The sequence below is a fragment of the Martes martes genome (genome assembly GCF_963455335.1).
Source record: "Martes martes genome assembly, chromosome: 1".
In the NCBI taxonomy this organism is placed as follows: domain Eukaryota; kingdom Metazoa; phylum Chordata; class Mammalia; order Carnivora; family Mustelidae; genus Martes; species Martes martes.
In genome coordinates, this window is record NC_137888.1 from 184,900,636 (window position 1) to 184,972,724 (window position 72,089).

Below are 72,089 nucleotides of genomic sequence, written 5' to 3' on the forward strand. Positions count from 1 at the left end.
TAAAGTCCATTAAAAAAAAAAAGCCTGGAGGAAAGTATATCAGTATCAATGGCTGATATCTCTGACTTGTTATAAACATAGAATAATGTCTATAAAATGCTTAGCAGGAAGCTGGCATATAATAAGTCTTTAATAATCATTACCTAGTATTATTATTGTTAATGATTTTAATATCTTTATACATTTCTGTATTACAAATTCTATCATAATTACATATTACTTATATTATCAGATATTTCTTTTTGATAGAAAGAACAAACTTCTGGATACTGAGGTAAGATATATGCTATGTACAAGTAGAATATAAATACCATATATACATATTATATATACATATAATGTAAGATAAACCTGATATGCTGTAAACTAAGGAGGAAGCAGCTCAATGGCAAGCACAAGAGCTCATCAAAGCCTCACTTTGCTCCTCAATTCTGGAAGCTGATATCTTTGCAAGTAACAGTGGAAAGATTTGCTTTTATGTTGAGTGGTCCCAAAAGGTCTACCCCTTCTTGAACTCATTTTCCATCTGAAGGACTTCTAAGGAATGCATCTTTCCAGGGTTTAGCATGGAAGTTCATTTGCACCTAAGGTTGACACCAAGGTGAAGGAGCATTCCTCTTCCTACAAGAGAAGGCAAGGTTGACTTGTGGACAACGGTGCTGGCCATCATCTTCATAAAATCAGACACTATATCCTCAGAGACTTGAGGATGAAGGGTTGCACTGGGGCTTCAGAAGAGACAAGAATGCCTGGATTGAACACGTGCTTGGAAATTATAAAGTGATAAATAAAGGAACACCTGGTTGCTCCAAGGGTCCATTTGAGGTTGAAAAAGGGAAGGGAACTAAAGTTAACAGGTAGATCAGGCTGGGGCACTATAGGATCTGGTAGACAAGAGTGGAGGATAGATGAATGTGGTCCCTGACCCACACTTAGGAAACAATATGGCAGTTGTGGCTAAATATGAAAGGAAGATATTCTAGGGAATCATACTGATGTCATGAATTTTTCAGCAATTTTTGATACATAGAATTATTTATTAATCTCAAGTAGATAAGAGCCTACCTCTTAGTAGAAACAGAAAACAAAGTGAAAAGCTAGTGCAAGCTAGAAATCTCTGTGCGCTGCCACATTTTGGACACATTCTGTTTTCACAATATGGAAAGTGCCAGAATACTGCAATGGGGACCTCTCCTCTAATATCTGGCATGCTGCCAACCTCTGCTCATTACCTGGAATGACATGGTGAGAAGGAGCTAATCCAGACTGACCTTTGAGAAAAGCAACAGAAGCTAAATATTCTTTTGTCCTTTGAGATACCCATTTCTATCTCTTGTACTTTCTCTTCTATTTTGTCTATCATTTTCTCCTTTTTTCCCTACTATCAAACTAACACTCTGTTCATTGCTTGAATATTTGTACAAATCCTCAAAAATCTGCACACTTATTTATTAAAAGATGCATCCAATGGTGTGATGAAGTCCACTAGTGCTAGATAAAAGAATTCCTAGCAAATGAAACATACATAACATACATGATAGTTAAAGGTTAAATATTAGAAGCAATTCTTTTAAAATTAGGAAAATTATAAATAAATATTTCCTTCAACATTATTTGTGTTTACCATTAAGTGGCTAATCTTGTTAAATAAATAAAACAAGAAAAATTAAGATGTAAACAATTTTCAAAAGATGTACTAAAATGAAAGATAGAAAATTATTGCTTATTTGCACATGATTGACAACATTACAAATACAAAAGAATACAAACTAAGCAATGGTTAGAGACTTCAGCAAGTTTGTAGGATACGAGATCAATATACAAACACATATATACTATTCCTGCTTTAATCAATTAGAAAATATAACAACAATAATAATAATATCCCACACACAAATCCATAAAAACTACAGATTCCTTAGAAGCAAATCTAACAAAAAATATAAAGACCTTTCTTTTTTGAAGATTTTATTTATTTAGAAAGAGAGAGCATACTAGTGGGAGTGGAGGGGCAGAAGGAGAGAGAGACTCTCAAGCAGACTCCATGCTGAGCACAATCGGAAAGCAGGGCTCCAGCTCATGACCCTGAGATCATGACCTGAGTCAAAATCAAGAGTTGGTTGCTCAACTGACTGAGCCACCCAGGTGCCCTATAAAGCACTTTTTATGTGCCAGGGTGTGTGCTTAAAGTCTTGTGTAGATTTTGTAATCTAAGATCTCAAAATAATATGGCATTTTTGTCTCTATCTATTGGTAAGAAATTTGAAATACAGAAAAATTAGGGAACTCAGAAGATCACCTATCATGTAACCGTGGAGGAGAGGGGTCAGGGGCCAGGGAGAATGAGAGTAAACTCAGTCCCTTAGATACAAAGTGACAGAGTGTCTTAACCATAATTCCTCTTAGATTGTTTGCATTCAAAAACATTGTAGATTGGGAATTGAGGGACTTATATTCTGGTCCACGTTTTACAGTAATATTGTCAGGAGGTTAGTTCAGAGTTAGTTTATTTATAAACAAATAATTTATTGAGTGCCTAATATGTGCAGGACACTTTTAGAGAGAGTGGTAGGATGCACAATCCCTATCCTCCAGGAATCTATAGTCTTTTAATAGTAGCGACATTGTAGGCTCTGGAGAGAAATCCATTTAAGTCTTAAAGTGTTACTTGTGATTTTCTTTATGCACAAAATCTAATGTGATCATCTCATTCTGAATGGTTAATACCTCTTTCTCCTGGCAGTGACAGAACTGAAAATTCTCCAAGCACTTGCCATAAAATATATTAAGCATTCAAGACAGATGCATTGGTAATTCTGCTCAAGGTACATAATTATCACAAGGGAATTATTTTATAAAGCATAGATGTCAGCAAATATATTTTTGAGTTAGAATTGAGTATGAAAATCTTCAGGTTAAAACATAGTGTTGTATTATTTAGTGCCTTCCATTTTTAGAGGGGAGTGAAAAATGTAGTTATTTAGACTTTCGACAGTGTGGATGTACTTTAAAATGACTGTGACAACGAATTTTATTCTAGAATTATCTTTTGATACCAAAAAAAGAAACATACACTTGGGTTACTTACATATCTGTAGACATGGCAAATTATATGATTTCTTCACCCTAGTTAAGTCAATCCCAGTCATGGTACCCATTATGCATTTCAGGGGTGGTTTCTCTCTTCAAGTACTTATTATGAGGTTAGCTCATCCTTCTGGCCAAAATCATTTTATAAGCTTCCTTTAAACAAAGTGTTATTTTGCCAGGTCAGTCATAGGCCACTGCTTGAGAGTTCAGGGGGGGAGGTGGTGGCAATTACTTCTCTGTCAGGCCTAAGACCGTAACCGTATCTTACAGACACCACATATCATACGCTAGATCAATAGCTCTCAACAGGGGGGCAATTTTTTTTTTCCTGTCAGTGGACATCGGACAACGTTTGTAGACAATTACAGTTGTTGCCACTGGAGCTGGGAACGCTAATAGCATCTAGGGATGCTGGTAAGCATCCTACGATGCACGGAATAGCCCACAACAAAAAAGTAATCCACAGGAAAGAATTATCTGGCCCCAAATGTCAGTAGTGCCAAGGTCGGGGCACCTGGGTGGCTCAGTTGGTTAAACATCTGCCTTCAGCTCAGGTTATGTTCCTAGGGTCGTGGAATCAAGCCCCACGTCTGGCTCCCTGTTCAGCGGGGAGCCTGCTTCCCCCTTTGCTCTTCCCCTGCTCCTGCTCTCTCTCGCTCTCTCTCTCAAATAAATAAATAAAGTCTTAAAAAGAAAAATAGTGCCAAAGTCAAGAAACTCTGTTCTAGAAGGAAAACATGGCACAGTCAGTTAAAAAAAAAAAATTGTTTTTTTGTTAGCATATATAGGGAATACTTAAGAATAATTAATACTTTTAAATTTAAGGTTCAAGTCATATAATCCCATTCACAGAGAATCCATGACAGGTTAAATATGTGGGAGGAACTTTCCTAATGTATTTATCTTGTCCATGAATTTTGGTCATGGCATGAGGCCAACTCTAGAACCAGTTGCCACAAAAGCAAGGTTCTGTTGGACCCTCACTTTTCTACCCTCCTTCTCTTTTTCCCTCTGGCAGTTTTAACACAACTTTTTCTAAGACAACTTTCTGTGATTATGAAAATACTATCTATGTGGCTCGCCAATATGGCAGCTACTAGCTACAAGTGGCTATTATGTACTTGAAATGTCACAAGTATGCCTATGGAACTAATTTTTTAAATTTGACTTGATTATAATCAGTTTAAGTTTAAATGCAAATAGCCACCAGTGGCTAGTGGCTACCGCAGCAAACAGATCTCCCATCCTCACACCCGCCTCCCCAGCTCCAATCTGCTTTTAGGTATGGCATCAGGCATAGACTGTCATCATTTTCAGCTTCCTCACATTTTGCTTTTGAATATTTGGAGAGGGATATTTGTTTATTTATTTTTTATCTTTTAAATTATGTTAGTCACCATACAGTACATCAGTAGTTTTTGATGTAGTGTTCCATGGAGAGGAATATTTGGACCCTGAAAGGGAAGGTGGGGAAAGGGGTTGGTGACTTCTTTGGAGGTGACTCAGCCTCCAAAGAAACACTAGCTGCTAGCTGGAAAAAAAAATCGGATTAAACTCTCAAAGTTAGGCTCTTTCTTTTTGGTTCTGAAACGCTTATATACAATGATTGTATAATATATATAATTAACATATGGTGTTATATTAGTTTAGGCTGTATAACATAATGATTCAACAATTCTATACATTATTCAGAGGTCTCCATAAGTATAGTCATCACCTGGCACCGAACAATATTATTACAATCTTATTGGCTATGTTTCTTATGCTGTACTTTTCATCCTGAGGCTTTATTTATTTTATAACTGGAAGTTTGTACCTCTAAATCCCCTTTATCTATTTCATCTATCCTCCTACTCACATCCCCTCTGCAACCACCAGTTTGTTCTCTGTATTTAAAAGTCCGTTTGTCCCTTTTTTCCTTATTTATTCATTTGTTTTGTTTCTTAAATTCCACCAATGAGTGAAATCATATGGCATTTGTCTTTTTCTGTCTGACTTACTTCACTTAGCATTATATCCTCTACGTCCAGCCATGTTGTTGTAAATGGCAAAAATAATCCCATCCTTTTTCATAGCCGAGTACTATTCTATCCATCTTCTTTGTTCATTCATCAATGGAAGGACACTTGGGTTGCTTCCATTTCATTGCTATTATAAATAATGTGCAATAAACATAGGGTGCGTATAGGAGAAGGGGGTTGGCAGTTTGGGTAACTGGGTGATGGATATGAAGGAGGGCACATGATGTAATGAGCACTGGGTGTTATATATGAGTGATGAGTTGCTGAACTCTACCTCTGAAACTAAAAATACATTTTATGTTAATTAATTGATTTTAAATTTAAAAAAATTAAAAGTAGAAAAACCATGTGACCTAGTAATTCCATTGCTGGCAATTTATCCAAAGAAAATGAGAACACTAATTTGAAAAGCTATATGTACCCTGTGTTTATTACAGCATTTTTATAATAGGCTCTTTGAATTTATAAATCTATATGACATAAAGGCTAGTCTCCTATATATCCTTTTCCTAAAATAGTGCCTCTCTCTATCCTAGACTTAAATGATTGCACAAGTTCCCTTCTATTTACAGTGATGAAACCTTTTTCTTAAAGAGAAGAATAAGCCTTCCAAGGGCAAGAGATAGTCATTCTGACAGAATTAATAAAGGCATTATATTTTTCCTTCCCTTACCCCCATGAAATTTCTTTTCTTTTCAAATTCATCTCCACTCCTCCCCTTCTGCCTGCCCATCTCTCTCTCTCTTTCCCTCCCCACCACATTTCCTCCCCACTTCATCCCTCTCTCTACCAATCTCTTAGATTACAAACCCTCTACATCCTGGCCCATGATTATTTCTCCTAACTTAACCAAGGAACTCATTAAATATTTATTGGGATTCCATGTCTATGCCTAACTGGCCAACAGGAAAAAAAAATTATTTTAAATAATGGTGTCATCTCCCTTCACAGGATAAGATACATATTTGGTTGTATGGAGTATTAGTTTGGACCCTCTGAAAAGCAGGTGCCAGTACAGGATTAAATGGACAAGCACTTTACTGGGGGGAAATACCTGTGAAAGAAGGAGCTAGGGGAGGCAGGGAGAGCCATCGGCCTGCATGCGATCTGATCCTATGAGAAAAGAGAGAAGGAAGGAAACCTGCCTAAGAAGAGTCCCATGACAGCGTTCTTCCGAGTGGCTGATGGGGTGTCCTCCAGCCACAGGGGCCCATCAGAGGAGCTTCTATATCCCAGGAGTAGGTCTGCCTCAGTATTCTGGCTGTGCTCAGTCATTGGCTGGAAGCCACTGGGAAGAATGGTCTCAGTGAAAAAGCATGGTAAGTTCAAGTTCCAGTGCTATGACCCATGACCAACTGTGCTCCCTGCAGCAGATCTGAGAGGTGAATCCTCATGGCCAGCACATCTAGATCATACTTAAATGGTTCCAGGCTTGGTGATAAAGGACCAGGCCCCTTATATCATGAACTGACCTGGTCAAATACTAGCTTGTTTAAAGGAATCTTACGGAATATTTTGCTCAGTCTCCTTTTACACTGCACTCTATTACTGCAAGGAGCTGCTTTCATGTCTTTCCAGTCCTTAAGCTCTTATCACACATGTATTCCTTCTGTCTGGAGTGGGTCTTCTCCAACCACTTCCCCAAATCAATTCCTTCAAATTTCCACTTAACTGCCTCTCCACAGGAGGGTATTCTTGTCTTCTGGACTAAGACAGATGCCCTTACATCTCTCTGGAATTCAATCCTGTCCTCCTTCTGGATTCCTAATACTTCTTAATTATGTCCTTTTGGTCTACTAAACATGTGACCCATGAAGGGATAGTCTGTGTCTTTCTCATTTGCCAGAACCAGGCATAGAGCCAATTAATATTTCTTGAATAAATTATTTATGCCAGATATGCTACAATAAAAAAGAAGAAGAATGAAGTCCTTACTTTCAATATGTTTAAAATCTAGGATGGACTTCTCAGCAGAAGGTAGTGTAAACATATTGGGATTAATGAAATATCTGAATTAAATATCTGAAATATCTGAATTTTCAGAAGACGGGGAGCTTCAATTTTCTAAGTCAAGGATCAGTTGTCACCAAACCCACTTTGATAATAGATAAGACTAATGATGAATGCTCTGTCTACATATAAGTGAATACTCCTAGGAGGGATTTTAAATGACATCCAGGAAAGTGACCTTAGTTTACAACCTTCTAATTTGACATTTGAATACAACCTTCTAATTTGGCATTTGAAGTCATTTTTACCAGCCTTAGAATGAAGCCTATCCTTGAATTCTCCATGAAGGAAAGATTTGCTACACCAATGAAGCATGTGTATATGGTGGTGGGACATCTATGATTTGTAGAATTTCTGTCTGAGCCATGTGTTTTCTCATATGTCCATCTCCTGTAGGCCAACCTTTCTTCTACTTAGGTAACCTATCCCATTTGGTTCTCATAGGAATGACTTTACCTTTACCACTACAGGGAGTGGCAAATATACCATATTTTTATTTAGTATTAATAAATTCACCTACATTCCAGATACTGTTCTAATCACTTAGTCTCTATTAACCTTTTGATTCTTACAATAACAGCATGAGGTAGGTACTTTTATTATTATTCTTATTTTATAAGTGAGAAAACTTCCAGAGAAGTTGAAGAACTTGTCTAGCCATGGTGAGTGACAGAGGTAGGATCTGAATTCAGGTTGGCTAGCCCAGTGTAACGACTGCACAGTTGTGCCTTACATTCTCTAAGCCATCGCCTCAGAACGTTTCTGTCCCTAAGCAACCGCAGTTAGTTCAGAGGTGGAGATGTGGCTCAAGTCAGCCCAATTAGACACTTCTGGGAATTTTGCTGAAGCCAATGGGAAAAAATGGCACCACTGTTTCTTAAGAATCTTTGGTTACAGGAATAGTGTCGGCCCCAAGAATCCATTTGTCACCAAAGGAGAGAGCACACCTCAGAGAGCACACAGCCAAGTGAGGAAAACAGAGCTGAGGTTGGAGAAGTAACTGATGCTTGGTGGTGGCATTTGAAATTAGTATATTATAACTAACTATTATGAATGTTTTAAAATATACATAAAATAAAGAGGTATGATGAACTTCCCACTCTGACTTTTGCCCATCATGTGAGTTTATTAACTATCTACATTTCAGCAATACAGGCACACCTCAGTGATGTCATGGGTTCATTTCCAGACCACTACAATAAAGCACGCATCAGAATAGAGTACATATTGCAGTAAAGTGAGTCAAATGAATTTTTTGGTTTCCCAGGACATATAACAGTTATGTGTGCTCTGTGCTATAGTCTATTAAGTGTGCAATAGCATTATGTCTAAAAAAAATCAACTTACATACCTTCATGAAAAAATAGTTTATTTATTTATTTTTTTATTTTCAGCGTAACAGTATTCATTGTTTTTTCACCACACCCAGTGTTCCATGCAATCTGTGCCCTCCCTAATACTCACCACCTGGTTCCCCCAACCTCCCACCCCCCGCCCCTTCAAAACCCTCAGGTTGTTTTTCAGAGTCCGTAGTCTCTCATGGTTCACCTCCCCTTCCAATTTCCCTCAACTCCCTTCTCCTCTCCATCTACCCTTGTGCTCTATATTATTTGTTATGCTCCACAGATAAGTGAAACCATATGATACTTGACTCTCTCTGTTTGACTTATTTCACTCAGCATAATCTCTTCCAGTCCTGTCCATGTTGCTACAAAAGTTGGGTATTCGTCCTTTCTGATGGAGGCATAATACTCCATAGTGTATATGGACCACATCTTCCTTATCCATTCATCCGTTGAAGGGCATCTTGGTTCTTTCCACAGTTTGGCGACCGTGGCCATTGCTGCTATAAACATTGGGGTACAGATGGCCCTTCTTTTCACTACATCTGTATCTTTGGGGTAAATACCCAGTAGTGCAATTGCAGGGTCATAGGGAAGCTCTATTTTTAATTTCTTGAGGAATCTCCACACTGTTCTCCAAAGTGGCTGCACCAGTTTGCATTCCCACCAACAGTGTAAGAGGGTTCCCCTTTCTCCACATCCTCTCCAACACATGTTGTTTCCTGTCTTGCTAATTTTGGCCATTCCGCCACCCTGCTCTTAGGAACCCCCACCCCAGTCAGTCAGCAGCCACCAATACGGACCCAAAAGATGAACAACTCGCTGAAAGCTCAGGCGATGGTAGGCATTTTTTAATAATAAACTATTTTTCCTGCTGGGAGACAAGATGGCAGGGAAAAATAGTTTATTATTAAAAAATGCCTACCATCGCCTGAGCTTTCAGCGAGTTGTTCATCTTTTGGGTCCGTATTGGTGGCTGCTGACTGACTGGGGTGGGGGTTCCTGAGAGCAGGGTGGCTGTGGCAGTTTCTTAAAGTAAGACAACAATGAAATCTGCCACATCGACAGACTCTCACAAATAATTTCTCTGTAGTAAGTGGTAGCATTTTACCCACAATAGGACTTTTTTCAAAACTAGAACCCTCTCAAACCCTGCTGCTGCTCTGTCAACTAAAGGGATGTGATATTCTAAATCCCAAGTCGTCATGTCAGCAATTTTTGTCGTGTCTTCACCAGGAGCAGATTCCATCTCAAGAAACCACTTTCTTTGCTCCTCCATGAGAAGCAACTCTCTATTCATTCAAGTTTTATCAGATTGCAGCAAATTCACTTCCATCTTCAGGCTCCACTTCTAATTCTCAGTCTCCTGCTGTTTCCAACTCATCTGCATTAGTTTCTTCACTGAAGTCTTGAACCTCTCAAAATCCTCCATGAGGCTTGGAATCAACTTCTTCCAAACTCCTGTTCATGGTGACGTCTGACCTCTTTCCATGAATCACAAATGTTCTTAATGGCTTCTAGAGTAGTAAATCCTTTCCAGAAGGTTTTCAATTTACCCAGGTCCATCAGAGGAATCACTATCTATGATAGATAGCCTTGCAAAATGTATTTTTTAAATAATAAGGCTTGAAATTTGAAATTACCCCTTGATTCGTGGGCTGCAGAATGGCTGTTGTGTTAGCAGGCATGAAAACAACATTAATCTCACTGTCCATCTCCAACCAGAGACCTGGGTGACCAGGTGCATTGTCAATCAGCAGTAACGTTTTGAAAGGAATCTTTTTTTCTGAGCAAGAGGTTTCAACTATGGGCTTATACTGTTCAGTAAACTGTGTTGTAAACAGATGTGCTGTCATCCAAGCTTTGTTGTTTCATTTATAGACCACAGGCAGAATAGATTTAGCCCTAGGATTTTTTGGAATGGTAAAGGAATATTGGCTTCTGCTTCAAGTCACCAGCTGCATTAGCCCCTAACAGAGAGTCAGCCTGTCCTTTGAAGCTTTGAAGCCAGGCATTGACTTCTCTTCTCAAGCTATGAAAGTCCTAGATGGCACCTATTTCCAGTAGAAGACTTTCATCTACAATGAAAATCTGTTGTTTGCTGTATCCGCCTTCACGCGTTCTGTTATCTAGATCTCCTGGATCACTTGCTGCAGCTTCTGTATTGACGCTTGGCTGCTTCACCTTGCTCTTGTATGTTATTCTCCTGAAACCTCATGAACCACCTCTGCTAGCTTCAATTCTTCTTCTGCAGCTTCCTTACCTCTCTGCGCTTTCAGAGAATTGAAGACAGTTAGTAAAATGTTCTGGATAGGCTCTGGCTTAAGGGAATGGGGTGGCTCGTTGAATTTTCTATCCAGACCATTAACCCTTGCTCCATATTTGCAATAAAGCTCCTTCACTTTCTTATTATTCATGTGTTCACTGGAGTAGCACTTTTAATTTCTTTCAAGAACTTCTCCTTTGCATTCACAACGTGGCTGGTTGGTGCCAGAAGCTTACCTTTCTGCCTATCTCAGCTTTTGACATGCCTTCCTCACTAAGCTTAATCAGTTTTAGCTTTCCATTTCAAGTGAGAGACATGTGACTCTTCCTTTCACATGAACACTTAGAGGCCGTTGTAGGGTTATTAATCGGCCTAATTTCAATATTTTTGTGTATCTTACGAATAAGGAGGCCTAAGGGGAAAGAGAGAAAGAAAGAGAGAGAACAGGGCAATGGCTGGTTGGTGGTTTGAAATGTTTATGAAAACTACCAAATTATGACACAGAGATCCAAAGTGAGACAATGTCTTAGACATCATTTCATTTCTCCATAATTACTGTTTGTTGTATCTCCAGCAGAGGAATTTTTAGAAACATAACTATGGTGCTATTAACACACATAGAAAAATTAATAATAATTCCATTATCCCAATTATATCTTGTTCACATAATATGAATCTGACCCTCCCACAAGCCAATCAATTTCCTTTTCTGTTTAAGACAGTATAAATTGAAGTTTCTGTCACTTACAACCGAAGTAGTTTTCTGAATAAAACACCCCAACGAAGAATTTGAATTATTTAGCAGTAGCACATGGTTTTTTCAGATGGACTTTGACAGCATACATGAATGTATAAGTAATGAGTATACTAAGAATCGTTACATAAATAACTAACCTGTTATGACTTCATAATTCTCCGTGGCTTGCAAAACACTTCCATATACATTCTGCTCATAGTAGCTAATGACATGGGCAGTGATTATCATCCTCAGTTTATGTGGGGAAATGGAAATACAGATTAGTTAAGAGACTTTTCCAAAGCCAGCAAAAGTATTATGAAAGCTCTTAAACAGGACCGTCTTCCTCCTACACTCTCAGTGGCTCCTAGTGACTGTTTCTTATGAACCCTTGTGAGCCACTGGCTCCAGGTCAGCATGAGAACCTAGCAAAAGATAAAAGTAAGTAATATACCTTAAGAACAATTCAAATGTGTGTGTGTGTGTGTGTGTGTGTGTGTATGTTACAGTTCAAGATAACACAAGAAAATATGAAATCCTACACAACTTAAAGTGTAGTTTCTATTAAAAAAAAAGTTGGCAAAACTTTCTAAAAGAAAATATTTTTAGCCCTTTTAAAGAGGTGCTTACCTAGCAGCATTTCGCTTTGATCTAGTGGTCCAAGGTAAAGTCAACAAGTTTTCTTAAAGAACCAACATCCCAAGAACTTTAAATTAGACTCTTGCTTTCCAAAGTCTTAGCCAAACAATACAACATGGTAAATTGTCTTCTGCTCTATTTGTCTAAAATGAAAGGATAAAGGCCTAAGCTGGCCTGGCAGGATTTGAACTCACAGTTCCAGGAAATCTAACCGAGCCAAAGATAATGCTTGGCCATGGATCATTACTCCTGGTGGGGAACATGGGCAGCTTCCAGTTTGTTTACACTGACAAAATATTTTATGATAAGGGATCGAAATGCTCCCTAAGAGCAGAGAGTCTTGGTGTCCATCTCAATGCAATAGGAAGATCGTTCCAGAACACGTTTGAAAAAAGTTTTGAAAAAAAAAAGTTGTTTGGGATACCCTCCAAAGGAAGGCATAAGGAACTTAATGTCTTATGAAAAAACAAACAGACAAAGAAGGCAAGCAAGCCGTTCTTCCCTACTATAATATGAGTAAGGCCCAGTGAGAGAGATCTTACACTAAGATCGGTTAAAAAAGGGTAATTTTCTCCTCCCTCAGGCTCTGCAGTAAAGTGGGAGAGTTGGAACCTAAGAGAAAGACTAGCAGCCTCTGTTCACAGCTTAGATAATCATTTCCTGCCTGTCTGTAGGCAGATTGTTTCATCAGTTTGAGGAGCCTTGATTAAGAGTGTCTCAATTTACCCATCTAAAATAATAGCTGTTTCATCAGGGGTATTGTGGGGTTTAATTAAAGCCTGTGAAGGGTAATGAGATCCTCAGATAAGACCCTGTGTAAACACTAAGTAATGTGTGTCTGTATACATACTCGTCACACAGAGATATAGACCTAGGTCTGCAAAACTGGATTATCAGACAAAACTGTTTTCTTCATCACATCAATATGCCTCATGCTCACCCCACACTTAGAACATAAATTCCTTCAGGCCAGTGTTCTCTAAGGATTGCCAAACACTCAGGTAAAGCACATGGGTTCAATGCTAGATGCCACAGCCAGGTTCAGGTCACCTGCCTTGCTACAGTGTTTCCCAAACCTCAGACATTCCTTTTATTTCCCTGCTTCGGTTATTACTACTATTTCCACCTACCACCTGTACCATTGTGTACATACGATCTTTAAGTTGGGGTACTTTTTTGCTTTAAAAAGCTTATTTAAGGCAAAAGCTTTATATGGTTATTGTTCATAGAAAACCCATGTTTTCTATTAATCTAAAGATTTATTTATTAAAATTTTAAAGGCTTCTTCATGTTACTTTTAAAGTATCTTGCATACTACTAGTTTATGCGTATCACATTTAGATAAGGTCAGAAGTAAAGATGTTTCAAAATTTCATATAATCCCAAGACCGTTTATAGTTATGACACAGTTTGATGCTGTTCTTTTTTTTGGCAGCTTTATCAATGAGTTACTGTAAAAAGTCCTCAAAATGGAGAGGTTCGAACAATAATCATTTACTATCCCTGTTCAAGGGTGTGTAGGTCAGTTGGGCAGTTCTGCTGATCTGAGCTAGGTTTGGCTGATATTGACTGTCTTGCTCATGTGTTTGTGACCAGCTAGCAGGTGGACTGAGACTGGCTGGTCTAGGATGGTAGTCCTAGCTGGACTAGGAAGCTAGTCCAGGACTAGCTTCCTGGCAGCTCAGGGGGTTGTCTGGTTTTTGTCTTGGGGTTATGCATTGAGTAGGCCACGTCTTTTATCTTTCAACAGTCTATGCTAGACTTGTTTCCACGTTGCAAGGGTCTAAGAGAACGCTGAAACCATAAGGCTTATTGAGGCTTCGCCTGGGATCTGGAACCACCTCACTTCCACCACATTTTATTGACCAAAGAAAACTACAGGGCCAGCTCACATTCAAGCAAAAAAGGAAATGGATTTCTGCTGTAAAGTCACATTGTAGAGGGCACTGAATCAGGGAAAAGTGAAGACCTGCTGCCATTTTTGTAGCCAAGCTACCATATTTAACTTTTGCTCAGATTTGGCTTAGGAAAATAGTAAAGTGAATGTACCTTTCTTGAATTCACATGAAGTGATAGAGGAAAGATAACATGCAGTTAAGAAACACACCCTTTGTAGTAGAAGTAATCTTGGATATGTTATTTCCATTTTCTATGTCTCAGTTTCCTTGTCTACAAAGGCTATAGGCAAGGAAATCAGGGGTCAACTATAGTATGTTAGGGTTAGGCTTTGCTGCAAATCCAAAGCTGGTGTGATGAAGCTGAAAACTCATCTGGGACACATATTCCTCCAAAGGAATATGCAAAGGGAACTGAATTTATTTGCATCAGATCGAGAAGCAATTTATGTTTGAGAACATTGCCAACAACAATAGAGCAATAAGTCAACAATTAGTGTAGCCAAACAACTGGGTGTGCTACCAACAGAAAGTCTGACAGTTTAACAGAAAGATCAGAGAAAGAGACAAAGAGAGTCCTACCAAAAACACAGGCATCCCAGGGGGACTGTGCACATGCTCAAGTTTCTTAGAGAAAAAAAACAACAAAACTGATAAGCCTTTAGCAAGTCTCACCAAGAAAAAAGAGAGAGAAGAAAAAAAAAAAAAAAAGAAAAGAGAAGCATAAACTTCTAAATAAAGAATGCAAGAGGGGATGTTACTAATAACATTTACAGTTATAAAAATTATTATAAAAGAATATTATGAAAAACTATGATACCCAGATGAAATAGACAAATTCCTAGAAAAATACAAAGTATCAAAACTGACTCATGAATAGGAAATCTGATTAAAAACCTATAACAAGACCTTGAATTAGTAAGCATAATAATTCCCAGAAAGAAAACCCCGGGACCCGATGGTTTCAGTGATGAATTCTAGCAAAATTTTAAAGACTACCAGGGCTCCTGGGTGTCTCGGTTATTTAAGCATCTTACTTTGGCTCAGGTCATGATCCTACGGTGAGGAATTGAGCACGGAGCCCCGTGTCCGGCACCCAGCTCAAGTGGGAGTCTGCTTCTGCCTCTCCCTCTGACTACCTCCCCACTCATGCTCTCGCTCACTCTCTCTCTCTCTCAAATGAATAAATAAAAAATCTTAAAAAAAAAAAAAGACTTAATACCAATTCTTCACAAAGTCTCTTAAAAAATAGAAGGGAACATTTCTCAACTTAGTCCATGAGACCAGTAAAACCGGAAAAAGATGTCACAAGGAAACTACAACCAATATCTCTTTATGAGTAAAGACACAAAATCTTCAACAATATACTAGCAAACTAAATCCAGCAACAACAACAAAAAAGGAGTATACACTATAACAAAATTGGACTTCTCCTAGGAACACAAATTCAGCTTAATAATTAAAAATCAGTTAATGTTATATACTATATCAGCGGAACCAAGCTCAAAAAACAAAACAAAAACAAAACAAAGCAAAAAAACAAAAAAACAAAAAACCCCATATACTTATTTCAATAAATGCAGAAAAACATTTGACAGAACCCAAAACTCCTTTTTTTTACAAGAAACACTTAATAAACAAGGAAAGAAGGATTTTTTTCCATGTGATTAAGGGCATCTACAATATATCCATAGCTAACATTATACTTAAAGGCAAGACTAAAAGCTTTTCCCCAAGATCAGTAACAAGTCAAAAATGTCCATTTATGCCACTATGATTTAACATTAAGCTTGTGGTTTTAGTCAGGGAAATTAAACCAGAAAAATAAATAAAAGGCATCCAATTTGTTTTCTTTTTTTTTCCTCTTCAAATGAGGTATATATATATATATATATTTTTTTTTTTTTTAATTTTTGAAAATTTTTACTTAAATCCCAGTTAGTTAACATGCAGTGTAATATTAGTTTCAGGTGAATTTAGTGATTCAACACTTAATACAACACCCAGGGCTCATCACAGTAAGTGCCATCCTTGATCCCCATCATCTATTTAACCCATCCCCCTACCCATCTCCCCCCTGGTAACCATCAGTTTGGTCTCTATAGTTTAGAGTGTGTTTCTTGGTTTGCCTCCCTCTTTTTTTTTTTTTAAAGGCATTCACATTGAAAGAGAAGAAGTAAAACTACCTGTTTGCAGATGGCATGATCTAATATATAGAGAAAACTCAAAGAGTAAAAATATATATATATTAAAGCTAATAAATGAGTTCAGCAAGTTTGCAGGACATAGATCAATATATAAAAGTCAACTGGAAGAAAAGTCAATTGGATTTTTATACAGTAACAATGGACTAAGTAAAAATAAGTTTAGAAATGAAGTTCCATTTACATTAAGATCAAAAAGAATAAAATACTTAGGAATAAATTTACTAAAGAAGTACGAAAGTTATACTCTGAGAACTACAAAACATTGTTGAAAGATACTAAAGAAGACATAAATAAATGAAAACTCATGCCATGTTCATGGGTTGAAAGACTTAATGTTGTTAAAAGGACAATACTCCCCAAATTGATCCAGACTCAATGCAATTCTTTTTTGTTTGTTAACTGGTTGTTTTTTTGTTTTTTTATTTAAGTATAGTTGACATATATTGTTACATTAGTTTCAAGTATACAACTTAGTGATTTGACAAGTTTATACATTATACCATGTTTACCACAAGGGTAGCTACCATCTGTCCTGTTACAGCACTCCGGCAATATCATTGATCATATTTCTTATGCTGTAACTTTTACTCCTGAGACTTATTCATTCCATAACTGGGAGCCTGTATTTCCGACACCCCTTCATCCATTTTTCCCAACCTCCTGTACCCCTCCCCTCCAGCAATCATCTGGTTCTTCTCTGTATTTTGATTTTTGTTTATTCTGATTTTGTTTTTTGTTTTTTGTTTATTCACTTTTGTTTTTTAAGATTTCACTTACAAATAGAGTTATATGTATTTGTCTTTCTCTGACTTTTTCACTTAGCATACCCTCTAGGTCCATCCATGTTGTCTAAAATGGCATGATCTCATCATTTTTCATGGCTGCCTAATATGCATTGTATATATATGCCACATTTTTCTTATCCTTTTGTCTATTGATGAACACATAGGTTTCTTCCAATCTTAGTGATTGTAAATAGTGCAGCAGTAAATATAGGAGTGCATATATCTTTTCAAATTAGTGTTTTCATTTTCATTGCTTTGTGTAAGTACCCAGCAGTAGAATTACTGGATCATATAGCATTTCCATTTTTAATTTTTAGAGGGACCTACATACCATTTGTGACGGTGGCTGTATCAATTTATATTCCTACCAGCAGTGTGAAAATGTTGCTTTTTCTCCTCATCTTCACCAGCACTTGTTATTTCTTGTCATTTTGATTTTAGCCATTCCAATGCATATGGGACAATATCTTATTGTGGTTTTGATTTGCATTGCCCTGATGATTAGTGATGTTGAGGATCTTTTCATGTGTCTGTTGGTGATTTGTTTGTCTTCTTTGGAAAAATTTCCAGTCAGGTCCTCTGCCAATTTTTTAATGAGATTGTTTGTTTCTTCTTGGTGTTGAGTTATATCAGTTCTTTATATTAGATATTAATCCCTTATCAAATATACCATTTGAAGATATCTTCTCCCATTGGGTAGATTTTTTTGTTTTGTTTTGTTGATGGTTTGCTTTGCTGGGCAAAGCTTTTTATCTTGATGTAGTCCCAGTAATTTATTTTTGCTTTTTGTTTCCCTTGCCTTAGAAGGCATATCTAGAAAAATGTTGCTACAGTCAATATCAGAGAAACTACTGCCTATGTTCTCTTGTAGGATTTTTATGGTTTCAGGTCTAACATTTAGGTCTTTAATCCACTTTGAGTTTGTTTTTGTGTATGGTGTAAGAAAGTGTCCAGTTTCATTCTCTTACATGTAGCTGTCCAGTTTTCCCCACACCATCTGTTGAAGGGTCTTCTTTTCCCCATTGTATATTCTTGCCTTCTTTGTCATAGATTAACTGATCATATAAATTCATGTTTATTTCTGGGTTTTCTATTCTGTTCCTTTAATCTCTGTGTCTATCTTTATGTAAATATCATACTGTTTTGATTGCTATGGCTTTGTAGTATATCTTGAAAACTGGTATTGTGATATCTCTAGCTTTGTTCTTTCTCAGGATTGTTGTGGCTATTCATGGTCTTCTGTGGTTCCACACAAACTTTAGTATTACTTGTTCTTGTTTTGTGTAAAATGCTACTAGTATTGTAATAGGGATTGTATTGAATCTGCTGACTGCTTTGTGTAATATGGTGTGTTTTTTTTTTAAGATTTTATTTGTTTATTTGACAAAGAGAGAGAGATCACAAGTGGGCAGAGCAGCAGGCAGAGATAGAGGGGGAAGCAGGCTCCCTGCTAAGCAGAGAGCCTGATGTGGGGCTCGATCCCAGGACCCTGAGATCATGACCTGAGCCGAAGGCAGAGGCTTAACCCACTGAGCCACCCAGGTGCCCCAGTAATATGGGCATTTTAACAATATTAACTCAATGCAATTCTTTTCAAAATCCAAGCTGGCTTTTTTTCTCAGAAATTGGTAAGATTAACCCAATATTTATATGAAAATTCAAGGGATCTAGAGTAGGCAAAAGAATCTTGGAAAATCTTCCTTGAAAAGGAAGAACAGAGTTGGAGACCTCATACCAACTTAAAAACGTACTACAAAGCTAGTAATCAAGACAGTATATACTGGCATAAGGATAAATATGTAGAACAATGAAATTGAAATGAGTATCCAGAAATAACCTCTAACATTTATAGTAAATTGATTTTCTACAGTGGGACAAGGAAAATTCAAGGAGGTAAAAATAATCTTTTCAACAAATGGTGCTGGGACAACTTTGGATCCATGTGCAAAAGAGTGAGGTAGGATTCCTTCCTCATACCATACACAGAAATTAAATCTAAATGGATCACAGATCTAAATGCAAGAGCTTAAACTATAAAATTTTTTAAAGAAAAATACGAGAGTAAGTCTCTGTGACTTCGTTAGGCAATGGATCCTTAAATATGACACCAAAAGTACAAGCAAGAAGAAAGAAATAGATAGTATGGACTTCATCATAATTAAAACTTTTGTACTTAACACCATCAAGAAAGAGAAAAGATAATAGCCCATAAAATGGGAGAAAATATTTGCAAATCATATATTCCATAAGGGACTTGAATCTAAATTACATAAAGAACTTAATAATAAAATAACAACAAAATTAAACATTGGGTACAAATTCTGAGTACTCTTTTCTCCATAGATATATAAATGACCAGTAAGAATATGCAAAGATGTTTAGCTATCAGAAAAATGCAAATTAAAACTTTATTGAAATACTACTTAATACCCACCAAATTGGCTAAAATAAAAGGCCAGACAATAACAAGTGTTGGCAAGGACATGGAGAAAAAAGAATCCTCATACACTACTTCTTCTGAAGACTAAGATTTCCTCCATGGTGAGGATACCTGATCTTATGAACTGAGATGCAAGGAAGGTCCTGGAAAGAGCAAGAAGTTTAAGAATCAGTCCTAGGTACAAATTCAGGCTTTGCCAACTATTACTTGCACCTTAGACATACCATCCTCAGGCCTCAGTTGCCTTATCTATAAATGAAGACAACAATAAGTATCCTGGAAAGTTGTTGGGAGAATTAAAAAAACATGGTTATAAAGTGCCTGGCCTATTGAAGGTACTTGAAAAATATCAATTTTCCTTCCTTTTGCATGGTAGACATCTCAGCTACAGAATATAAGATGATATAGAGTACAAGAAAATATTTCTTCAAATTCACTATCTTAGACCCAAACTACCACTCTGTTCCATACTGTCATATTCTCCTCTTTAAAAATTCACCGTGTATGCTCTCCCTATAATCTGGGGAAAGCATAATTTACCATCAGCATGATAGCATGTGATTTAGAAAATTGTGTTATGTGACTTAAAGGAGACAAGAAAACTCCCTACCACCACCCACTGCTGCTACCAAATAGCATCAACCCGCTGCTTCTGGATTTCAAAATAAATTGGGTGAAAAGAATAGAGAAAATTATTTGTCCAGGAAAAAAAAATTCAGCTTTGAACCTAGAAATGGTCCTAAAGCAGAATCTGATATAAAATCTTGTGAGTGCAGCCAAGTGCTACAAAGGAGAAATGCAAGGTGTTCCAGGAGATTATAGAGCGAGAGGATCTATCTGTGTCCAAATGGCTCTTAAAGTAGCTGCCTCACCATTTCTGCTTCCTCTCCACCCTCCTCCCCACCAAATGGTTTGAAACTGGCCTTTTTGAAGTTGGTCTTTTAAACAATCATTTGCTGTCTTTAAAAAGTTTTAAATGGCTGTCTCTGTAAAAGCGAAATCAATATTCTTTCAGTCCAGGCTTTTAGCAGATAATGTCTCCCCATAAATCATGGGCATAATGACACCAGAATAATTCATCATCTCATTACATTTACATATGATGCGCCACATTGTTCTGAGGTGAAGGTTATCTTCCCTGCCTGGGATTCCATCCAGAAACAAATAAAAGACCAAGGAACCTGATGATTTCATGGTCCGTTTATAGAAGCTGTTGTGGATCAGTTTTCTGTCTGTCAGCTACTTTTTCTTTACAGTCCTTCTGTGCACACTGCAGGGATATATCCTTCCAGCACAAGAATTTCAATAACCTGTAAAACTTTAATTGTTGAAGAGGTGCCCATCTAGGTTGAAGATGTTCTCTGTACTCTGGGCTTCTTTTTATATCAGTGCCAGGTCCCAGGTTATCAGTATAACCATCACGTATTTATTGAGCTCCTACTAAGTTGGTAGTTTTGCACAGGTTTCTGGGGATACACATGGAAAAAAAGATAAACATGGTTTGCTCTCATTGGGCTTACCATCACATGGGGGCACACGATCAAAGAACTCCTTCCAAATAATCATACCATCTTTGTTAGTAGTAACAAAGAATGTTATCAGTGAAGGAATCTCTTACCTGGTCTGGTGGGGTATAGATTATGGAAGGCAGCCCTCAGGGGTGATATTTAAGGCAAGACCTAAAGGTTAGGTATTGGAATTGAGCATTTCAGATGGAGGGAACATTATACTGCTCAATAAATACTTGAAGGGATGAATGAACAAAAGAAGAACAACAACAACAAAAGGGAGTGATTAGAAAAATAGTTCAGATCACGGTTCAAATTTTGAGGCCTTATCTTCACCTAGTCAAGGAGGGTAGCATTAGTGAGCTACCAGTGAAGACCAGTTTATCTCTCTATCTATCTGTCTATCTCCCTATCTATATAAAGTTTGGGCATCAACATGGGGCCCAGACTTGTGACCCTGAGATCAAGGCCCTAAGATTAAGACCTGAGCTGAGATCAAGGGTCAGACATCCAGCCGACTGTGCCACCCAGACGCCCCTCTGAAGACCTATTTAGACCTGTGGCATTACCCCTTCACCATAAACTCTTAACTTTTGTACACTCTGCTGGAATCCTGACCTGGGTAAAGACTTTGAAGCAAACAGACCTGAGTATGAATTTCAGATTTATCCCTTATGGTTAACTTATTCCAAGCTTTCCTTGGGCAAGTTACTCTCTGAATCTCAATTTCTTCAAGTTAAGAATGTAAATCAAAAGATCCTCTTAAGACTTCTGTGAAGATTAGAACAGATGATGTATGTCAAAACAGAAAAATACAGGGGTTAAGAAGCTAGGTTGAGTCCCTTAGCATATTGTGTTTGAATCCCTGCTGGGCCACTACTTGGCCATGAGACCTTGGGCAAGTTACAAATAATTATGCTATAACACAACATATGTGTTTCTGAAAATCACTGTGCTTTGCAAAATTGGGTAATAAAAACCACAGAGTTTATGGGGAAAATGAGACTAGGGATACAAAACACAAAAACTCGTGTGTTTAGGAATCTGAATGGTAGATTTCACTTGTTAAGTAGCTGGGAAATACATACATATAACAATAAATATTGCAGTTAACCTTGAAAAAGATCTCGTGTTTGCTTGTGGAAGTGGGTGTGGGAAGGGCTGCAACTTGTAGACATTTGTGAAGTGGTGGAAGCCGGGTTATCTGAAATAGGACAGAAAGTTGCAGCACCAGATGGGGATGGTGTGGCTCATAATACTATTGGTAACCTGAGGTGGACGGCGGATGTTCATGTTTGTGTTTTGTACATTTCCACGGGGTCCATGGAACATAGTTTCAACCTCACAGGGTTGTTGTGATCATAATTACACAAGAGAATTCTGTATAAAGTATCTAGTTCTAGGCCTGACACAGAGGTGTGGTACCTTTTCTCTAAACATTTAATTTCATTTTATGTTAAATTTGATTTGGAGAGTTTTGGTAAAGGACATGTGTCACTTCTTGGTGACTAGGGGATGCACCTTGTTGCACAGAGCTTGACAGAGGCATGCTCCTCTTCACGCCTGATAAATGCACCGAGTGTCCTACTCCTTTTTCTCGAACAAACAGCATTGAGGAATGAGCTGAAGGTCCCATCTTCACCAGGAAGAAGAAGGGAGAAGAAAAGGCATCAGTGGCTCTCTAGACTCAGGGAAGGGACTAGGACCAAAAGATGAATGTTCCATGGAACCTTAGTCATGGCCTCAGATCCAGGTGTCTCTGCACATGGTGTTGGCTTGGTCGCATAAACTCTCGGTAGCTGGAATCCATTTCTTGGTGACTTTCCAAACGGAGCCTGAATTCTAGGTCTCTCTATCACTGATTGCAGTTGGCCCAGCCTGTCATGAAACCCATATAGGTAATTTCATCTTTCATCTGCCTTCCTTTGGTTAGCGGCAAACAAGCAGCTGAGAACAGATGTGAGGGACCAGGCGTGACTCAGAGGGTTTAGGTGGCTGAGCTGGAACTGGAAAATACAGGCAATGGGATTGTATGAGGTGCCTTTGTGTTGCTTGCAGGAATCTCATGAGGCATCAGTGCAGGCATCACTGTGGGTTTTCCTTGTGTCGTTTGGTTGCAGCTGGATCACTTAAAACTCCTGAGTCATATACTCTGTTTCCCAAGGGTTTCCACCCCACCTGTGTGTTTAGGGGCACAGTGCTCCCTCCTTCTCAGCATCCATCCCCAGAATACTCTCTCTTATTTGATATATTCCACTTTCCTTTCAAGGGTGACCACAACCCCCACACCTCCACTGCCACCTTCCATCACCACTTCTGGCTCTGAACTATCAAATATACCATTATTATGAACTCCTTGGTGCTTCATTCTGTTTGTCCCTGTGACCTCCAGCTTTCTGATCATACTGTTTTATTGTACCCACATCTCCTATCACCCAAACACAGAACAGAAGGATAGGAGTATTCAGAGTACAGACTTTGGAGGAAGGCAGAGTAAGCCTGGAATTCTTCTGCTGCTGCTTATAAGTGGAAAGATACTTTACTTCTCTAAGCTTTCATAGATTAAATACTCCATAACTGTAGTTCTCGTATTATTAGGAGGTTTAACTTCTTGTAATCAATGACAATATCCCCATGGAGCTAAATCCACACAGTAGGAATATTTACCAAATGATTTATCATTTTCATTGATTTTGAATGTTCTAGTCAGTATATATATATATATGCACATATGTATTTGTATATATATATCAGTCAATATATATTTATATGAATGTTTCTTTCATTAATTCTTATGAATTATTCAATATGTGTCAGGCTCAAGCAACAAAAAGGGGGGTAGGAGTAAATAGGAGAGACAGTGCCCTCCTTGGAGTTTCCAATTCAGCAGAAGAATGGGTTGCAGGGAATTACCCATTCTTGATTTTTCCGACCTTGGAAGTTGTCTCCTGAAGGACTTTGACATAAATTGTGTTTTTTAAAATTTTTTAGAATTTTTAAAAAGATTTTATTTATTTAGTCAGAGAGAGAGTGTGAGCACAAGCAGGCAAAGTGGCGGGCAGAGGAAGAGAAAGAAGCAGGCTCCCCACTGAGCAAGGAGCCCAACGCGGGATTCCATCCCAAGACCCTTGGATCATGACCTGAGCCGAAGGCAGTGGCTTAACCGACTGAGCCACCCAGGTGTTCCAACATGAATTTGAGTACTTTGGGGAATGAAATATAGATTTTGACTAGCAAAATGATGCATCACATAGATAAAACATTGATGGAATAATGAGCAAATGCCAGTGAAACCATGAAACAAAGGAGACCGTACCACTAAAAGTCAACTGTCAAAATGATTCTACTCTTTGACTTTGGTTTTCATGATATTTATGATCTGTAATATTTTTTTGGTTGTACTTGGAGGCCACCTTACCATTTTGACTGGATTCCTATTTAATATAAAAGTCCTATTTACATTCATCCAAGAAACATAGATGAATGTTTTCATGAGAAGGAATTAGCTTATATTATACATAAGCGGTGTTTCTCAATGCATAGATTCCAGGCAACAGCACCCAGTATTGGTTTTTTCTTTTGTCTGTTTTATTTTGTTTTTAACAAGTATCTTTAGTTGATTCTGACACAATCAATATACACAGACCATGATTTGGGATATACTGGTTTGGTTTCTGGAAGAAAAGTTGATGGATTGGTTTCTTTTTCTTTTTTTTTTCTTTTTTCTTACTTTCTTTTTTTTATTAACACATAATGTATTATTTTCTTCAGGGGTGCAGGTCTGTGAATCATCAGTCTTACACAATTCACAACACTCACCATAGCACATACCATCCCCAATAGCCATAACCCAGCTACCCTATCCCCACCCTGCTCCCCAGCAACCCTCAGTTTGTTTCCTGAGATTAAGAGTCTCTTATGGCTTGTCTCTCTCCCCAGTCCTATCTTTTTTTTTTTTTAAGATTTTATTTATTTGGGGTGCCTGGGTGGCTCAGTGGGTTAAAGCCTCTGCCTTTGGCTCCGGTTATGATCCCAGGGTCCTGGGATCAAGCCCCACATCAGGCTATCTGCTCCATGGGGAGCCTGCTTCCTCCTCTCTCTCTCTCTTTCTCTGCCTACCTATAATCTTTGTCTGTCAAATAAATAAGTAAAATCTTTTAAAAAAATTTATTTATTTGACAGACAGAGATCACAAGTAGGCAGAGAGGCAGGCAGAGAGAGAGAGGGAGAAGCAGGCTTCCTGCTGAGCAGAGAGCCCGATGTGGGGCTTGATCCCAGGACCCTGGGATCATGACCTGAGCTGAAGGCAGAGGCTTTAACCCACTGAGCCACCCAGGCACCCCTCCCAGTCCTATCTTGTTCCTTTTTTTCCCTCCCTGCCCCCCACGATCCTCTGCCCTGCCTCTCAAATTCCTCATATCAGAGAGATTATATGATAATTGTCTTTCTCTAACTGACTTATTTTGTTTAGCATAATACTCTCTAGTTCCATCCACATTGTTTTAAATGGCAAGGTTTTGTTTGTTTTGATGGCTGCATAGTATTCCATTATATGTATGTATGCGTGTGTGTGTGTGTGTGTGTGTGTATCACATCTTCTTTATCTATTCATCTGTTGATGGACATCTAGGCTCTTTCCATATTTTGGTTATTGTGGACATTGCTGCTATAAACATTTGGGTGCACATGCTCCTTTGGATCACTACATTTGTATCTTTAGGGTAAATACCCAGTAGCGCAATTGCTGGGTCGTAGGGTAACTCTATTTTCAACTTCTTGAAGAACCTCCATACTGCTTTCCAGAGTGGCTGCACCAGCTTACAGTCCCAACAACAGTGTGAGAGGGTTCTCCTTTCTCCGCATCCTCCCTGATATCTGTCGTTTCCTGACTGCTTAATTTTAGCCATTCTGACTGGTGTGAGGTGTTATCTCACTGTGATTTTGATTTGTATTTCCCTGATGCCGAGTCATGTTGAGCACTTTTTCATGTGTCTGTTGGCCATTTGGAGATCTTTGCAGAAATGTCTGTTCATGTCTTCTGCCCATTTCTTGATTGGATTATTTGTTCTTTGCGTGTTGAGTTTGATAAATTCTTTATAGATTTTGGATACTAACCCTTTATCTGATACGTCATTTGCAAATATCTTCTTCCATTGTGTTGGTTGTCTTTGGTTTTGTTGACTGTTTCCTTTGCTGTGCAAAAAGTTTTGATCTTGATGAAGTCCCAATAGTTCATTTTTGTCCTTGCTTCCCTTGCCTTTGGTGATGTTTCTAGGAAGAAGTTGCTGAGGTCAAAGAGGTTGCTACCTGTGTTCTCCTCAAGGATTTTGATGGATTCTTGTCCAACATTGAGGCCTTTCATCTATTTTGAGTCTATTTTTGTGTGTGGTATAAGGAAAGGGTCCAGTTTCATTCTTCATGTGGCTGTCCAATTTTCCCAACACCATTTGTTGAAGAGACTGTCTTTTTTCCATTGGACATTTTCCCCTGCTTTGTTGAAGATTAATTGACTATAGAGTTGAGGGTCTATTTCTGGGCTCTCTCTTCTGTTCCATTGATCTATGTGTCTGTTTTTGTGCCAGTACCACACTGTCTTGACAATTACAGCTCTGTAATCGAGCTTGAGGTCTGGAATTGTGATGTTACCAACTTTGCTTTTCTTTTCCAACATTCTTCTGGTTGTTCAGGGTCTTTTCTGGCTCCATATATATGCTAGGATTATTTGTTCCATTTCCTTGGAAAAAAATGATGGTATTTTGATAGGGACTGCATTAAATGTGTAGATTGCTTTAGGTAGCAGACATTTTCACAATATTTGTTCTTCCAATCCATAAGCATGGAAAGTTTTTCAATTTTTTTTGTGTCTTCCTCAATTTCTTTCATGAATACTTTATATTCCGAGTACAGATTCTTTGCCTCTTTGGTTAGGATTATTCCTAGGTATCTTAGGGTTTTGGGTGCAGTTGTAAATGGGACTAACTCCTTAATTCCTCTTTCTTCTGTCTTGCTATTGGTGTATAGAAATGCAATTAATTTGGAGTGGAGTCTTTGGATTTTCCACATAAAGTATCATATCATCTGCAAACAGTGAGAGTTTGATTTCTTTGCCGATTCGGATGCCTTTATTTATTTTTGTTGTCTGATTGCTGAGGCTAGAACTTCTAGTACTATGTTAAATAGCAGTGGTGATAGTGGACAGCCTTGCCGTGTTCCTGACCTTAGGCAAAAAGCTCTCAGTTTTTTCCCCATTGAGAGTGATATTCACTGTGGGTTTTTCATAGATGGCTTTTGTGATATTGAGGTATGTAACCTCTGTCCCAACACTGTGAAGAGTTTTGATCAAGAAAGGATGCTTTACTTTGTCAAATGCTTTTGCAGCATCTATTGAAAATATCATAGGTTCTTGTTATTTCTTTTGTTAATGTATTCTATCACGTTGATTGATTTGCGGATGTTGAACCAATCTTGCAACCCAGGAATAAATCTCACTTGGTCATAATCTCACTTGGTGAGTAATCCTTTTAATGTACTGTTGGATCCTATTGGCTAGTATTTTGGTGAGAATTTTTACATCCATGTTCATCAAGGATATTGGTCTGTAATTCTCCTTTTTGAGGGGGTTTTGTCTGGTTTTGGGATCAAGGTAATGCTGGCCTCATAAAATGAGTTTGGAAGTTTTCCTTCCATTTATATTTTTTGGAACGGTTTCAGAATAGGTATTAATTCTTCTTTAAATGTTTGGTAGAATTCCCCTGGGGAAGTTGTCTGGCCCTGGGTTCTTGTTTTTTGGGAGATTTTTGATGACTGCTTCAATCTCCTTACTGGTTATGGGTCTGTTCAGGTTTTCTATTTCTTCCTGGTTCAGTTTTGGTAGTTTATATGTCTCTAGGAATGCATCCATTTCTTCCAGATTGTCAAATTTGCTGGTGTATAGTTGCTCATAGTATGTTCTTATAACTGTTTGTAGTTTTTGGTGTTGATTGTTATCTCTCCTCTTTCCTTAATGATTTTATTAATTTGGGTCCTTTTTCTTTTCTTTTTGATTAGTCTGGACAAGGGTTTATCAATCTTTTTAATTCTTTCAAAGAACCAGCTCCTAGTTTCTTTGATCTGTTCTACGATTCTTTTGGTTTCTATTTCATTGATTTCTGCTCTGATCCTTATTATGTCTTTTCTCCTGCTGGGTTTAGGCTTTCTTTGCTGTTCTTTCTCCAAACCCTGTAGGTGTAGGGTTAGGTCATGTACTTGAGACCTTTCTTGTTTCTTGAGAAGGGCTTGCATTTTTATATGCTTTCCTCTCAGGACTGACTTTGCTGTTTCCCGAAGATTTTGAACAGTTGTGCTTTCATTTTCATTTGTTTCCATGATTTTTTAAACAATTCTTCTTTAATTCCCTGGTTGACCCATTCATTCTTTAGTGGAATGCCCTTTAGCCTCCATGTATTTGAGTTCTTTCCGACTTTCCTCTTATGGTTGAGTTCTAGTTTCAAAGCATTGTGGTCTGAAAGTATGCAGGGAATGATCCCAATCTTTGGTACCAGTTGAGACACGATTTGTGACCTAAGATGTGTTATATTCTGGAGAATGTTCCATGTATACTGGAGAAGAATGTGTATTCTGTTGCTTTGGGATGAAATGTTCTGAATATATCTATGAAGTCCATCTGGTCCATTATATTATTTAAAGCCTTTATTTCCTTGTTGATATTTTGCTTAGATGATCTGTCCATTTCAGTGAGGGAGGTGTTAAAGTCCCCTACTGTTATTGTATTATTATTGATGTGTTTCTTTGATTTTGTTATTAATTGGTTTATATAGTTGGCTGTTCCCAATTTAGGGGCATAGATACTAAAAATTATTAGATCTTCTTGTTGGACAGACCCTTTAAGTATGATACAGTGTTCTTCCTGATCTGTTATTGTAGTCTTTGGCTTAAAATTGAATTTGTCTGATACAAGGATTGTCATCCCAGCTTTCTTTTGATGTCCATTAGCATGGTAAATTGTTTTCCATCCCCTCATTTTAAATCTGGAGGTGTCTTTGAGTCTAAAATGAGTTTCTTCCAGACAGCATATGGATGGGTCTTATTTTTTTTATCCATTCTGATATCCTGTGTCTCTTGATTGGGACATTTAACCCATTAACATTCAGGAGAACTATTGAAAGATATGAATTTAGTGCCATTGTATTGCCTATAAGGTGACTATTAGTGTATATTGTCTCTGTTCCTTTCTGGTTTGTTACTTTAAGACTCTCTCTTTGCTTAGAGGACCCCTTTCTATATTTCCTGGAAGGCTGGTTTGGTGTTTGCAAATTTTTCTAGTTTTTGTTTGTCCTGGAAGGTTTTTATCGCTCCTTCTATTTTTAATGACAGCCTAGCTGGATATAGTGTTCTTGGCTGCATATTTTTCTCGTTTAGTGCTCTGAATATGTCATGGCATTCCTTTCTGGCCTGCCAGAGCTCTGTGGATAGCTCTGCCTGCAATCTAATATTTCTGCCATTGTATGTTACAGACCTCTTGTCCTGAGCTGCTTTCAGGATTTTTTCTTTGTCACTGAGACTTGTAAGTTTTACTATTAGATGACAGTGTGATGATCTATTTTTACTGGTTTTGAGGGGAATTCTCTGTGACTCCTGGATTTTGATGCTTGTTCCCTTTGCCAAATTAGGAAAATTCTCTGCTAAAATTTTCTCCAATATACCTTCTGCCCCTCTCTCTCTTTCTTATTCTGGGATCCTAATTATTCTATTATTGTTTCATCTTATGGTATCACGTACCACTCAAATTCTCCCCTCATGGTCCAGTAGTTGTTTATCTCTCTTTTTCTCAGCTTCTTTATTCTCCCTCATTTGGTCTTCTATATCACTAATTCTCTCTTCTGTTTCATTTATCCTAGCAGTAAGAGCCTCCATTTTTTATTGCACCTCATTAATAGCTTTTTTAAAATTTCAATTTGATTAGATTTTAGTTCTTTTATTTCTCCAGAAAGGGATTCTGTAATATCGTCCATGTCTTTTTTGAGCCCAGCTAGCATCTTGATAATCATTATTCTGAACTTTAGATCTGAATCTTACTAATGTCCATATTGATTAGGTCCCTAGCTATCAGTACTGCCTCTTGTTCTTTTTTTTGAGGTGAGTTTTTCTGCTATGTCATTTTATGCAGATAAGAATAAATGAATGAGAGGACAAAATACTAAAAGTTTAGCAAGGACTCCAGAAAAATATACACTAACCAAATCAGAAGGACCCGAAACCAGGGTGGTGGGGGGGAGAAGAAAGGAGAGAGGGGGGAAAATATATATATATATATATATATATATATATATATTGGACTGGTGAAAAAACAGTATATAAATTGGACTGGTGAAAAAACAGTGCCACACACTTGATTTTGGGTGTATTTTGTTCTGTTAGAAGAAACTGCCTCCCAAAATTTTAAAGAAAGAAAAACATATATACGCAAATAAGGGTAAACACAGTGAAGGGATGGAATGACTGTAAAGATGAAAATTTAAAAAGATTCTAAAAAAGGAATTGATAAGAAATTGGTTAAAAAATTTAAAAAAAAAAGAAAGGAAAGAATGTGATCAGGCTGGAGACTAGAACAAAGCTACATGCTAGATTTAGGCAATGTTTTTATCTGTTAGAAGAAACTATATCTCAAAATTTTAAAGAAAGAGAAACCTATATGTATGCAAAAAAATAAGGCTAAATACAATGAAGGGATAGAATATAACAATGGAAATTAAAAATGATTTTTAAAAAGATATTGATAAGATAAAATAGTTAAAAAAAACATTAAAATAGGAAAGAGGAAACATTTAAAAAATAGAATAAAAAAATTAAAAAAATTTAACTTTGAAAGAGTAAAGAAAAAAGCCATGAATTCTATGTGTTGCATTCCCCTGGCTCTGGAGTTCCACAGTTATTGATTGGTGAACTTGGTCTTGGCTGGATGTTCTTGCTGATCTTCTGGGGGAAGGGCCTGTTGCAATGATTCTCAAATGTCTTTGCCCGAGGTGGAATTGCACCGTGCTTGCCAGGGGCTATGCTAAGTAATCTGCTTGGGTTTGCTCTCAGGAGCTTTTGTTCCCTGAACACTCTCTGTTGAGCTTTGGAGGATGGGAATGGTAGCCTCCCAGTCTCCGGCCCCACAGGAGCCAAGAGCTCAAGGCCCCATTCCTCAGTGAACCCTCAGAGAAAATCAGTCAATCCCTCCTGTCTCTGGCCACAAACTGTGGTCACCTAGCCTGTGACCGAGCATTTCTATTTCTGGTGCATGGTCCCATTTGGAGTCTCCAAACCCAGCAGATTCCTGCAGCACTCCCACGCCACTCCTCCTGGAGGAAGAAGGAGGTGGTCTCCCTGGATCTGCCACACGTGGGGTCCCTGCTTGAAGAGTGGAGGCCCAACTGTGCCTCGGATCATGGTTTAAGGTAACCACAAGCTGAGAACCCCTCCTTGGCTCTGTCTCTGCAGCCGACTTCCCTGCTCCAATACCTGGGAGCTCTGCCACACTCATACACCCCTAGTCTTTCTGTGACCCCACCGGTCCTAAGACCACACTGTCTTGGTGAGGGCTGCACCCACTGCTTAGCCTCTGGAGCGACGTCCTTCAGTGCAGCAGATTTCTAAAAGTACTGATTTTGTGCTGCGCTGCTCTACTGCTTGTGAGGAGCCGGCCCCTCCCCTGCGGTCTATCTTCCCATATATCACATCAGATTCACTTCTCTGCATGTCCTGCCTTCCAGAAAGTGGTCACTTTTCTGTTCCTAGAATTGATGCTCTTCTTCTCTTTGCTCTCCTGTTGAGTTTGGAGATGTACAGGATGGTTCGATAACTATCTAGCTGGACTCCTGGGACCTGATTTTATTAGGTTCCTACTCCTCCACCATCTTGCTCCTCCTTGGTCTGAGAACTACAGAAATAAGTTCAAAATGAGAAAGAGTGCCAGGCTCTGGGAATAGAAATTAGGGGGAATTTTACTATGGAAATAACATTCAGATGAATAAAAACTGGGAAGTTTTGAGTTATATTCTGGATTGCTCTAAGTTTGCATTTTCACAAATCCAAAAAGTATAAAATCTACTTCTCAAGACTTTTAGCTTTATTAACTCAACCTCAGTCCACAAATGCCTCTATAGAACTGTGTTAATAGAAGAACTAAAAAAAAAAAAAAAAAAAAAAAAAAGAACTGCTTTTAAGGAATATACAGTTGATTTAGAAGGATAAGACACATTCATAGGAAACTTTTGAATATCAGCATGGGCTACCATATGGTTACTCATTGATGTGTACCCTAGAAATAATCAATGTAGTAGGAATTCAGAAGCAGGAGAGATCTGGTCCAGCTAGAGGAGTTAGTGGCAGATCAGATCTAAGGGAATGAATTTACTGAGTTCTAAAAGGGATGAAAGATGTATCTAGGAAGAAGAGAGAACAACCACCAGGAAGCTTTTTGGAAATTTGTGTGGATGATTGTCCCAAATCGGGGTCGCTACTGGTATTTACTGGGTGGAATCTGAGGATGCTAGGCATCATACAATGTGTGAGATGGATACACAAAATAGGAAATGTTCTTGAGTCCTATATGACTTCAGATACCCAGCTGGACATTCATTTGGTTGAAAAAACCTGCCGATGATTATCTTAGGTCAAACCCAGACTAGATAGATGATAGATGATAGATAGATAAGATAGGTAGATAGATATCATTACCTTTTCCAAGATTGCATCTACAGAGAAGATTCTAATTGAATTACCTTCAGAGTTTTCCCAAGCATTGTACACCATTTCAGAAAATCATATCACCAATGACAATGCCACTTGTGAAAATTTAGGATTAAGTTTTAGTTTGAGTTTGTAGCTGTCACACTCATGAGAATTCTATGCATGTGATTGTGAATGTTCTTATTTAGTTCTCATTTCAAAATGTTCAATGGAAAGGGAAAGAACAGACACATTCTGTGAGTACTCTAACCTTTCTTAAATCCAAAATGATTTAATGTCAGTAGATGAAGTGTCAATATGTCTTTAGCATAATTATGCCTGAGCACTTATATTTGAAAATGTGTTAATTTATTTTATTATTAGTCCTTATTTCTTTATTTCTTTTTCATATTATAGTGAAGTCATCATGTTAATATTTTTCCAATTGTATGTGTGGGTTGGTTATGTTGTCACATATTTATAATAGGGAATGTAGAGTTTGAGAAGCATAAAAACACCAAGATTAGCCTTATTCTTAGTCTTAATCAAACCTGAGAATTACTAAAGATATGTTTCCTTAAATTCACTAGGAGTGGGAGTCAGGGGCTGGGATGGGCATGGAATGGGGGTGAACTTTGTTCACCTTTTTATCTTACTTTCCTGGTGCCAAGATTAAGTTTGCTCAGATGCATCAATTTTTAGTTATCAGTCTCAACAAGAGGTAGATAGGTCCTTAAATATTTTTTGCAATATTTAAATGACTTATATCAGATATGGATGTTTACAGAATGTAACAGACTTGATCAAGAAAATGACTCTTATATGACTTCTTTATCAGCATTTTCAGTGGATCAAAATGTTTTCCTCATGTTCAGAAACCACAGCATCAGAGGGGTCTCCCCTGAGATTTATCTGAATAAGTCATTTTAGTGATAAGTAAAGAACACAACCCAATAGCCTTTTTTTTTTTTTTCCAGTTTATGTTCTTAAGCTCACTGGAGTTTCTTTTTCTTCTTTTTACAAACTAAGTAATGCTTCCCCCACCCCCTGACAGATGGTTGATGCTTCCCAGAACTCTGTACTTCTCCAGAAACTACTCCTCAGGCAAGTCTGAAGTCCACTTAAACCAAACTTTGGCAAGAAGGAGGAATCTTGTTTCCTCAAGGACATAATGAAATAGCAAGGGCTGTGAGTAAAGCCTGTAACAGTTGGGGCTAGAAATTGTTCATAAATGTGGTTAGAGAATTGGTGTCAGAAAATCCTAGGCCTAGTTTCCCAGTACCTGAGGAGGGCAGAATGCATCACAGGGGGTTATGAAAGTCTACTAAGAGAATATAAACTTACTGCCTTAATTACAAAACAAATAGGTTTTCATGTCACTTTAAGAAACAAAGGAATGAAGTCATAAAATCGATAGTGATTGGTTATGGAGACATGAGTTGTGTATTGCTGTTAGGTGTCTAATAAAAGAATCAGCTAGACTCAGTCCCAAAGATCCCCTGATTTTTATTTGAGATGAGGTTCTATCATGAGGCATAAATAACCAATGCAGTGCTCATTTTGTGCTGGGCCAGCCAGAGGCCATGTTGGCTTTTCTTGGGCCTGCAATACCTTTTAAGGAGAGGTTGCTTATACCACAAGTGGAATGCAAAAATCAATGAATAAAACTAATCCACAGTGAGCACGTGGTTTTGATTGGTCGGAGAAAAACACTCAGTCATTTTCACCTAGGAAATGCTTTTCATAATGTGATATCCCAGAGTCATTTTAGGGTGGCTTCCTGCTGCTGAGGACATGAAAAAGACTAACTCACTTTCGTTTGGGTTTTGGTTTTTTTTTTCTTTTTTTTTTAATTCTCCAAAAACTTAAAAAAAATTTTAAATTTTATTTTTTAAATTAGAATATAGTTGACATATATTTGTTTCAGATGTATGACTTGACAATTACATACATTACAAAATGCTCACCATGGTAAGTATAATTACCATCTGTCACCATACAATGTTATTATAATATTATTGTATGTCACCATACAATGTTATTATAATATTATAATGCCACAATAAACATAGGAGTGCATATATATATTTTTCAATTTGTGTCCAAAAAGGTTTTTTTTAAATAGGATCTGGGCTTGGTTGGAGGTATGACAGAACTGACAGAATTATTTCCAAGTCAGAATTTGATATATTTATCACTACAACTTTGATATCATTATTAGAAGGAAAAAGTAGTCTGCAGTGTCTAATATCTTATGTATATAGCATTCTTTACTCTTTTTTAAATTTAATTTTTTCAGTGTTCCAAGATTCATTGTTTATGCTCCACACCCAGTGCTCCATGAAATACGTGCCCTCCTTAATACCCACCACGAGGCTCACCCATCCCCCTCCCCGCTCCCTTCTCATTTGTTTCTCAGTGTCCACAGTCTCTCATGGTTTATCGCCTGCTCCGATTTACCCCAATTCACTTTTCCTTTCCTTCTTCTAATGGAGAAAGGGTTACCCTCTTACACTGTTGGTGGGAATGCAAGTTGGTGCAGCCACTTTGGAAAGCAGTGTGGAGATTCCTTAAAAAATTAAAAATAGAGCTACCCTATGACCCTGCAATTGTACTACTGGGTATTTACCCCAAAGATACAGATGTAGTGAAAAGAAGGACTGCATGTACCCCAGTGTTCATAGCAGCAATGGCCACAGTCGCCAAACTGTGGAAAGAGCCAAGATGCTCTTCAACAGATGAATGGATAAAGAAGATATGGTCCATCTTTACAATGGAGTATGATGTCTCCACCAGAAAGGATGAATACCCAACTTTGTATCAACATGGACAGAACTGGAGGAGATTTTGCTGAGTGAAGTAAGTCAAGCAGAGAGAGTCAATTATCATATGGTTTCACTTGTGGATCATAAGGAATAACATGGAGGACATTAGGAGAAGGAAAGGAAATGTGAGTTGGGGGAATTGGAGGGGAAGATGAACCATGAGAGACTGTGGACTCTAGGTTTCAGTTTTCTAGGAAGTTGTTTGGCATCATGTAAACACTGGCTAACATTTTCAACTGGGCAATAGTCAACAGTATGGTTGTCTTTAAGAGCTTGGGCTTCTCAGGCTTAATAGACGTGGGTTTGAAATCACAGGCTTGGGAAACTGAATGTAAGAGCAACAGCAATGAAAACATTTTATTTTGAAAAATATTAAACATAAAATTAGAGAAAATAGGGCAATAAACTCTCATGTACATCACCCTACTTCAGACAGTACCAACATTTTGAGAAAGTTGCTCAACCATTGTTTCAGAAGTAAAATGAGGGACGCCTGGGTGGCTCAGTTGATTAAGCGGCTGCCTTCGGCTCAGGTCATGATCCCAGCGTCCTGGGATCGAGTCCCGCATCGGGCTCCTTGCTCGGCAGGGAGCCTGCTTTACCCTCTGCCTCTGCTTGCCACTCTGTCTGCCTGTGCGCTCGCTCTCTCTCTCTCTCTCTCTCTCTCTCTCTGACTAATAAATAAATAAAAAATCTTAAAAAAAAAAAAGAAGTAAAATGAGAATAAGAATTTTCATGTCCAAGAGATCTTATACGGACTATAAAAGCAATAGCACTTATGACTTTTTGGCATAGAGGCTGGCATAAAATAAATGCTTTGAAAAGATTATTCACATTTAAACCAAGGATATCCTTGGGGTAAATGCACTACAACCTGTGCTGAACAGAAAGTAGCATCTTTGTGCTTTTACTGGTGTTCAGAACCTCACAAAGTATATAGTCCTGAGGCATAAAAAGATGAGCTCTTTTATTAAAGAAGTTACTCCCAAATAGTGCAGGAATCCAGTGCTTAGCTGACTAGGGTTGTTATCTCAGTGAAAGTTCCAAATGACTCCTGAATGGCAAAGAAATCTCCTTCGGGAGATGAGACCATCCTTGAAATAACAATGGGTACAATGAAACAACAAGTTTATAGCTAGACAATTTTACCCCAAGGAAAGAATATTCTTTTTCCTTAGGTCTCTGAGCCACCAGTACCAGATGACCTCACAGTTAAGAACAGTCCTGCCATTTCCTCTTGGCTCTTCTCACAGGCCTTTGTGGCAGTGAGTGAAAACATTCTTTTGGAGCCAGAAATAGTTGTTGCACTCAGGGTAGAATGAGAAACTTTTTGCTGAGCTTCAGGATTCAGGATGATTAATTTGCAGAAATCTCTCGAGGGCCAACCAGATGGGGCTCCCCTGCTTGGAAAGGCAATCGCCAAGACTAGTTTTAGAGGATGAAAAATGATCTGGGTACTCATGCTGTTTTGCAGAGCAGCTGATGATGATGATGATGACGATGTTGATGTTGCTGTTGTTGTTAAGAGAGAAAAGGTAGTTTCACACCTGATTTGTAGGAGCCATTATGATGTTCAAAGAATCAGTGGACAGGGTACACAGGTGTAGAATTTTTAAAATCCAGAACTAGTTTTTAAATTTCGGACTCCAAAGTGAGTTAATTTAAAAAGGGGAGGTATATCATAGAGCGTCTCGTTTTAGGTCTCAGATCTGCCTCTTAAATGTGTGACCTTGGGCAAATTTCTTAATCTGCTAGCTTTAGTTTCCTGGTCTATTAAATGGGGTTGATAATAGTGTCCTTTTCATGAGATTTTTACCAGGGTAAAAGAGATAACACACGTTAATGCATGCACATGGGTTTTAAATACTAAAGCTGAAGGTTTACATCATCATCATCATCATCATCATCATCATCATCATCATCATCATTACTACTAGTATTTCCCTGAGTTAACTAGTGATGTTACAGGATGGAGATATTTTTCTGAATGACTTTTCTGTTGCCATTAACTTGGCATTAGGTGGATGATGAACTTGATGTGAAAATCTCCATGCATTAATTTTATGGTCTCCTTGTACCAAATTGCAGAAAATACGAGCGTAAATCACACATCTTCTCTTTGGCATCCAATCTGTTGACTCTACTTCTACTGTAAACAGTGAGTCAGTGTGGTATCTGGCAGGATGGGAGTTTAGAAACAACAAAGTCTCATTCTTTTGGTTTGATCCTAGCCTAGGGCCTATTACTGAGTTAAGTGTTCAGAACTGATTAGTTGAATGAATGAATGAATGAATGGTACACATTTTCAGTGTCTGTTCTGGTTCTTTTCCCTAGGGAAGCATATTAGGTCATGCTTTGTTTTGTTTTTGTTTTTTTGTTTTTTCCCTTAATGTTTGTTTTATCTGCCTAACCTTAAATAAAGCCAACCAATTCACATAATATATATTCTCCTTGTTTTCTAACTCATCTCATTACTTGTTTTTATTTAAATAGAAGCTAACCAGTAAAAAACCTGGTTATATTTAATTTTAAAAAGCAATATCAACAAACTCTTTTTTGGAAGAGATTAATATTGATCAGAGAAGACACAGTCCACAGGAATGAACTTGAAAGCATAATGGATTTATAAGTCCTTTAAAGGGGCGAGTATAGAAAAGCCCAAATTCTTGGGATTTAAGGGTAACTTTTAGAAACCAATGCCATCTTGTCAGCTTGCCCCTCATTATTCTTCTTTGTGTTTGCTTGGCCCACTGCAGTCACTATTGCAACGCATTTATTGCTCAATGTGAGTTAAGCACATAAACTGAACAGTTTATCCTTTACAACCATATTTAAAGGTACATATTCTTATGCTTATTTTATCCAAGAATTAAAAGTGAATCTCAGAGAGGTTGAGCATCTTGTCCAAGGTTATACAGCTGGTAAGTTGCAGAGCCAAATTGGCTCATGCACCTGGCTTTGAATCACAAACTTAAAATTTGCTATTGAGCAAGGACTGATTTGGGTCAGGAAAAAAAAAAATTCCCACATAGACTTTCAGACAGACCCCATGTGTAAATTAAAGGACTTCTGTGGTCTTTTACTTTATATTTTCCTTTAACTTCCATGGACCTAATCAATATATCTTCCCTTGATTGTCTGTTTTCCAAAGATCACTGACTAATGAGAGAAGTAAGACCAGGACGTAGGACTTTGCACTCTTGAGATCTCCTTTAATGAAAACTAGGAGACAGGATAGCCTGCTCCCCATCTCTTTTCTCTCTCTTCACCAAATTAGCTCCCAACACGGTCACCTCTACCTTCTTAAATCCAACAGACTTTCCTCAGTCTTCAGTTTAGTTGACTTCTGAGCAAAGCTTGCATGATCACCTACAGCTGCCTCCCTTCCCTGGCTCCAGGGCACAATTCTTTCTGATTTTTGTCCTAATACTCCTTGTTTCTCATGTGTTGGCTCACCTTCTACCTAGACATTATATGTTGGAGGTCCTATGCCCTCTCCTCTTTTTATTCTAATTTCTCTCCCTGGTGATCTCATCCACCCCCATAGTTTCATATCGCACATATTCTCAGATGACTCACAATTTTTATCTCCAGTCTTGATCTCAGCACTTAACTCCAGACCCATATATTAACTGTCTACTTGCCATCTTTTGAATGCTTCAAAGGGACCTCACACTCAGCAAGTCCAAGACTGAGCTCATGATCTTCTCCTCTAGGCCTGGTCTTTATCCAGAGTCTCTTTCAGTGAACAGTAGCCCTGTCTCATTGCTTAAGTAGAAGCCAAGGAACTATTCTCTCCCTTAACCCTCATATTCATTACCAAGTCCTATTGATTTCACCCTCCTGAATCTTTCTTGAATCTACTTCTGTCTCTACTGCCATCACCCAAGTCCAAGCCACAACTATCTCTTTTCTAAACAACTACAACATACCTTCTAACCAGTCTACTTCCATCCATGCTGGCCTCCCTACAGCATTTTCTTCACCCTGCTGCTAATGTGATTTCCCCCCCATGCTTAGAATCCTTCAATAATTTTCTGTTCTCCTTAGGACATAATCAGAAATCTATCTCCTGGCCTACCAGATGCTGTGTAGTCTAGAGCAGTCATTCTCAAAATATAGTCCAAGAATGCAGCAACATCATCCAGGTGTGTGTTTTTAAATACAAAGTCTTGGCTCCCACCCCAGATCTAAGAAACCAGAAACTCTGGGGTTGGGGTCTAGCAGACTGTGTTTTAGCAAGTCCTCCAGATGATTATGATGTATATACTCAAGTTGGAAAACCACTGCTCTACAGTCTACCTACCTTTCTGGCTATATCTGGTCTCTTGTTTTCATCATTCCAGCCTCTCACAGCTTCCCCCACCCACCACCACCATTCCCTCCTCTAGCACCATGTTTCTCTCTACCACAGGACCTTTACACAGCCCTTTCCTTTCTCTTCCTTTCTTGAAAACTCCTTCCTTTCCTCCTTCCCTGGTTAATGTCTACTTTTCTTTCAGGTCTTAGCTTAAGAAGGTTGATGATGACTAATTCCTCCTAATACCATATACTGCTTCTGCATAACACTTAAAATAGTTTTTTTTTCCCCTCATTTGTCTAGTTATTGATTAATATGTGTCTCTGCCACTAGACTATAAACTTCAAAGGAATTGGGACAGTATCTGGTTTTGCTTGTTACTGTCTGCAGTGTCTAGTACTAGGACAGAGCCTGTGCTCAGATGAATGAACTTTCAGTATCTGTAAACTGTTTGAGAGCACAGACCAACTGGAATTCTCATGGTCAGCTTTAGGTGCCGTCATCTTATAAAATGGAATAGAAAACATCATAGGTTTTGATGTTAGATCTCAAGAGTGCAAAGTCCTACATCCTGGTCTTACTTCTCTCATTAGTCAGTGATTGCAGAAAACACCATAGGTTTTCTGAGACAACTGAGTGAGGTACAGCATGGATAAAACCTAGGACAGGGCCAGGCGTACAAGTCCTTGATAAGTGTTAGCTCTGATCATTGTTGTAACTCCACTGTTATTATCATTCTTCCAGTTTCCAAAAACTGACTACAACCAGAGTAATTCTAAACAAGAACGTACCTTTTTAAATTATAAAATAAAAATAATGCCTGTGTAATAACTCATTTTTTTTGACAAAAAATATTTGTCTGCCTATATATTTGCTCTAGGAAATTCTTATTACCCCTGTCATTGGTTTCTAATGCCACTCACTTATTTACTTAGGAAATAATTAGGGAGCACCCACATGTACCCACAGGTTCTGGGGCTGTGGTAGTGCCCAAGATGGGTGTGGCCCATATAGCATTGACAGTCAAGTGGGAAAAAGAGTATTAACCAGCCAGTGGAAAACAGCTCACCCCAGTGCCAACAAATGCCATGAAGAAGTACAAGATCCTCCATATGTGTTTGAATTTAGGCGGCCAGGCTAAGTGGGGAGGGGGTATCCACCCCAAGCTCTCCTTTGGATCGTAGGTTGAAGCTGTCTGAGCCCAAAGTAAACCAACCAAGTGGAGTCCACGGTGGCAGGGAATGCCCAACAAGTTAGTGAAGTTGATGTTTTTCTCCCCACTCTGAATCCAACTGGTCTCTGTATGTGTTAATTCTGTGTTGTTCTTACAAACAGGGTTTCCATGAAAACCAGCCACAAGGGGAACAAAAGGGAAAGGCCAGCCAGGAAGCCTGCATTGTTAACGTGTTTCCCAGGTGCTTTATACGCACACTTCGCGGTTGAGAACTATTCCTTTTAAGGCTCTCTGCCTGATTTTTCTTTGGCTCCTCTGATTTCTTTACCACCCTGAACACCTGGGGCCAAGGCTCCTTTTCATAGCAGTTTGAAAGCAACCCTTTCTCTTCCTCTTTACTCGTTTGGTCCAGGTCTTAATCTTTGAACAGCATCAAATATTCACGGCCTTGGACAAAGCTGGGGTTGGAGGATCCAGCATTTTCAAAAGCAGGTCTTGCCTTACCACTGGTGATCCAGTGAGCCTGTCAGCAAGACTGACTCTAAATCATCCAGGCTCAATTAGTTTATTTCAAAGAAATATCCAGGTGTTGTTTGACCTTCAAACATATGGACCGCGGGAGTAAATGAAAGGCTCGCCTGTTCCCATAATGCTGAGGGAACGGGATGGGGTGATTCTTTTTCATATTCTCTGAGTTTTGTGGAGGGATTATTAGGTTCGGGTTAAGTGAGTTATTTACTTTAGCAATATGCTCAGTGGTGGGCTGCATTTGCCTTGCTGAGGGAACAACCAGGTGTGAGCTGTCACTAAGCACCAGTAAAATAGTGAGAGGTATGAAGAAGGAGTGGGCCGTGGAGGTAGTGTATGAGTGGTGAGACTTGGCAGAAATCGCTCGGGGCGCAATCCGAGGCAATAGGGTGGGTGTCTGGCTGGGCTCTGTGTCCAGGCGTTAGCAGTTCTCCACAGTAGGAGAGAATTGGCCCAGAGTCCTTTTTGATTTTTTTTCACTTTTTCCCAGCGCAAGGGTGATTGCTATCCTCAGACTCAGGTGCTTGGATTAATCCCTTAAGGTTTTCTTTGGTTTTATTTAGGGGACTGTTCTATCCAGCATTGCCAGAGCTTTGTGAAAAGGCCTGTTTCTGCAGCCTTAACAGTTTCTGAGAACTGGGGCAGTGTTGAAAAGAATTGTCCTGTGGCCAGGAGTGTGGTTTTAGAGTTAGAAAGACCAGGTTTCAAATCATGGTTCATCTTGCTTTCTTGTTGTATGACATCAGACAAGTTACTCAACTTCTCTGAGCCCCAGTTTTCTGGGGTATAAAATGGAGCTGTTAATTCCTTTTTGAGCCTTTCACAATGTATGTTTAAAAAGTATTTTAATACGCATTCAACCGAAAAGGGATTTAATGGTCAAATACATGTGGAAAACCCTTTAGACGTTTTCCTCAGTCTTGGATTTGATAATGCATATTGTCAGATGAAAGTCTCTGAGAAGCTCTGGTGGAAACAAACCTGTTTAACTTTGTTTCATGCAAAAATGTCAAAATATATTAGAGTTCACGAACTTTTTTCTTTTCTTTCATAGAAAGTGGGAGCGGTGTTTCATGAAAGACAAATGACCTCATAGGATTGTTATAAGATTTAAGACTCTAAGACGAATGCTTCCCATGATGTCTGGCCCTGAGTGAGTACTCAAGAGTGTTGAGTCTTATGGTTGTATGATTATTATTAATGAAGGGTTTTGGTCAACAAAACAGAAAACCCTAAATTTGGCATACCTGATTTTGGTCACAGGCACTTTATCAGGGCTTACTGGTTAGAAACGTACAGATTTCAGCTATCAGTTATGGCTAGTGGTTGAAGTTTATTAAGTGCCTTCCATGTAGCAAGGTATACACTAGATATTTAACCAAATCATCACTATATTTAATGGCCACAACTGCTTAACAAGGTAAGTATTATTCTTCCATTTATAGACGTCGAAGTTGAAGCTTGAGGATGACAGGTGACCTGCCAAGTTTGTGTAGACACTCAATAGTGAAATTGGGAATTTTGCTTGGATTTGTTGGGTTCAAAGCCCTTTATTATTCTTGGTGGGAACTCTACAAATCTTTCAGGGTCTGTGAAAGGAATCTGGGAGGTGATTTGCAGTAGTCTAATTGAAATCATACACTTGATTAGCACGAGGCAATGCAGGACTCAATGCTTCAGAAAAGTCACATTCCAGCCCTACCAAAAGTCTTTTCTGTATGGAGGTCACCTTGCTCTATCACCTCGAAGCCTTGAATTTTTTCCCTTTGCCCAAAGCACTTCTCCGGTGTCTTCTTTCTTGGCTAGCTTCATTCCTTTTTTAGTCTGTTACCTTGTCTGTCCCCCTATCACACTGTGAACATGTAACAGCATTGAATGCCTAGAACGTAACAGGCTGTATTCCATAGGTAATTATTAATAAATGACTGATGTCATTTCAAAATACATTATTTTTGTGTTAGAGTAATAAAGAATAGGAAAATAAGGTTATTATTTAATAAGTATCATCTCTGTGATAGACAAGAGTCTCAAAACATGGTTTCATGGAGTTTTGGCAATAAGAATGTTGAGATTTCTGTGTAGAATGATACCTGCTACTGAACTATAGGGAGAGATTTGGACAATAGTGGAGATTGTTGAAAATGGCAGCTAATTTTGACTGAGCCTTGAGGGTATCTACAGAATAATGCATAGCTCTGCAGGTTCAGAAACTCACTTTTTAACAGACCTCTATCTTGAGGGAAGGGTGATGTTTGTGACTTAGCTCAAACCAATTCACTTGAATGCTGCTCAGTTTTCATGGTTACAGTCTGTGACTTACTGTCTGAGGTTACTTTCGGCAAGCTGTGTACTGGGCATATTACACGTTACATCTCGTTGATATGGTACTTCCTGAAAGTACTGGTTATTACTTGCTTTACAAATGAGAAAGCATTAGCTCTGAGAAATTTTGCAACTTGCCCAAGACAAGTGGCCGAGCAAGGATTTAAATTCAGGTCTGGGGGCAGCTGGGTGGTTCAGCTGGTTAAGCGTTTAACACGTGGTCTCAGCTCAGGTCTTGATCTCAGGGTTGTGAGTTCAAGCCCCACATTGAGTATGGAGCCTAGTTAAAAAATTAACTAAATGAATAGATGAAATAAATTCAAGTATGTCTCTGAAGCTCACGCCTCACTGGGGCCACCTTGTCATCTAAGATGGGAGTTCCTTCTCATGGGAGTTATATTGTTACTGTAACTGGTACTGGATATAGATGTGTAAGTTCTCTCTAAAAACTAACCATTGTGACAGAAGGATACATAATGACTTCAAACTAAAATTCAAGGCGAACTTTGCTTTAAAGCTTTGTACACCTAGCCTATACGGGTTACTGGATCATCTTCTTCAATGCCAAGAACATTTTGATGCTGAAAACAATGAGCAGTTGTTAATATCCAAACACCTATTTCCTTAGTTAATTCTGAATCCATGCTCAGCCTTTGAAATCAAATTCTCATTATGTCCCATTTCTTTGTTTGAGAGTACCTCATGTTTGGCTTGTTCTACTTCAACATTAGCTATGGTTTTGCGTGCGGAGTCACCCTGGTTTTAAGAGCCTGACTGACTTTCTCAATGGTTGATGGATTATTTCCTGTGAAGATTTCCACAGACGAATTCTTTGATGCATTTTATTTTGACCTTACCTACTTCTGAAATGGAGGGGAAGGAGGAGATGGGAAAATTGATCGTCTTATGCTCATCCTCACAGAATGACATATTTTCGCTTATATATTATGGTAGTATGTTGGCAAGATAGTTGTTTTAGTTAACATGAAAAAGTGTTGGGAAAGTAACACTAAAGCAAAGAGCATTTATGTTCATTACTTGTGGAAAATCATCAACCTAATGATGGGAAACTAGAAAAGATAACCAAAGTCTGTCACCATTTGGGATACTTACTGCTCACTCGCAAACACTACAGGCTACTCTGCTTTAAGCCCCTTAATGTTGGAACCTAGTGATGCTGCCATGTGACAATTATAGGCACTATTGGGTGCCCAGGCCCTGGCAGAGGGCAGGGTACACAGCATAAAATCAATAAGGGCTGATACTCATTCTGCCCACTTCAGTTCTGATGAGGTGATCTATTCTAAGTTGGTTTCTACATCTCAAAGGTGTAATTGGGTACTTGAAGCTCCTTTTGATTGACTCTGCAGGGGCCAGTTCCTGAAAGAGTGGGCGTCTGCCAGGCCTCTTTTCTATTTAGGTGAAGGGACTTACCTTTCTGTTACAGAGTTCCTCAAAAGTTTCGTCTGAGAATCAATATATGAGATTCACTTGGGGCACTTTTTTTTTTTTTTTAAGTGTTCACCTCATACCTACCATACCAACATTTCAGAGAATAAGAAGTGGTTTTCTACACTTTTAACAAGCTCTTCAAATGGGTCTTCTCAGCAAATTTTTAGCTTTAAAATGACCATCTGTAAGAGGCCAGGATTCAGAGGAGGAAGGAGCTAGAAGAAGCCCGAGAGAACATGCAGTCAGTTCATCCTCATCATTTGATAGATAAGCAAACTGAGGCGCGGAAAGTACTCAACTAGTTGACAGAGCTCAGAGAAGACCACCCTGTAGGTATTTTCAGATCTTTTCTAGATGCCCAGATCTTTTTCTTGATTTTCCCCTTTCCTGCCAGGAAATGGATTTTCATCGTAAGGCTGTATTATGTAAGGAAGAAATGGTAACTTCCTTAAGTCCTCTTGGCAGTGTCATCTCCCTTGAGAGCCTCAAACAGTAGCATGTCAGTTAACCCGTTGAGAATTCCATTGTGATTGTCTGTTGTCTTGAGAGTAGGGCTCCTGTGGCTCAGGAGCACACACCTGTGACGGTCTTCACCTCTCCACACCATCTCTTATCCCTCCTGATTCCACCCTCTTTGCTCTCTACTGTCCAGATACTCTCAACTATTTCAGTTCACTGGATGAACCATATTCTCCCTTCTGCTGTTCTTTCTGCACTATTTTTCCAAGCAAAGTTCTCTTCAGTTTTTAGATGTCCGATGTCAGGTTTTAAGCACCCCCCCACCCCACCTGGACACATTTCTTTGACTTCCTGAGTGTGGATGACAGCTCCAGGTGCTACTTGGCATCCTGTACTCTTTTCAAATTGACAGGTAACGTATCACAATTGTTTTGATGTTTTTTTCTCCGTAACTGTATTTTAAGCTCCCCAGGACCATCATCATGTTTTCTGGGGTTGTGGCACACATAGTACATAGTACCTGATACAAAAGAGGGGCTCAGGAAATTCTACACTAAGTGAATGGCAGGATGACCGCGAGGAGCAGGGGTGGGAATCAGAAGACGCTAGGAACCACATGAAGATTATGATGTGACTCTCATCGTCCAGACTCAAGGCAATGAGGGTCAGAGGCAGGATGGTGGCTGCAGGAATGAGGAGACACGAATGAGTCCCAGAAATGCTACCATGAAAGAATCTAGAGTGCTTCATAGAAGATAGTGTAAGATTGTTCCTAGGGGGATCTTTCTTCTTTCACTGGTTCATTAATTTATTAACTTAACAGACATTGATTGAGATAGAAAGCACTGGGGTTACAACAGTGAATAAAACAGGCATGCTGCTTGCTATTCTGTAAGTGAATGAGACAGACAAGTAAACAGACTCAAGAAGGGGTGCCTACCTAATATAACCAGTAGGTAATGAACCTCATTAATGAAACTGAATACTATATGTAAAACACATGGCATGGCGCTTGGTATACAGTAAACCTCAGTAAATGTTTTCATATCCCTCTGCTGAGTGCCTGTTACCTACCAAGTTCTGTGTCCTGGGCTTTGCACGTATTAACTTCTCCTTACAACCACCTTGCAAGAAGCTATGATAGTCCTTTGTTTGTTTGTTTGTTTTCTGGTAAAGGATCAGAAGCTAAAGAAAGTTAATCAGTTTCCCCCAATTCCCAGAGTTAGTGAGCAGAAAACCCCAGGTAGGCCCAGCCCCTGAATTCCACCCTTTTTAATTATCACAATGTAGTTGTTGCTAAGCAGTAGTGTTATGGCAGTCCGCTTTGTGGTGAATCTGGTAGGCTTTAGACTTATCCATTCAAGGAACCGAAAGAACCCAGCAAGTGTCCAGCAACTACATATGGCCCGGTTACCCACATCCGGGTATGTCCAGCTATGTGGTCATTCCCTACCTTACAAAGAACATCTTTGAATTGGGAGGTAATTAGCATATAGTGACATTTTAGCGACTCTTTCAGGAAAGTATTCATTTATTTATTTCCAAATTTTTAGAAATCTTAGACTATAGAGAAAGCACATACAGTATTGTTCAGCTACAATTCTCGACATTCCCAGTGGTGAGATAAATTGTAAGTTTCGCAGATCTGGTTGAAGTCTTTTTTTTTTTTTTTTTACCATGTGCTAGACTATGACATTGAACATACCACTTAATGCCCTCTAAGCTACATTCTCATAATTTATAAATGTTGAAGAGATGGGAAGATAATAATAGCACCTCTCTAACACAGTATATTTGGGATTGAATTAGTAAAAATAGGTAAAATGTGTTCTTAACTGGTGGCAACTTTGCTCTCTGAGGAGGTACTTACCAATGCTTGGAGACATTTTTGTTTGTTACAACTGGGCAGGGGCGGGGGTGCTATTGGAATCTGCCCAGTACTGACTAAGGATAATCCGAAACACACCACAATGCATAGATAGTTCCCTCGGCAAAGAATTATTCAGTCCAAAATGTTAATAGTTGCTGAGGTTATAAAACCTTGGTCTATATCCTAGGACCTGCTGTGTAGCAATATAAAAACAAAACCAAAACAAACTTCCTAAAATCATCCAGGATTATGGAACCCTTGGAAAATCTCTTTGGCAGCACTGAGATCTGTGACACTCAGATGAAAATACATCTGAGGTATTAATTAAATATTTCATTTTTCATCTAACTATTTGGAAGTCACGAAACAGATAACCCCTTTCACGATTGGGGTTATGGGCTGTGGAGGTGCTTTGTCTATTGTTTAGGAATTTCTCCCAAGGCTGAATTTGCATTTGATTGCAAGCTCTGTTTTTTTCATTTCAGGAGTGGCTTACTCTACAACATTACTTTTGGAAAGGGAGGTTTATTTGTTTTTAAATATTCTTTTTGTAACTTAAAAGCATCTTGAATTATTAAACCAGTTATTTTCCAGGCCTGTAAATGTTTTCAGCATGTTGCTTAAGTTTCCCTGAGTCAGCACATAGTACTGCCTGTTGGAAGACCTCAGTTAAAACCATTTCCTTAAGATGTTGGTATTTTTCTTTTGGGGTTGTGATGTTTGGGGTGCTCATTCTGACGAGACAGTATGTTTTTCTCCCAAACCCCCAACATACATGGCTGCGGTGGGCATTCTGCTCAGGGCAAAGTTGTCTGCACCACGATTTTAGACTAAAGAAAAGAGAATCACAAGTGGTCATTTAATGTTTTCCCCTGGTGTTGGACTCTTGCGTACTTCTAGCCAGGAGTCAAATCATAAGGTAAACCCTCCAACCCACATTTTATGAGCGACAAGAAGAGAGTACTTGGAGTTACTACTAAAAAATTCTTCTTTTGTGCTTTGAAGCCAAATGCTTTTACAAGAGGCAAGAAAAGGGGCAGAAAACAACAACAACAACAACAACAACAAACCCCAACACCCGAGTCAAATTGATGAAAACCAGTCAAAGTTTGGCTTTGTTGTGGCTGATACAGCTATCCTGGCTGGTCCCAAAACACAGAAGGCTTCTTCAGGCACGGCTTTCAACACTGATTGAACTAGATTTCTGCGTCAACTGCTTGAAAGCCGCTGTCCTGCACCACACATTTCCCGAGTGTATTCTTGAAAGTCATCAGACCTGTTTTGTTCATTACCAGGAGCCTAAAAAATGACCTGCAAACATGGCGGCAAGGTTTTCCACAGCCAGTATCGGCTGACTTTTAAACAAATGTCCTCAAAGCCTGTGAATACATCATTTGGGGCTCGGGGCTTGGAGCAGGTCTCCTTCATAATAACTCCCTGGAAATTTCCACTGGCCCCTGAGGATGGATAGCCTCCCACCTAAATCTGTTCACTTAACAAGCCCTCAGAACATACGGTTCATTGTCAAGGAGCAAATGTGTTCACTCTCAGTTTTCAGTTTAAACAATATTTACTGATACAAAGGCCCGAAAAAGAAATGTTTTTCCTCTTCATGTCCAGAAATCTGAATTCTGCATCATGAAATCACGAGATTACACCCTGTAAGGATTGAAAAGGACATAGCTCATCACCCGACTCCATTTTACAGGGAGGCTCGTAAGATCCCCAAGCTCATTAAGCCTGAATGGGGAATGAGAGAGCCCCAGCCAGAGGTCTCTGGGCTATAATACACGTGGCCGTGGAAGTCTTACTCTTGCTAACTCTTCTCTTTGTTGTGTTCGGCTAAGACTAGACTGCTCAGCTCTTATTTCTCCTGATATTGCTAACAGTTCATTTATAACCCCTACCCCTTTCCCCGCATCTGACTTTGAAGGACCTGAATTCATTGAAGCTTTGATTAGTGGTAATTATTTACCTGTCAGACCCCAGCTGGACTGCATCACCAAAGCTGAGTCACAGAGTGTTGCTACCACTGACTGCTTCCAAACAATTAAATCAGAGAAGCACCTGTGTAAATATGTAATATTTGGCGATAAGAAAATGATTAGGCAACAGAAACTGAGCTGAACGAGGGAAAAATAGTGAATATTTTCCCCTGGAGGCTTTTCACAGATGCCTTTAAGCATTTCCAACCTCAAGAAGAAGGTCACGTTTTTTTCCCACCCATCCTACACCTTGTTTGTTCGGAAAATGTAGCTAATCCGATATCACCAGATTTGATTTGTTTGCAAACATTAAAATTTTAAGGAAACCATCCCGTGTGTAAGCTGAAAGAGAAGAAGTTGAAATCCGGTGACAGACTAACCGGTAATTTTCTTTTCCAAAGCCAAACTGCCTATCTCAGTAGAGAAGCTGACAATTGAATCTCATCTTGGACAATGATATCTGTTCGTGTTTGTCTTTAGGGCTTCCGTGATGAGATTCAAAGTGCAGGATAGTGGGAAGAATGAGAGTTTTTGTAAACAGAGCAGAAGATGAATCTCAAGATTACCGCCCAGTAGAGCTGTGTGACTTTTAACCCGTTTTGAGCCTCATACTCCCAATCTGCAAAAAGGACATAATTCCTAACCTGCCATGCCATATACCAAAGTTATATGGCATGTTCAGTATATGGCAAAGTCAAATGGCACCAAAGTGCCATTCTCAGTTATCTGCTTAGCAAACACTTGCTGTGCTCCACTCCACAATAATAGACTGAAAAATCCATCATCTTTGACCGGTTCACCATTCAGTAGTCCATAGTTAAAACTGTTGGTGATTTTTTTGGGAAGATTTTATTTATTTGTTTGTTTGTTTATTTATTTATTTATGAGAAAGAGAAAGAGAGAGAGAGAGAGCACAAGCATAAGCAGGGGGAGCAGCAGGCAGAGGGAAAAGCAGGTACCCTGCTGAGCGAGGAGCCCAGTACAGGGGTTGATCCTAGGACCCTGGGATCATGACCTGAGCCGAAGGCAGATGTTTTAACCAACTGAGCCACCCAGGCACCCCTGATTTTTTAAAGTTGTTTTTTGATGAAGATCATTTTTCAGCAATAAGAGGTACCACCAGAAAGTGGTCCTCAAATTTCTTTCTTATATTTCAAAAGGTACCCTGCCCTGCTTTTGGAATTTGTTCTTCTTTAACACAAATTCATGTAGACCAACTATAAGTGAAATCTGTTCAGTTCTACAATTGAGCATAGAAAGATATTGACCCTTCCTGGCCATCAATTGATTGTTTGCTGTTTCGTTTGACCTGGCTGATATTTTTAGCTAAATGACATCCACAGGTGGTTTTTCATGGACCCACTCCTATTGTGGTCCTTGTGCAGTTAGGGATGTCATTTCGTGCAGAGCTCAAGCCCATGTCATCTCTTCCCAAGCTCTGTGATCTTGGGCATGTTAAGTATTCTTTGTGCTTCAAATTCTTCAAATGCAAAATGGAGAGGATGATAACTAATGCATAATATTACTAAGGGAATTCAGTGTGTCACTGAAATATAGAGAACTTAGAACAGTGACTTGAACAGAGAAAAAATTGTAGTTGTCGTTGCTGTCATTATTGGGATTAATGTAGGCAGCTAACACTAGAGTTGGTTGAAAGAGCCAGTGTGCACAACAGAGTGTTCAAACCCTCAATCAAATCTTCCCAAGTCAAAAAGGTCACTGTTAAAAATGTCATCCTCAGGGCGCCTGGGTGGCTCAGTGGGTTAAAGCCTCTGCCTTCGGCTCAGGTCATGATCCCAGGGTCCTGGGATTGAGCCCCACATCGGGCTTTCCGCTCCGTGGAGAGCCTGCTTTCTCCTCTCTCTCTGCCTGCCTCTCTGCCTACTTGTGATCTGTCGAATAAATAAATAAAATCTTTAAAAAAAAAAAATGTCATCCTCTTTCATAAAAGACATTCTTAATTTCATTTTGTCTGAATCTAATGTTTTATTTGTTGTTTCTGAATTAGACAATAAAAAGTAAGAAAACCATCTTTGGAATGTTACTAATTATTCATAGAGGCAGGACCAATTGTCTGGACCTTGAGTCTAATTGAGATAGTCACTAGTATTTAAAATCCACAGAATGCAATTCACTGTCTCACGTTAACTTAATATACTTACAAGGGTAAGTAAGGGGATAAATAGCAAAAAGTTGTAAAAAGTCAAGGTTTATTTACTAGCACTTTTGAAGTAAACATTTTGAAATAGGCATATGGAATGTTTGAGGATATAGACGTATCTCATTCTGCTGCGCTAAGAACTGAAGTTACTCTGAGTTACCTGATCACTTTGTTGGCTTGATGTCCTCTTCCATTTCTGATAAACCCTTTGTTAGTAGAGGTGTTTTGCTACCATAGAAAGTGAGCTTCCGGAATACCCCCACAATTCCCAAAGTCAAAAGATACACTTAAGCTGTGACAGCAGAGGTAATATAGATTTGTAAGATGCTGTGAAAGGAGTTATAAATGGAAAATTTAAAGGTGGGAAGGATCACTTTACTTGGGGTACATCTTTTCCCTTCCTAATCCATTAAGCAGATTGATCAGAGTTAAAAGATGTGGTGGGGTGATTTGCTTTTAGAATAGGAAAAGGACTTTGAATTATGAAGCTGCCTACACATCTTAAAAATAAATTTACTCTGAAATTCCCATTAGATCTCACTGAATTCACTGAGCAGTATGGCCTCCCTGTTTTGTTTACCAGCTATATATTCCTAAGGGTGTTATCTCATTGTGTTAGAGCGTACTTTAATGTGTTTTTTCCCTGAGGTCTTATCACTTATCTAGAATGTTGATTAACTCTAAACATCGATATACCATGGTCCAATTGAGTAGCTCTATGATAAGCATCTCAACAATAACACCATAAAATCTAAGTGGAGAAGTAGACGGTGCACGGATAAATAGAAGGGCATGCATTGAATTCTAAAAATATATATTTCCCCTTCTGCAATTTCAAAGCTACAGTTTAAATACCCAAAGTCCCTTCAGTTTAAATACCCAAAATCCCTTCCATAAATATATCAATGTATAATTCTCTAAGTTTGCTATATTTTTAGTAAACATTCAGTTTTCCTAGGAACTTAAATAATTCTAATACTACCTTTGTGGTCCCTTATTTATAATCAACCTTAAATACTTTTCATCTGGTTTAAATATTCTCCCAGCACCTCTTTACACCTGACTTCCTGGTCAGCTCCCACTTAAATTCCTACAGCTGTAAACTCTCAGGCAGCTATTGATTCTGCATCTCCTTGCTAAAGGTTACTAACTTCATCAACAGTAACACTATACATTACATCTGTTACGATCTCTTACTGTTGCTAGCTGACAGTGCGCTTTTGTTTTCTGGCTGTTCCTGTTCCTGATGTTCTCTGTGTACATTACTCTACAAAGACTATTGGACGGAATTATTCCTGGATACTGTCACCCGCTTGACACTTTCAGCTTCTGAATCATGAGCTGAAACCAAAAATTTGATGTTTTTGGCAACAACATCCACAATTTGTATTATCTTTGGTCCAAAGAGGCTTTCAGAGTATGAAAAGCACGTTGAGTCTTTAAGCTTCTTCCTGCCTCATTTCACCAATGCATGGCATTCGGGAGCGCAGACTCGGGATAACATACTTAGTCTGTTGTGTTTAGAAGAAGAAAGTGGAGTTGCTAAAGATCTGTCTGCATCATGGCATTAACATGAGCTAGAAGATTAGAGATCTGCTGGTCTCAAAGGGTTTACCTTAAAACGTTCATAAGTGGGGGCACCTGGGTGGCTCAGTGGTTTAAGCCTCTGCCTTCGGCTCAGGTCATGATCCCAGGGTCCTGGGATCGAGCCCCACATCGGGCTCTCTGCTCAGCAGGGAGCCTGCTTCCTCCTCTCTCTCTGTGCCTGCCTCTCTGCCTACTTGTGATCTCTACCTGTTAAATAAATAAATAAAATCTTTAAAAAAAAAAAAGTTCATGAGTAGGTCACCTTAATTGGGAATACTCTGTGAAGTTACCTTCTTGCACAGCTGAAAGCATTTGTATGCATGAGAGTAGCAATCACTTATTATGTTGGTCATGCAACATGCTGGGGGTAGTGGCTAGAATTTACCAAGAACAGAAAAGGAGAGACATCGAAGAGCATAAATCTGAAACAAAAGAAACTAGCAAAAAGATATATGACACAAAGGATATATAGGCAGAAATCTAAATAACTTTGCCCCATGTATATATAAATAAACATACTCTCAAGTTTATTGAAGTATAATTTGTATGTTACAAAATGAATGTACCCATTTTAAGTAATTAGTTCAATGAATTTTGATACATGCCTAAACAGGTGGAACTAACACCCAAGTCAAGAAAGTTTTTTTTAAAGAGTATTTATTTATTTATTTAGCACAAGAGAGCAGGGGAAGGGGCAGAGAGAGAGGGAGAGAGAGAATGCCAAGCAGACTCCACACTGAGCTTGGAGCCAGAAGCAGGGCTCCATCTCACAACTCTGAGATCATAACCTGAGCTGAAATCAAGAGTCAGATGTTCAACTGACCGAGCCACCCAGGTGCCCCAAGAAACAGAAGATTTCCAGCACACTAAAATATTACCTTCTGACACTGCCCAATTTCCCAACCCAACCTCAGCTGCTGTTACTTTTTTTTTTTTAAGATTTTATTTATTTATTTGTCAGAGAGAGAGAGAGAGAGAGAGCGAGAGCGAGCACAGGTAGACAGAGTGGCAGAGGGAGAAGCAGGCTCCCTGCGGAGCAAGGAGCCCGATGTGGGACTCGATACCAGGACGCTGGGATCATGACCTGAACCGAAGGCAGCCGCTTAACCAACTGAACCACCCAGGAGTCCCAGCTGCTGTTACATTTCTATCAGTATAGACTAGACTTACCTATTTATACAAATGGAGTCATGTGGTGTGTACTCTTTTGTGTTTGGCTACTTTCATTCAGCAAAATATTTTTGAGATTCATTCATATCATATATATCAATACACATTCATATATAAATATACTAGCAGACTGTGTACTTTTCTTTTTAGTTTCATGCATAGGAGATGAGTTGACGGGTTATATGCTAAGTTTATATTTAACTTTATAAGAAACTACTGAAATGTGTTCTAAGATATTTATGCTATTTACACTCTCACAACCAGTGAGTGACATTTTCAGATCTGTATTCTTGCCAAGTTTTACTAGTGTTTCTCTTTTTCCTTTTCAACCATTTTAGTGGATATTGAGTAGTTTAAAATAACATTTCTATGGTGATGATGATTTGTAATAGCCTTCAGTGTTTCTTGGCCACTTACATGTTTTTTTCATTTGTGAGGTATATGTTCAAGTCTTTTGCCCTTTTTAAAAATTAGGTTGTATTTTTATTATTGAGTTATGGCAGTTCTTTTTATATTTTGGGTAAAAACTTACGTTTAAGATAAGTACTATGAATATTTTCTTTTAGCCTTTGACTTGACCTCTTTTTTAAATGGTGTTTTTGAGTAGCAAAATGTTTACTTTTGGGGAAATCCAGTTTATTAATTTTTTTAATGGTTAGTACTTTTTGTGTCCTAAGAAATCTTTGCCTACACAGTCATAAAGCTTTATACTTTTAAATTTTACATTCAGTTCTGTGATCTGTTTCTAGTTTATTTCTGTATGTGGCAGGAAGTAGGGTTCAAAGTTGATATTTTTCAATACAGACATCTGATTATTGCAGCACCAGTTTTGGGAAACACTATCCTTTCTTTTCTTTGTTCAAGTTCACTGACTTTTACTTCTGCAGATCAAACTGCTGTTACAACTAGTGAATTTTTTACTTTAAGTATTATATTTTCCTGTTTTGGAAGTTTCATTGGTTTTTTAAAAAATAGTTTTCATTGTTCTTATTGTATTCATGTTTTTTAAATAAACTGTAATAGCTATTTTAAAGTCTGTATATGCTAATTACATCTTCTCTGTCACTTCTGGGTCTGTTTCTGTTGCCTAATTTTTCTCCTGCCTATGGAAAAATGTTTTTTTCCAAATCTTTTTCATGTCTGGTAATTTTGGATTGGATGCTGTGCATTCTTTTTTTTTTTTTTTTTTTTTTAATTTTTTTTTTTTTTAAATTTATTTATTTGTTAGAGAGAGAGAGCAAGCACAGGCAGACAGAGTGGTAGGCAGAGGCAGAGGGAGAAGCAGGCTCCCCGCCGAGCAAGGAGCCCGATGTGGGACTCGATCCCAGGACGCTGGGATCATGACCTGAGCCAAAGGCAGCCGCTTAACCAACTGAGCCACCCAGGCGTCCCGGATGCTGTGCATTCTTAACATTGTATCATTGAATGTCTGGATTTTATGATGTTCCTTTAAAGAGCATTGCTCTTTGATCATTTAAATTTCTTATGGATTACTTTAATCTTTTTGAGACTTGTTTTTAAGATGTGTTAGGGAAGGTATAAAGTAGTCTTTATTCTGGGGATACTTTTGTATCATTACTGATGGATGGCCATTGTAGAGTCTCTACTGAACGCTTGATGGATTCCATGATGTCTCTCCTCTGTGGCTGGCTGGAACTCAAAGACAGTTCAACCCAATAGCAGATAACCATTAAGTTAGGTTATTGTTCTCTCTCTAATTATTGTTCTTTACCTTGTGGAGTATTGTTCTATCTGGCTTAATCATTAGCCAACGGCTTAAAGGTGACTTTGTGCATATTTTTTGAATTGTTTTCCTAAATATCTCTTTCCTTTCTAGAACTTTACCCACAAAATTCTAGTCACTTCAGGTAACTCAGTCTTTAAACTCTGTCTTCTCTAGTTAGTGAGACCCCATGTTCTAGTTGGGTTTCCCTTCCCTGAGTAACAATCTGGAAAGTATCTCTAGGCCAAAAAAAACCAAAAAAACAAAAAACAAAAAACAAAAAACTATTATGTCCTTATCTCATTTGTTTCCTTTCTCTCAGGAATCATAGTCTTGCACTGCCCATTGTCCACTGTCTGAAAACTGTTGTATATATATATATGTTTTTGGTTTTTTAGTTGTTTATGGTAGATGGTTTCTTCAGTAGCAGTTAGTCCAGGAGAAGAACATATATATTTTTTAAAAGTACAATTAAGATAGTTATTTTACCATAAATAGGGATGTAGTGCTAAAGGTTACTTTAGATATGATTCATTCCTTTTGAGAGGACTAGTCAAAAGTGGGTTTTGAGATATATGCCTTAAGTACTGACGTCTCAAGATGACTATTTCCCAAACAGCAGTTGCTTGTGTCTCACGTTTTGTGAGTTTGGGTGTGAACCAGTTGCATTATAATTTACTTAAAATATTTTCTCTAAGTTGACTTGCCTGTAACTTTATTTGAAAGGTGAACTCTACAACGTTATCATAAATAGAGTGGGAAAACTAATTATATTTTTCTAATACATATGGAAATAAGCAAATAACTCTTTAAAAGTAAACAAAGTATATCTTTGGAATACTGAAGGCATCTTAATCTTGTATCACCAGGGGTATTTTTCTACACCTAGCCCTGCTGGAACAGATCACACAGACATTGATTGAAGAAGGGACATAGGTAATAGAGATAAAAAATAAAAAGACCATTTTTTCATTTGTAGTTTCTGATACAAGCGTAAAAATTTTAAACTAGGATGATCTTAGAGAATGTCTAATCCACCTCCCTCATTTCACAGATAGACTGGTTTCTTCTTAAGGCCTCACAGCTAGTTAGTTAATTCAGCAGATACGTTTTGAGGGCTGAGCATGTTCTAGGAGCTTGGAATAAAACAGTGAACAGAACAGACAAGGTTTCTTGGAGCTCACATTCCAGGGAGGAAAAGAACGCCCTTCTTTGGTTCAGTGTCCAAGTCTACATTATTTAATGGCCTACTTACAACAAAAGACAGCACCTGAAGCTTCTAATACCTGTCCCCATCTTGTCTCTTGGCACCTTAAGAAATAAGGTTTTGTTCTATGAAAAACCAACCCAGTTACATAATCATCTCAGTCTAACTCACCTGAAATATATGAGCCACATGATGATACTTTGTACTTCTGAATGGAGCTACTTCTCATACTTTTTACTTTAGCCATAAAAGGGAAAATGATTCTCTCCTTTTTGTTAAGTGCTCATTACCCATTGCAAGTATGTAATGTGGAACTTTGTAGGATATAGTCCGCCTCTGGTTGCAACACACATTAGAGCTTTTAGAATGGGTCTTTGGTTTCTTATCTCATCTTGCCATGATCTTGTTCCTGCCCCATTTTAGTCTCTTTTGATATATCACTCTGTCAAGGTGTTTGTGCTGTTTATCTGTATCAGTTCCCATATCCCAGCTCTGTCTCCTCTCAGACCTGGAAACTCTTACCCAACCAAGCCTTTTCTGGTCTAAGGAAAAGAAGACTCTACTCTGACATTCCAATCTTGAAAGCTGACTCTGTTCCTGACAACTTCAATGTTTTTTACAGGCACAGCCACCCCCAGAGAGGCAGAAAGGGTAGGATGGAAGAAATCATCAGAAATGAGTTTGGGCACACGGTTGACTCTCTCTTTTTTGTCTTTAGATCAGTGGAATTAGTGAAAGCTTTTATGAACTCATGGAATTTTCAGCCTTTGGAATTCCCAGACGTCTTCAGGTTGTCTTTGAAGAATGCTTATTTTACAACGTGTGTTTTTCCTTGGAAAAAGAGAAAAGCAGAGTGGGTCTTGTTAGAGGGATGGCTGAGACTTGAAGATAACTCCCTTTTATTATGGACAGGCTTTCTGCAGTGCACTTTACATGCTTTTTACTTTTGACCTTCACAGCAATCCGGCAATAAATGAATTATATGTAACCTCATCTTACAAAGGAAGATGTAGACATAACATCTTAGATAGGTCATTTAACTTGCCTAATATCAAACAGTCACTGTGTGGTTAGGTCAAGATTCAGTTCTGTTGGATACCAGTGAAACCCTTCAGTAGCTTAATTAATATCAGTGTCACCTTAAAATCATGAATACAAAAATATAGATAAAACATTAAGCCTAGGATTTGTCCTTCTATATTCATTTTATAGCTGAGCAAATTGAGGCAAAGTCTGGGGTTTGCCTTAAAAATCACTAAGTGAACTAAATAGTGATCTGAATAGGAACTCTAGTCTTTGGAATTTTATTCCAAACTTTTTCCAGCACAGCATTGTAATTCCAAGAGAAAACTGTTCACTTTTGAATTGGCCTGAGTTGTTTGGTTAAAACCTAGTGTACGAACAGCCATAACATGGATTTTAAAGATAGAGTTATAACACTCGTGTTATGAAAATATTTAATGGTGTTGAATTCAAAAAGTATTTATTCAAAATATTTATTGCATGTCCTTTTATTGATTATATTAAGCCTTTCTGCCACCTAGCATCCCACATCAATAATTCTATTACCGGACCAAAACAAAAGATGAAATGCCCTTTCAAATTCAGGAAAATTGTCTTGTTCTATCTAGATTATCCTTCTCCTCCCGAAAGACTGGTAGATAGGTAACAGATGAGAATATAATAGGAAATGTCTCTTTCCTCAAAGTGCTTTGTTAGGATATGTTGTTTGAAAGAGAAAAAAGAGTTTAATCAGAATCACATAATCATTGAAAACAATCTTGTTTCAGTTGCCATCACTGCAAATGCAATTATGGCCAATTCTCATGAGCCGGTGCTAATGGGAAGAGGGTGTAACATGGATGGTTGACAGGCTCAGATAATCCAAATAACTGATTTTCAGCATTTCCCCCACTAAACCTACTCACCAGAGTTGCTAGCAAGTAATGGAAATTGCTGGTTCTAGTTTCCTTCCTCTTCTCCCCACACCCAAGGCCCCCAAACCAAGTCACTCTTTGATGGAGGTATTAGTGAGCAATGAAATGGCCATAAACCTGTGGGAGGAAGAAGAGAGAAGGAAAGTCAATCAATCCTTGAATAAATAAGAGCTATTTTAATCTGATGCTTTAGAAAGGGAAAGCCCTACTCCTGTAGAACATTGTTTTGATTACTATATCTGTACAAAAAGTTCATCTCAGATACAATTTCATTAAATCCCTATTACATAACTAAGATATCAATTCATTTTCTTTGTTTAAAAATGTTGAAGATGGGGGGGCGCCTGGGTGGCTCAGTGGGTTAAGCCTCTGCCTTCAGCTCAGGTCATGATCTCAGGGTCCTGGGATCGAGCCCCGCATCGGACTCTCTCCTCAGCAGGGAGCCTGCTTCCCCCCCTCTCTCTGCCTGCCTCTCTGCCTACTTGTGATCTTTCTGTCGAATAAATAAATAAAATCTTTTTAAAAAAATGTTGAAGATAGGAAGATAGGAAATTTTCTTTGACCTTTACCTGTAATCTCAGACCCTCCCCCCTTTTCTCAAAAGGAGCACAACAATCCTGATGCTTATTTATTATTATAAAAAGAGTTCAGCTTCTTACCCACCCAGATTTGTTCTATGTGTTTATGCAGAAATGTAGTCAGAGAAAGTACGCATTTTCTTTTGTTTCATTCTACGATAATGGGAGACTAGAGGGTTTAGCTTTGTGATAGACACTGTGGTGCATTGTCCAAATCCCTCTTCAGTGAAGGACTCATTGCCTCCATGTGGAATGTTGTCAGCAAACAGGCGTCAGCTGTCAAGCCGTTCAGGGACTGCCTCAGTTGCACAGAAGCACCTCAGCCTCACCCCTTCTGGATTTAGCCCACATTTAATAGCTAATCCAGTTCCATTTAATACCACTGTGCCAATTCCTGTGCAAGTTCAATGCAAGACTGTGAATGTTGGCCCAACTCGGGACAACTCAGAATGAACTTTCTAGATTCAGAGCTCTCTGTGGAGTGACTGAAGCTGCTGCTGGGCCTGCACTATAGCTCAACTTTATTCCCCTGACCAATCTTGCTTGCTCAAATATTGATAGCATGAATGTTCCTTAATAAATATCCTAAATAGTAAACTCCATCTTACAGTCTGCTTTCAGGAAGCCCATCCTGTGACACGTCTCTTGCTTACTTTTTCACCCAGTGGTATGTCTTAGAAGGCTCATTTGCTAGTAAACATAGATCTGCCTTATTCTTTTATTATTCTTCTACTAGTTGTGTCAGAAACTGAATAGTTGTTCATTAAAGACCTGTTTTCCTGTTCTCTCCGAACCTGTATCCAGACCACATAGTCAGTGGATATGGCTTAGGTTACTGCATTCTGTGGAAAGAAGTGATCTATGACACTTACAGGCCCAATATGTTAAAATCTTATAAAATCTTTGTTGTCCTTTGTGTGCTAGCTGAATGCAAAAGATTTCGCAGAAGATTCCAAGGTCTCCGGGAATGGTAGAGCCACATATGAAACAAGGCTGGGTAACAGAATTACCGTAGAGGCTGCCTGCAAACCCCACATCAAATTTTTAAGCTGTTGAACTATTTTGGGTAATTTCTTAGAGGAATTAAACTCTAACTTAAAAGAGAAAAGACCTTTAGGTTGTTTCTAGTTTCTCTCACTATTGCAAACCCCAACCATTCTAAATATTAATGCTTGTCTTCTTGGGTATGTTTCTCTAGTGTTAAACATATAGAAATGGAATTACTAGGTCTTGAGATGTGTAAGCTTTAATACTCAACCATTTTTCCAAGTGGTTGTGCCAATTTCTTTTTTCATCAGTAGTGCATTAGAACACCTTTCTCTCCTATCTTTCAAACATAGAATTTTAAGGGAAACTCTTGTTTGACCCCTAAATATTTTTATATGTAGTTGAATTTTAGTTTCATATCTCAAGTTCCAAGACATAAAATTTAAAAAATACTAGGCACGTGACCCTGGCAGTTTAGTCTCTTTGAAAGCAGTCCCTAAGATTCATGCCATGAAGTCACTCACCATTTTGCTGTAGGAGTTGTAGATGTGTATAACAAGGCAGACGCATACCCATGTGTGCATATTAGCTCTTGAATGAGCCCAATCAAGTGCCAGATTCTACCTCAGTGGTTTTTTTTTTTCTTTTTTTTTAAGTTTTTATTTTCTTACTTGACATAGCCAGCAAGAGACGGAACATAAGCCGGGAAAATGGGAGGAGAAGCTGACCCCCGGCTGAGCGGGGAGCCTGATGCAGCCTCAATCCAGGGACCCTGGGAGCCAAAGGCAGATGCTTAACAACTGAGCCACTCAGGCACCCCTACCTCAGCCAGTTTTGCTCTTACCTATTTCTCCTTCAGAAAGAAAAAAAAAAAAAAGAAAGAAATTAGGATACTGGCTTCTATTTGGTGAATTTATAATGTATGCCAGGCCCTGTGCTAAGCATTTTACCTGTATTAACTTACTTGAGTCTCACAGCAAGCCTCAAATGTAGAAGTTTCTCTTATTTTGCCCTGCTTTTCAAATAAGAAAACTGAGGCGAGGGTAACAGAATTTACAGGTGAAAGAGCCACAGTGTCAACCGAAGACTGTCTGGCTGCGGACTCAGGGCTGGAACTCTTTTCTCTTATACTTTGTTTACATACAACTCTCATTCAAAGTCGGAGGTGTCCTACATTATTTCGTTATGTTTTACTCTACCTCACTGATGGAAATTCAGAGCTATGGTAGTGTTTGTGTATGGGGGGATTAACCGGGTCATGAGGAGGTATGCTTTGTGACTGTCAAGGGTTTATTGTAATGAGTAGGACAACACACAGGATGGTTAAGCACTCTGTCTCAGCTTTGCGGGGTGGAGGGAATATAAAAGTATACAGTTCCGTAAGTCAAAGGTTTTAAAACAACAAAAACAGTGAAATCTGCATTCTGGGTGGCTGCTTGCAGAAGCAGCTGTAATCACTTGGCCAAATCACATCTTGCTCAGTGCTCCTCCCTGAACTTCCTTTGTCCTCACACTGAATATAATGCAGAGGAGGCCTGTGTGGGTCTGGGACAAGATGGAATTTGGACCAGCTGTTTTCAAAGGTTACTTTCGAAACTCAAAAGCTAAAAGGGGTTGCTGTGAAAACTGTCTCCTGAAGTCAGAGTTCCCACATTGTATCTCGTGTCTGTACCGAGAAACTACGGTAGGGCTGGAGTTGGCAACACGTAAATCTTCCCAAGATGAACAAAATGTTAGTCGCTATCGAAGAGGCGCAAGGACATATTTGACTTCTCAAATTTCTTCCATATTTGTGGTTTTTGAGGTTGCAGTAGAATTCAAACCTCTCTGGGTTCAAGTTCATCTAGTCTTGACAAAATATGACTTCCTGTGTCAGCAAAAGAAGGTTTTGATTAAAAAAAAATTGAGGACAATTTGATGAAATCGTTTTTACCATCTATAAATGAATCAAGGTTAGATTTCTCTTAAAATATACAGGGGTCAAAAATCTGGGAACAAAACACAAGCAGCAGACTCACTTGGCATTTCCTTGGAGCGTGCCACATCGGAAAACCCCGAGTTCCTGTGAATCCCAAACTTGGTAAAAGGACAAGCCGACAGCGCACAAAGAGAAAGAAGGCTAAATGGGTACATGTGATCTTTGGACAGAAGACTGAAATTTGATTTCTTCACAGACAAATGTGTTTCTTCAAGGCTGTCTTCTATTTGTGTAATGATGTATGTTTGTTCCTTTAAGCAACATCTATTATGTTTGCTTCGTGCCCAGTACAGTTGTAAACTTGCTCTACAGGAGGGCACGAAATAAACACAGTCTCTTATAGTCTTTGAGGGAAGAGATAAGGAAATAGGCACAAGTACTCATAAACAAGTATTCGCACACTGAGACAGTTGCTATGAAGGGGGTAATTGGGGTACTCTGATAAAGAATGAAAGGGGAGACCTATGTAGATAAAGCCACAGGGCAGATGTGTCTGAAGAAGCACTGTCTGATGGAGACACAAGCAGAATGAGGCCAGGCAAGGTTTTGAATGAAGACTCTGAGATTGGGAGAAGTATGGGCTGATTGGAGGCTGTGGCAAGAGCATACTGGGACAGTGGGAGGCTGGCTGGAGCAGGGGCCATTTGGTCTCCGGCAACGAAATTGCTCTGGAGAGTTTTCAACAGGGAGGTGACATAGTGCGATTTACATTTTAGAATTATCAGTCCAGCTGCAATGTTCACACTCTATGGGGTGAGGGGGAGATAAGTCGGCAGGGGAGTACAGTGGAAGCAGGGAATTTCGAGAGTGCACGTTTATAATAGTTCAAATGCAGCAGGGCAGCGGAACAAGAGTGAGATGTATCTATTTCTCTGTTCTCTTGTCATTGGCTGGACTTCCATCAAAGCTGACATGCATGTGAAATGTTTATGTAAGCTTGACTGTGTTGCATGAATTCCATTAAGCATTCTCAGGGGAAATAAGAATTAGGGAAACCGCAAGGCCATTATTGAAGCTTGAGACTGTCAGTTGCCAGAGACTGCAAGTAATAAAAGCACCCATACTCGTGACCGTAGTAATGTACAAAACAACTGAACTTCTGGGTTCCTGCGAGCGTGTGCATATGATGTGCGATTTATGTGGTTGCCATGTAGTGAGCTCCTTGGGCAAGGCTGTTAGAAGATGCACTTGGCTTTGGTCTCTTTTCCATTTCCTTGACGTGAGACTGAATGGAGAAGGCAGAGAATTACCAGCAAAATGAGGTTTTTTGTGTATGTTCATGAAATACCTTAAAAGAAAGGAAGGTGGACATCTGTTTTCAAATGGCAGTGTGTGGAGACTCAAGAGCTGTGAATTTTAAAGCTCTAGTTGACATTTTGGACTGGCCTCCACATGTTCCACTGCTTGTAGATAGGATTCATCAAAAGCAGATATTTTTCAAGCTGTGCTGAGCCAAGGTCTTACCTGTAAATTTGTTTCTTAGTATTTCATTGTTCACCAAAAAAATACCTATGGAGTTCTCAGGTTATTCATGAACTCATTGTTTTGGAGAAAGGGAATTGGATGTCCTAGACGGTAGGATTGCTAGGAACTACTGAACATCCGTTGAGATCTGTGACCATGAATTTACTTTTACTTTTAAACAGTCACAGTGCCATATTCTTCTAAGTCAAATGATCTCTTCGATGAAAAGTTGTCATAATCTATTTCTCTTGGTATCTGTGGCTTGAGTCTTTCTTTCATTGAGTGATAGATATTTCTTGAGTGTCTACTATGAGCCAAGCACTGTGTTGACAGAATCATCAGTAATAAGATAAGGAGGTAGAATAAACAAAAAATAAATAAATAAAAAGAAGACAGAAGTTAGGAGAGAGGGATGAAAAATAACTTAGGAAAAGAAACTTGAAAATCCCTCTGGTGTTCACTTTTTAGTCTGTCATTTTCCATCTATATGACCTTGGGTGAATCACTTTATCTATGTCTTTGTTGCCCTCTCTAAATTTGAAGGCTTAATTAAACTATGGAGTCCTTGGTGGACTTACAGGGAAAGGTATAACTGAAGTGTCACATATGACACATATTTTATATTTCTGATTTCTTTGAAACTGATAAGCTCCAAGGATTTTGGTATCTTATTTAACAGGTAGCAACAGCAAGTAACTTTGATAAAGTTCTCAGAGGTTGAGAACTCAGTGAAATTTCCTGTTCAGAAAAGAAAAAGAAAAAAAGGAATTTCTATTTAGCAGATTGATTTGCTCTGAGATTTTCCTGTTTCACCTAGAAAACAAGAGCACAGGATCTTGGGGGCCTTTATTAGAGATCGTGTGTGTGTGTGTGTGTGTGTGTGTGTGTGTATGCACGTGCACACGTGTGCGCATGTGCACGTGCAGCTGAGTTGTGTGTGGGCATTGTTGACCATCTGTCTTTTTTTTTTTTACATCAGAAATATAAAACATTTGGGACAGAGGAAACAAAATCCCATCTCATTTGTTTTTACATTGCTCATTTATGGGTCTCCATGTTGACATAATCCAAATGCTAATTTAGCCAAGTGTGGCTAATCCCCTAGAAGCTGCAACAGTTAGCCACATAATTCAGTGCCATGCTACGGGCACTGTTCATTTCAGCTTCTCAAATTTGTGAAAGAGAAGGGTTAAATTGTGTTTGCTCCATGAAGCAGAAACAGCAGTGAAAAAAACTAACATTATATAGAACTTTCCATCATCCATGCTGTTACACCAGCTTTTCCAACTCCACTGTCTATAGGAGTGGTTTTCAATCTGGGGCAGTTTGGTCCCCCAAGGGGCATTGACAATGTCTAGACATTTCTTCATTGTCATGGCTCAGAGATGGAGGCAGAGGCCAGAGATGTTGCAAAACATCCCACAATGCCCTAGATAGCCCTCACAGCGAGGTATTATCTGCACCAAAATGTCCACAGTGACAATGCTGAAGGTGAGAAAGCTGGGTCTAGATCACCCTTTTTTAAACCCAGAATACATATGCCAGTTTCCTAAGTTTGTAAGCTTGCTAAGAGAAAAAGCTAAAAATTGAATTGAATTTAGATTTTAACATATATCAGTAGCTATCTGATACTAAGTGCTTTCAAGTTTGTACCATCAAATGTAAAACAAGTCCATTTGTAATAATAAAAATAATGATCCCTTACATATATAAGCTACTTTATAGTGTGTAAAACAAATTTACATGCATCGTCATGTTTATCACTTCGATCCTGTTAAAAGAGGTATGGTTGGCATCATAACCATTTTATAGAAAGGGAATTATTTTTCCCTGTTGAACCCCTTGAAATGGCTTTTCAACTTGTTATATAACACCTTAATTATTGAGGAATCACCAACAAGTCTGTCACATGTCATGTATTTCTAGAAGGAAATACTGGGCTGCTCATGTCTCTTACCCTGGGCATGAGTGAACTCACTGAATGACAAATGGAACTTTAGGGACTGCCTTGGAAGTGGTAAATTGTATGGTATGCCACAACTGTGCCATACATCTGATTTATAAAAGATAATTTTTTGAAAGGCAGCAGAAGATACTGGAAGTGTCATTTTTACTTGAGCTGCCTTTTTTATAGAACCTGAAACAGATGAGATTATGAATAGGGAAAATTCCTGGTCTCTGATCTTCCCTCTCTATGGCTTTACCATGCTGTGATCCATAGACCATAACTTGAACATTTAGTGAAGAAAAGATCAGGGATATCACAGGCTAAGCTGTTGTTTGGTTCTCCTTGGCAAACCCCCAAAATATGAATATAAATGTGTCAAATCCATTAGACACTTAATGGACCTCCTTTGATTCTGGAAATGTCTTAAAGACAGTGCCAAGAGACAATCAAGCAAGACACAAGGATTCAGAAGAATCCTTGCTGAATGTGGAATGAATTCTTGCCTTGTTCAGGACCGGCACAGAGCACATTACTCTGAACCCAGGTTTTAGCAGGAGGCAGACCCAGGGTGAAGTGCTGGTTTGGGCACTAGCTCACTCTGTGAAATTACAGCAGTTGCACAATGCTCGATTTCCTCATGCACTAGATGGGATGGTACTCTGTAGGGCGACAGAGAGGATTAAAGCTGTGATGTAATGGACTTAGCAGTGCCAGGCACATTGTAAGCCCTTGAGGACAGCAAATCCTTCTTGAAGAGGCTATGAAGTTTTGATTATGGCTATCCTTGCTGGTAATGATCTCTTTTTGTGATAGCTCGTTATGTATGTTCACTCTTGCCTGTGTGCAATGCCCCGATCCTAAATCAGACCATTGACATGTTTTGTAAACATCCCATGAATGAGACCAAACCCTCCCTCTTCTTAAAATGCTTCAAAGAACTTTCCTAAAGGAGGAAGTCTTCCTTTGCCTGCTCTTTAAATGTTGGAGCTCCTTAGGTTTTTCTCCTTATCCAATTGCTTCTCTTTCCAATGTCCAGATGCTGTCTTTTAATGAGTGGTGTGTACACCAGTGGTCATAGAAACACTATTCACAATGGCTAAAAGAGGGAAGCAACCCAGATGTCCATCAACATGTGAACGGGTAAACAAAATGTGGTATATACACACAATGGACTATTGTTCATCTTTAAAAAGAAAGGCAATTCTGACAGATGTGACAACATGGAACAACCTTGAGGACATTATGCTAGGTGAAAAAAGCCAGTCACAAAAGGCCAAATACTGTATGATCTTATTCACCGAGATACTTAGAGAACTGAAAGCAGAGAGATGTAAAGCAGAAGAGTGCTTGGTTGGGGGAGAAATGGGCTGGGGGAGAAAGAAAAGGGAGTGATTGCTTAATGAGTAAGGAATTTTGGTTTGGGATAAATGAGAGTTCTAGAGATGGAGGGTGGTGATGTTTGCACAACAGTATCAGTTCTAGCAATGCCCCTAAATTGTACACTTACAAATGGTTAAAGTGGTAAATTTTGTTACCTATATTTTATCACAGTAAAAAAGATTTTTAAAATAAGTACCATATAATAATAAAAGAAAAATTGCTAGCAGTTATTGAGTACCAAGTACCAGGCATTGGACTAGTCGTGTTAGGTATAGTCTTAATTTAAGTCTCACATTAACTCTTAGAGATCAGTGTATGGTTGTTTCCATTTATCAAGAGAAAATTAAAGGCCCAAGAGGTTGAGTAAGCCCAAGGTCACATGGCTAAGAAGTTGCAGAGCTGAGATCAAAACCCAGGTATCAAGTGCCAGATTCTTAATCCCTATGTTTACTCCCTTATCTGGTGCCTATATGTTGAAAACCATCACATTTTGATTCTCTAGCTCAGACCTCAGAAGAATGACAATGATAATGATGATACTGGTGTTTTACTAACAATATTTTCAGCTTCTTCAAAAAATTATGAAACAGTGCCCATCATCCCGATTTAAAGATGAGAAATTTGAAGCATAGGGAGGTAAAATAACTTGTTCAAGTTCACTCATCCATGGCCAAGCCAGGATTTAAACCTAGGTCAGTCTGATTTAAAGCCATAATATTAAATATAACTATGTTCTTGAATATCTCACAAGCACCCTGTTTAAAATAAACTCTCTTTTTTTCGTATTTTAAAATATCTGAACTGGGGATATAACGTACTGTATCAATACAGGGTTCTCCCTACACATCAGTATTAACTTGATGGATGGACTTTGTAGAACTCAGGAAATAGGGTATTTATCACTCTAGATATACTAAGTGCTCAGAAGAAGTTTGTCAAAACATTTTCCAGGGGTGCCTGGGTAGCTCAGTTGCTTAAGCATCTGCCTTGGCCTCAGGTCATGATCCCAGTGTCTTGGGATCGAGCCCCACATCCGGCTTCCTGCTCAAGGAGCCCCTCCACTCTCTCTGTCTCTCACTATCTCTTCCTCTCTCAAACAAATAAAATCTAAAAACAAACAAACCACGATATGCCCCACGATTACCAAAACCAAGCCCTTGGGCACAGATCTACATGAAAGAATCCGGAACCCAAGTGAGAAGAACAAGTATGCATGGGATGGAATTCGCTTTCAGACCTCAGTGAGTTGCTTCTGGGGCCAGAAAACCTTGGCTCTCCCAAGGCAGATGTAGGGAACACACCTACGTAATTTGTAGGAGTGTAAGTCATTTTACGTGATTTTGATCACCCCATTACAGCCACATTTCTCTGTTGCCCCTGCTTCTTTCCCTTCTCAGTGAGCGCTGCTGTCTCATTTCTAAGAACTGAGACACCCTTGGTCTTTTCAGGGACAGTGATGTCTTGCATCAACTCACATTGTTTCCTCTTTATCAGTTTTATAATTTCCCTCAGAAGCTCCAGAAGATGGAACTGGACAACTTGGAGCCCAAACACAATTTCTAAGACTTAAATCCCTGACCCCCAGAAAGACCCTAAGAGATGCTATGGAACGCAAACTCCACCAACAGATCCAATCTGCTTTGTTCTGTGAAAAAGTTCCCTAACAACCATGAATCACTAGCCATCATAACGGAAGGGCTAATTTTCCTGCTGTATAAAACCAGCTTTTTATAAAAACAGGCATCCTTGATGACATGGGTAGAATTAAATGACCCGAATGCAATTTTTTAACAAAGGGAGTAGTAGCTAAGAGTTTTCCCCCCTGGAGTATATCTTGTCTTGCCTGTACCCAGATCTAGATCTGGAAAAGTTTACTTGCAATAATAATTAAACATTGCCATGACAACTGCAATGTTTAAACACTGCTGTTGGCAGAAAAAAATTACTTCCCAAGGAAAAAAATTTGGAGGGAATACATGTGATTTTTCAAGGCACAACAAAAATATATATGGTTGCCTTAAAATATACTATAATTTTTCCAATTATCACTGATAACATAAGTCCAAAACGCAGTTGAAATTTCAGTGTGATGGAGTCACAGTGAATTTAAAGGTTGATTTGACTGGTATTACCTTCTAGAAAGAGAGGAAGGAGCTTGTGCTTGGGGAGGGCCATGAGTTACTCTAGTCATCAAATATTCATGCTATAAAAAACTCGGTAAAATAAAATGATGGTTCCTAAATAAATGTCAAGAGTTAGATGGCATTCAGTGAATGGATCTACTATGAGCGCAAACAGTGATTCTTTAATTAAAAGCAAGCAAAAAATAACTAATTAAATGTCATGATGGGGGCAGTGAAAGTATAGGGGGACAAGGGCCCAGAGGGAGACCATGTCAGAGAATTAGACTCTGATCCTGAGGAGAGGGCAGCTGGGGCACCTTCCTCATTTCTGCAGAGCTGGGTTCAATTAATGCCCAATAGTACCATGCTAGTGAGACTGCATCCACAGGAGGGAGATCCTTAGCTAGGGAGGGAGCCTGCAGTAAATGTAGCTGGGAATGTATGTTGCTATTATTAATAGTAATAATAACTACCACTGAGCGAGTACCTCGTCTGTTCCAGGGGGTTCGAAAGCACTTTATGAACGCTATTCCACCAGATGAAGCTTGTGTGTCAGGTACCAGTGAAGAATACAAAACTTTTTTTTTTCTTTTTGCCAGAAATTGCTGTTTTGTATTTCTCAAAAAGCACCGAATTCCTCTCAGAGGAAAACTTGGAAGGTTGCTGAACTACCTTTGTTCATATTTTGAATTGGTATTGTTTTTATTCTAAAGTACAAAATGGGGTGGGGGGGGGCTAGGCAGCACCATAATCTTTTCAGTATCAAAAGCTCTGAAGCTTTGTCTAGGCCACCGGGTCTCTGTCACCACTCTTTCGCTAACTAGTTGCCATTGGGTAATGCCAGAACTGGGAGAAAACTGCGGCCTGCAACTTTAAGTGAGGTTGGAGCACCCGTCTCCCACCTTCCCTGAATGTGCTCTGAACCCCTTGATGGCAGCACCTCCTGTCCATCCTGGAGACGCTGCCTGTTGCCAGTCCCCCTTGTTGTTTTTATCTGAACTCTGCGTCTGATTCCATATCATCACTCCCCAGGATATTTCTACCCCGGGCTGAAAACACACATCCCACTTCCAGGCATCTGCTTCACGTTTCCTGGATGGCCCAGTAATGTGTTTGTTTAGCTCACTTCACATTTGACTATAGATTTTGCCAGTGGCCTTTTGAACACCAGCCTCAGGATGTTTGTTTTTGTAAGTTTTTTGTCTTATCTCACTTCCTCTGAAACAGCCTCACTTTTCACAGCTTGGCTGAAGCCGCTCTCTGCATCGCTGAGACATCTTGCCAGTGCATGAGGTGAAAAGATTTGCAGTTTCAAAATCCTAACTGTTCTGCATTGCAGCATTTCACGGAGGAGGCAGAAGAGTGCTCGAGGAACATGGGCGAGAGTAACGTGCATCAACAGTGGTCTCTCTGCCTCCTCTCTTTTGCTCTCTCGCTCTCTCCCTCCCCCCCCCCACCCCCCTTCTCTCTCACTCCTGCCTGGAACTGGGATGAAGTTCAGCAGTGCTCAAATGCAAGGGAAGCACCTGGGGAACTTGTTAAAATGCAAATGCGCCAACCATGTCCTCAGAGAGTCAGACTCCAAACAGCTGAATGAGCCCTGGGAATTTTTTTTTTAACACATCCCCCAACACCAACCCTATCATTTTGATGAAGAAGTTGGTGGATCTGAACATGAAGAAACCCCAGTAAACTGGTGAAAATCTTATCTTTGAACATCACCATCTTGGATGTGGCTTTGAATTCTAGCTCAGGAATTGCCTGGCTGGGTAACCTGAAATCCAGTTTTCCTCAAATGTGGATAAAGAGCACACTGGGGGAATTCAGTGGGCTAGGTGCAAAGTGAATGTTCAGCAAATACTAGTTCTCATTTTTCTTTTGTTTTTCTTTTTAAAAAAAAAATTATTTGACAGACAGAGATCACAAGTAGGCAGAGAGGCAGGCAGAGAGAGAGGAGGAAGCAGGCTCCCTGCTGAGCAGAGAGCCCGATGCGATGGATGCGATGCGGGGACTCCATCCCAGGACCCTGGGATCATGACCTGAGCTGAAGGCAGAGGCTTTAACCCACTGAGCCACCCAGGTGTCCCTACTTCTCATTTTTAAATCATTATATTATAAAGAAACATAAAATGAATGAAAATAGTAGAAAATAAATCTTAGTGGTCTTCTAGGAGAGCAAGTAGTCTTAGTCTATGTGAAACTAAAGGCAAAACTTGGACCAATATGTGAAAGACAGAAGGCAAGTGCCTAACTCTTTTATTTTCAGTGATCTATAGCCC